Here is a 72,089-nt window from a genome sequence, read left to right on the forward strand (position 1 = left end):
ATTTTGATTTTTAATTAGAAAAGCAAGTTTAGAATGTTTGAATAGTTGAAAAGAATGATTTTTCATTTTATTAAAGATGTTTAAAATTCAAAATCAATAGATTATGTCAAATATTGTTCCATTTACCCTAGGTTTGAAAATATTTTTGGGGGATTATTTTTGGAGAGCATTTTTTTTGGAAACATTTTTTTGGAGAAGGATTTTTTGGAGGAGATTTGGGCATTTTGGGAAGGAAGGATTTCTTGAGTTGCGGGTTGGGCTCTTCATCAGATCTTTCTGTTAAAAAAAAAAAGAAAAAAAGGGTTTGGATGTTCTTCATGCAGTTTTGTTTTAAATTCTCCATTGAATGCCCTCAAGATTAAGATTCATAGTGGAAATTAGTTAAAGGTTGGCTGATTTTTTGAATCATTGTATGAGAAATGAGCTTCTTTATGCCCAAAATTTGCCTATTTGAAAGTTATTCAACAAAGATTGTGTATTTGGATAACCATGAGCATTTTGGAAATTTTATTTTAGCCTTTGTATGAGGCTGTGGATTAATGAAACTGGGGTTTTATTTTATTATCTTTTGAGGTTTGTATCATGTAAAAATAAAACAAAATATAGTAATTCAAAACGATTTTTATTTCTAAAAATGAATTTTTATTTTCATTGGGCGGATTTTTTTGGGGGGGCTTTGGAGGGGGGGAGCCGAAGCTCAACCCTTGCCCGTCCCTTCCCTTCTGCCCGCAGAGCCGCTGGGAGCTCTGTGACCCCAGTGGCCATAGAGGTCTATAGCCACCGTGTGGTCGCAAGGTCCTGCGACCCTGCGATGGCCGCAGGTTTCCTTGCATCCACTATGTGGATGCTAAGGGACCTGCGTCCACCGCAGCGGCCGCAATCCCACGGCTAGGGCATGATCGCCCCACTCTCGTGGATGGGAGGTGGGCCCGTGGCTGCCCTCATTTTTTTTTTAGTTTTTATTTAGTTTTTTTTTTAATATTAAATTTAAAGTTTTTAAATATAGTTTTTAATTATTTATTAATTATTATTAATATATATTTTATTAATGAAGATATATATATATATATATATAAATATTTATTTTGAAAATTGTGTATTATTAAATTATTAATTGTTTATATTTTATTAATCGGGGATTAATAAATATATAATAATATTTAATTTTGGTATTTGTCTTAATGAGGAAGTATCTTTTTGGAAATAGATAGAATATTATTTTAATTGGAAAATTTTTGAAATAAAATATATTTACCATTTGGTAATATTTTTTAAATATTATATCATTCAAGAATATATTATTATTGGATTTGAATGACAATAGGTCATCGGGGAATTTTAGAAATGAAAACACTATAGTATTTGAAGAATTGAAAAATGAAATATTTTATCATTGGATATTTTGAGAATTTAAATGATATACTATTGGAAATATGGGAAATTTAATATGTATTGTTTGGAAGATTGGGGAGTTAATGATATTCTCAATTAGTAAAGTAAATGGTTTAGTTTATATTTTTCCTCTGTATTGAGAAATTGACAAATGGACTATTGCAACTATGGGATTGTATTCATCTTGTAATGGTGATTTTTCTGTTAATATATTTTTTGAAAACTTAGATCATTCAGATATCTGGAATGAATTTTATGTTTAAATCAATATGGGAAAAGATTGTCTCTATCGGGTTATGTCCTTGATTTCGAATCTTGATTGTTTTCGTGTGCTAGTTGCTTTCGAGCCTGTCCTTTGTGTGGGTGTTAAATATTGGTTTGTGGTAGGCCCTAGCTAGTCAGGTCTCTAGTTAGAGCACCGTCAGTCAGTGCACCTTGTATGAAATCTAATTTGACCAAGTGAGTAATCCTACCCTATTAAACTACGTATGCTCAACCTTGGGTATTCTTGGGTTTTAGGATTTTGTTTGAATATGTTTCACTAGTATGTTGTTGTGTTGCCCTTGATTGGAGCTCTTTTGTGGGGTTGTCCATTTGCCTATTCCCTTGTGAGAATCCTGATATCATGCTAAACCTTGGGTTGCAATGACTTAGTTTTGCAGATGTTCCAGTGGACCTTTGTATTTGTTTCTATTATGTTCAGTTGGACCCTTTCCTATTCAAGGATCATTTATGTATTTATTGAGCGATTTGGTCATTTGTATATTGGTTATGTTCACCTTGACGGCAGGATTGTAAATGATGTGAGCCTTATGTATTCTTAACTTATTTAATGATCAGAGGGGTCTTGCAGTTGAGCAAACCTGGAGATGTAGCCCTTTAGGGGTGAACTCCGATATCAATTTGGTGTTATGTGATGCTTATGTTCCTATATTTTCCTTTTTAGTTTCTTGCATGTATGGATGGCATTTTGGTAAGATGTATAAAGGGGATTAGATGAAATTAATCGTAAATGCATGTATGCAGTCATCTTTTAAATGTAATAGATTGGAACATGAAAGAATGTAGTTTTGATTTGCAAATTATATTCAATTATTGTTAATAAAATAAAGTATGCATGGAAAGATCTCATTAGTTTATGATGAAATTAAAGTACGTTATGGAACTATATGAATGACATATGTTTAATGTAAAATTGAACGTAATGAATGGTTAAAAACTAATGGATGAACTCATCATGGTATCTATATTATTAACCATAATGGATGAACTCATCATGTTATCTAAATTTTAACTCTAATGGATGAACTTCATTATGTTATCTACATTTTAACCTTAATAAATGAACTTCATCATATTAGCTATATTTTAGCTATAATAAATGAACGTCGTCATGTTATCTATGTTTTAACTTTAATGGGTAAATTTCCTCATGTTAGCCTCATCTTCAACCATAATGGATGAACACATCCTATTATCTATAATTTTAATTTACTGAACAAATTATATCCTGGTTTAAAGTAATAACATGAAATTAAGTTAACCTGTTTGATCAGATCAAATGTCATGAGTTGAGTTAGATGTTAAGTTAAGTAATCAAGTTGGGAAACTCCTTAGGTATTATTTAGTCTTCTGTTGTGTTATCTAAGCTTTTGATAACGCATTGTATCATTATGTTGTGTCTTTTCTTTTTTATAAAAACATTTTCACTCCATTTGTGTGTTTTAGCTTTATCCCTTCGGGGTTTCATTGTAGGGCATTACACATCTCTCTCCCTCTCTCTTTCTTTAAGGATCCACTATTTTGTATGTTCTAGATCATGTGAGTTTTATTGCTTGATGTCATTCCTTCTATGGAATTGTTGTTTTTCACTCAAGGGTTCTCTCCTCTACAAGAGGTGTAAGTCCTTGACTATAATATCTTTCACACTTGGTAATGTACATCTATAATAAATTCACCAATCCCCATTGGGATAGAAAAGTGAGTCATCCTTCATCAAGAACCCCTTTCACCTAGCAATAGGATGAAGGATTGAATTCTTGTTCTCTTTTGTGCTTCATTCTAGCAGATGTTATATTTGTCTAAGACAACTCCTCTTGGAGGTAGATATCTTTTGAGAAAATATCTCTTCTCCTCCAAGGATCTCATTTACACTTATAGCAAGATATCTATTTTTCACCTATCTTATCCTTTCTTGAAGATTATTCCCTCTCTTGCTTTGATTTATGACATTTTTGAATGATGGATATCTTCTTGGTGTTGAAGGAAGGTATCCTTATTCTACTTTCTTTAAGATATCACCATTAAACTACCTTGACATCTTAAGGGGGGGCAACCACACTGCTCTTTTTGTATTATATTTCTCTCGTGCATTGTATCCCTTATACAGTGGGTCATTGCCAAAACAAGATGTCACCACTTTTCCCTTATACAATGGGTCATTCTTAGAATGAGATATCACCACTTTTACATTATATAGTTGGCAATTCTTAGAATGAGATGTCGCCACTTTTCTCTTATATAGTGGGTCATTCTAAGAACGAGATGATGCCAATTTTTCCTTATACGATGGGTCATTTGTTGGCATTTTTGTTGTCATTGATGTCAACTAGTATAGGATGACTATCGGTAGAAGAGATGTTCATGCAACACTATCATGCAGGAGTACAAGATGAGACATCTTTGATATCACCTTGTGTTGCAGAACACAGGTAAGGAAGAGAATGTCATTCAGAGGAATGATCACTAGAGTCACTAGTACACAAGTTACTACCTAACTTGTGTGGATGAAATGGTAAGGTTACCGGTACAATTTATCATTGGTAAGGAGAGTATTACAACTGGTAAGTGAAGTGTTGACAATAAGCAAGATGCTTGGATGTTGATTGTGATGAAGAGGCATAATGTTATCTAAATCACATCAACACCAAAGGAGAAGAATGAACAGGTCACCGGTATGTTGTGCGGTTGTAGAATAGCAAGACTCCCACTAGATAAGAGATGCAATCACCATGTGAAGATATGTCAACACTTATCCTTCTAGAGATCTACATTGTTGTTTTGGTACTATGGTTATATTGGTTTACTATTGAACCAACACATTGTGTTCACTAGCAAGGTCAGTGACCTATGCATAGTCACTGGTATATGCTCACCGACAGGTTATATGGCTCACTGGCACTGATGATGACTTGGTATCATTTGGAGATCACTTGATTATGTCAAAGACATGTTCCAGATACTTGGTTTTGGTGTTCTAGTTATTGATCTAATCGGGTTGACATATTTGTTGCTATCAACAGATAGGTCTAGGTTGTGGACCAGTATATGTTATGTATTCTAGATCAGCATGACACGTTATGGAAATGATTTATTGATTGGATATTGTTGCAAATGTATTGATCTGACATGTTGTATCGAATCAAGACTTATTTGTAATTGATTTAATTGTAATATTCTTAGTGAGTCAACCTACACATTTGGTATTAGGTTTTGTATAAATGTGAGATCTCATTTGTGAGATGAAGTGTGGTAGTGTGTTATGGTATTGTAATTTGGTATATGTGAATATTGAAGATCATATGAGCAAATCATAGAGTGAATCAAGAAGTTATCATTTGAAGGTTGAAGGAAGATGTTTATCAGAGCTTAAATCGGTACTGAATCCAACATTGCAGATGCACTTTGAAGCAATACATTATTATAGGATTTAACCATCCTATTGTAGTCATTGTGACTCCCATTTGAGCAGTGTGCTCTAGGCAGTTGGCCTTTCTGCATGTGTAGACCCTATTTGTATACAAATACTATCTGAAGTAGTATCATTTGATTATGGGTAAGGTTTCCCACTATGATTTTCCCCTTAAAGGGTTTCCACATCAAAAATCTTTGTATTATGTTTTGTGGATGTTGTTTCTCTTTTTGTTCCATGCATTAAGTTTCATCAGTATTGATATACTTTGTTAATCTGTTTAACCATCATTAAGTTTGGTTTACCGGTATTAAGTTGGATTAATTGATAATAGGTTGAAATTCATTGACAACTGATTCAGGCCCCCCCTCTTAGTTGTCCTTTTGGTTTCTAACAGAGCTTATCTCCTATTATGCATAATGTGCATTATATTTTTGTGAGATAAGGAAGAAGAGGTAAAGCCAATTGTTTGAAGGCTCACACCAGATCCACCGGTGAAACAAAGGAATGCCTCAAATGCATGAAATCAGGGTTATGCACTGGACCAACAGAGAAGGCATGTTGGGATGCCATTGCAGATGAAAAGTGATGGGTTTTTCACTTTGACAAACCGCTTGAGATATAGTCCAAGCCGATCGGGGAGAAGGAAAGGGTGAGCAGATTTAGACAAAGGAAAATGATCGGATTGAAAATGGATTCTATTGAAAGTTGATGACATGGTGTCATCAAGAGTGTTTACACATTTGTAAGTCCACTAGTAATATGGACAAGGTGCAAATGCAAAAGAGTTACCACACTTTATGAGAATGAGCATGCTATGGATAGACATGTCTAGTGACTGGTTAAGGTGTTCCATCAACAATTCAGCAAAGAGAAGACATGAAGGTTAACCAATAAAATGTGAGGTACCGATAGGGTTAGTAAACAAGCAAAAAAGAAGAACCGGTTGAGTGGTTGGTCAATGATCCTGTTCATACTGACATAGATGATCTAGTAGAGGTGGAGGTCGACATCGATGCAACATAAAGATGAAGTGGAAAGCTCACAGAGGTCGGTGAAGTGTTGTGTATGGATAGGTTTTTCTACAGGAGTGCATTTAATTTGGATCCCATTATTTGTGGATCAGATCAAAAGAGTGTGGCTCGAGGAATAATGAATAATGAAGAAAAGTCACAGAGTTATTGGCACCTGAATCAAAGCAAGGTAACTGGTAAGTGTAAACCGGTAAAGCAGCAACAGAGAGAGGTGAACCAATGTATCAGAGAAGTTGTCTCACCAGAAGACTGAAGTCTATGAAATGGTTACAATATTTATTTGTAATAGTATGACTAATTTTGTATTTGATGCTATCATTGTGATCACTGAGTTGTAGTTCAATGCAGGGGTTGTATCTCCTTTGGGTTGTAGCCCATAAACAAGTTAGGGGTTGGTGCTCCTTGGGTTAGTGCCCTAAATCAGGGGTTGGTTCTCCTTGGGTTGGTGCCCTAAATATTATAATCAGAGATTCATTGTGAGGCTGGATTGGAGCAGTAGACTTCAACAACATTGCTTACCGAAGTTTTTCCCATCTTCGTTTTTCCTTGTACATATTGGTGTTATGTGATGTCCCTTTGTGTGTGTTTGCATTTGTGTTTAGTCTCCTCACTAACCGGTAAGTTTGTATTCATTTACATCTGTTAATCAATATAATCTCATAATTATAGTTAAAGGGAATAGTTTGAGAACCACTGATTCACCCCCCTCTCAGTGGTGCATTGTGTCTAACAACTGGTATTAGAGCCTAGGTTCCCTGTTTATCAAGCTTTCTCTCACTTGGGTAGATTATGTCTTAAGGAAACAATGGTCTATTTAGTGTCAATCCCTACTCCAGTTTTTGATGGTTCAAACTATTTTATTTGGAGTCATAGAATGAAAGTCTACTTATCCTCTCTTGGGTTTGATGTATATATGTTAGTTGTTAATGGTCTCCCTAGGAATGTTTGTCCTCCCACCGGCTTTGAAGAAGAAAGAATATGCAAGTGCAACGATGAAGCCATGAAGGCTATTTTTCAGTCAACTCACCGGTGATGTTCCCTCATAGGTAGATAAGTGCAGATCAACAAATATTCTATGGGATAGATTGAAGAAGCTCTATGGAAATGAGCCCACTAATGCAGAACCTGCTTGTGATGATATCATGAGAAATGCATCTCATTTATTTATAGATGATGAAGGCAGATATGTTAGCAGCCGCAACAATGATGAAGAAGGAACTCACCTCTTCATAGCACAAGAATCTGAAGATGAGGAGCACACATCTAAAAGTGATAAGGCAAATAGATCCCACTGACAAGATGTGTTTGGTAGTGATAGTGAAGGTGAAGAAGAAGATGAAGCAGAAGTTGATCTTGAAGGAGATCTTGTAAATGCTCTTGAGGAGCTTAGTAGAGTAAGAAATTAATACAATTTATTCAAGAATGTTGTAGTTGTAGAGAAAAACCGGTTGATCAAATGCCTTGAAGAATCTAAGAAATGCATCTTAGAGTTGAAGACTCAACAAGAAGACACCAAGGATTGTTGGTGCAATGATCTACCATCTGACCTATAATTTAAAGATAAAGAACATCTGTAGCTTGTTGGATAAATGGAGATTCTCTGAAATGACCTTGAGAAATGTCAGGATGAGCTCAAGGTGATAATCTGGTTTGATGGTAGTAGTGATACCTTGGACAAAATTTTGAAAAAGAAAAAGTATGCTAAGGACACTGGAGGATTAGGAAGTGGTTCTAGTGAATGCTCCACGAGCAAGAATACAATGACATTCTGTTTATCTCCTCAAACTGAGAAAATAAGGGACAAACCTTCATGGTTAGAAATTCTCCCCATAATAAGGTTGACCTAACCATAACTAGTGAAGACTTGTAGATAAGAATGAAGACCGGTGTTCAAAGAAGGAACAATATTGATCCCAAAGTTAAAGAGAAGATGGGAGAAGACACCTTCACCGGAAGCAGGAAAATGAGAAGACAACAAAGAAGACCTCCTACCGGTAGAAGACAAGGAAATGTTACTACCCATAAGACAAAGTAAGTGTGGGAAAAGAAGAGATCAAATGAAAGAGCTACAGATCATGGACAATCCAGGATCCATCCTCGAAGAAGCATAAATGGAGATACCAAAATGGTAAGATCTTCCCATGCATGGTAGAATAAGTATGTAAGTTATAAACCATCCTTCTTGGGTTATTGCTTTTCATGCAATGGTCATGGACCTAGGGCAGAAGAATGTAGAAACAAAACTAGAAAGAATAATCTAGGATCTCTTAGACATCATGCATATGAGCTAAATGTATCTAGGAGTAGATACATGCATATCCCCTCTTCTGGTTATGCAAATACTATTTGTTATAACTACAATGAAATTGGCCATAGAGAGTTTGAATGCAGGAAGAAGAATTTGGAGTCACATGGAAGTCGGCATAGCAACTATGCTCTGTAGAGAAATGGATATAAATCATATGAAAGTCACAATCTTGCATGGAATCAAAGGAGAAATATTCCTATAGGAGAAAGAGGTCCACCAATTTTGGCTGCCAGTCACAACAACATGACCAAAAGAAGATGGTCAAATTGGCATGTCAAGAGATTCCCCAATAATGAAGTTGGGATGGATGTTGTGTGCTACTATAGCACTACTTCCGATTGTGATGCAAAATCCAAAAATAAAAGGACCCATCAGCAGAAGGTGGTAAGACCTGCTCCTAAGACTGAAAAATGGGAAGAAGAATGTGACCAAGCAAATGTGGAGGAAGAAGACCATGGACCGACACTGTGAATTCAATACATAGGTCATATCTCCTAGGGCCTAAAGGAGATGCAAGATCTTAGGGGGAGTAGTATATTGAACTAGATCATTCACCCCCTAATTAAATATGGACACTTGGAAGAACAAGTTGCTGCCTGTATGAAAGAAGAAAATGAGATGATAAGTGTTTGTAGAGTCTAACTTGGCTACACACCTATAGATCAGTGCTAGATCACTATTGTGATGTCAATGTATGAAAAGATAACAATTAAAATTAGATGCAAGGTGGCACAAAATGTCAGGAGTCACAAGAAGGTGCTCTGGTAGTGATAATGGACTGGTATAGGAAACTGTTATGTGTAGGATGTTATCAGCATGAATGTTATCAGGTACTTGTAGGTTGTGTAAAACAATGAGGTTGGAGATCATTGCAATAGCCCCTATACCATGGAATGTGAATTCATGTCTCAAGTGGTATTAGAAATTACCTAAATGATATATGTTGGTCCGGTTGTTGATCATGCATGCTTGCATGTTTTAGGCTAAACGGTTTGATTTATGACTTCATAATGACATTGTATGGTGTTGTGTACATCCAGGATCATGCCATAGGTTGTGGTGGATATGGTGGAGCTAAAGATTATCAGATGATCACATATGCACAACTCAACCAGTATATGGAGATGATTGGTGCCCTGGTATTGGACCTGACTGGAGATGTGGACATGAGATGTATGACTCAGGGGTAGTTCAAGTGCTTATAATACTGAGCCAACATGCTTGAACTTGTAAGGTTGTTGACTGTCCAAACTACAGATGTTGGAAATTGCAGTAGGAACACCCAGGAGAATTTCATGGTTAAGGGTATCTACTTTTCATTTAGTTGGTTGTATCTATAGTAAAATCACATTTGATTCTAAAGAATTTTTGGGATCAAACAAAAGGTGATGCAGTTTGACTGATAGGTAAGTAGTATTCACTGACACATCTTTCTGCAATTGAGTGCTTTAACAAACTGTATCATATTTGCATACTCAATTGGTGTGAATTGATGGAATGGTTCCTCCACCACAAGTGTTGTGACTTGGAAAGATGTAACAATTTGTAACAATTGGTATCAAAGGAGGACATACATCTGGTAAATAAAAATTGGAGAAAGAATTTTGTTAGTGACTGGTATATACAAGGAGAAATGATATTCTGACAGTTCCCTTTGCCATTGTTGTTAAAGGGGGAGAAATAATTTTTAGTATACCACATACTACATGAGTGAGAATCCATTGGATCATACAAAGGGGGAGAGAGACTATGTAGTATGTCGGATACCACATGAGTTGACATCAATTCCAAATGGAGAGATTGTTGGCATTGTGTTATCATTGATGTCAATTGGTATAGGATGACTACTAGTAGAAGACATGTTCATGCAATATTGTCATGTAAGAGTACAAGATGAGATATCTTTGATATCACTTTGTGTTGCAAAACATGGGTAACGAAGTGAATGTCATTCAGAGGAATGATCACTGGATTCACCAATACACAAGTTAGTGTTTGACTTATGTGGATGAATTGGTAAGGTTATCGGTACAATGTATCATCGATAAGTAGAGTATGTCAACTAGTAAGTGAAGTGTTGACATTGAGAAAGTTACTTGGATGTTGTTTTTGATGAAGAGGTAGAATTTTACCTAAATCACATCAACACCAGAGGAGAAGAATGAATAGGTCACCGGTATGTTGTGCGGTTGCAGAAGAGAAGGACTCCCACTAGATAAGAGATGCAGTCACCATGCGAAGAGATGACTGACTGTGAATGTGCCCAAATGAGATCACATGTATCTAGTTGAAGATATGTTGCACAAACAAGGAAGACATATGAGTGCATTACAGAATGCAGATGACAAGGAATCACTACCACTGGTAAGTTGAGCTTATCTCCTATTATGCATAATGTGCATAATAGTTTTGTGAGATAAGGAAGAAGAGGTAAAGGCAAGTGTTTGAAGGTTCATAAGGGATCTACCGATGAAATAGAAGAATTCCTCAAGTGCATGAAATTAGAGTTATGCACTGGGCCAACAAAGAATGTATGTTGGGATGCCGAAGAAGATGAAGAGTGATGGGTTTTTCACTTTGACAAACCAGTTGAGATATGGTCCAATCTGATCAAGGAGAAGGCAAGGTTGAGAAGATTTAGATAGAGGCTAATGGCTGGATTGAAGACAGAGTCTATTGAAGGTTGATGACATGGTGTCATCAAAAGTGTTTACCGGTATGTAAGTCCACCGGTAATATGGACAAGGTGCAGATGCAGAAGAATTACCACACTTGATGATAATGAGCATGTTATGGATAGACATATTTTGTAAGGTGTTCCACCGATAGTTCAGCAAAGAGTAGACATGAAGGTTAACTAGTAAAATGTGAGATATCAATAGGGTTAGTAAACTAGCAAAAAAAAAGAACAGGTTCAGTGGTCGGCTGATGATCCTATTCATACCGACACATATGATCTAGCAGAGGTGGAGGTCGATGTGGATGCCATGTAGAGATGAAGTGACAAGCTCACAGAGGTCGATGAAGTGTCATGTAGGGATAGGTATTTCTACATGTGTGCATTTAATATGGATCCCATGATTTGTGGATCGGATCAAAGGAATATGGCTCGAGGAAGATTGAACAATAGAGAAAAATCAGGGAGTTGTTGGCACTTGAATTGAAGTAAGAAAATAAAATTATGAGAAGACCTCGAGAAAGAAACAACAAAAATATTAGTGGCACTTTGACAAATGCAGGTTGAGATACAAGGCCGTGGTTACTAAGTTTGGAAAATGTGTATTGGAAGGCATGTTAATTGCGGTGATGTGCAAATAGCTGCCTTGGAGATCATATCGGATAAGATCATATTGGATTTGGTTTGCCTCGAGGTTGATGAGGAAACCCTAACCGCTTGAGATTTGAATTGGCTTTTGGTGGAAAGAATGGGATATAAATATACAAGCCAAAGATAGAGCTGTTGCGAAGTGATTGAGTGTTGCATGAAAGAGTTAGATCAGTTAGAGTGAAAACAATAGAAGATAGTAGTGACTGTGTGATTAAAGGTTAAACTAGTGTTTAACAAAGTGTTTAATCAATATGGTTGAAGCAACTGGTAAAGAAGCTAGATTGCATCAAAGAAGATAACCGGTAGGTGGTTGTACCGATAAGAAGACAATAGAGGGTGCTGAAGTGTAGAATAGTGAAGGAGAGATCTAAAAAAGTAGATGTAGAGCAAGGTAACCGGTAGAGTGTAAACCAGTAAAGCAACATCAGAGAGAGGTAAACTAGTGTATCAGAGAAGGTGTCTCATCAACAAAGTGAAGTATATGAAATGGTTACAAGATTCACTTGTAACAGTATGACTAATTTTGTATTTGATGCTATCATTGTGATCACTGAGTTGTAGCTCGATGCAGGGGTTATAGCTCCTTTGGGTTGTAGCCCATAAACAAGTTAGAGGTTGATGCTCCTTGGGTCGATGCCTTAAATCAGGGGTTGTAGCTCCTTTGGGTTGTAACCCATAAATTAGTTAGGGGTTGGTGCCCTAAATCAGGGGTTGGTGCTCCTTGGGTGGGTTCCCTAAATATTTTAATCAGAGATTCATTATGAGGTTGGATTGGAGTAGTAGACTCCAGCATCATTTGCAATTACATTCTTTCAAGGTCAAATCCTCAATCGATGTTTGACTAAGGAAAATCCTATCCACAACCTTTCTTCCCTTCTTTTCTATATGTAGGTTGCAAGTGCACAACTGCAATTACAGATTTATCCTTCATTTTCAAAGATGAAAAAACCCTTTTCAACTCGTGGATTTTTCGGAGGACTAGGTGCATCTTCAACTTGGTCCTGATGAATTTTATCCAAAATTGCAGGACAAATCCAATCTCAATACCTCAAATCCAAAGTTATAGAACGGTCTTAAATTGGTAGCTCCTTATTTCACCCATTTTGTCTTCATTTTTTGCATAGTCAACAAGTCAACTCTTCTACTTACAAAAGGGTGAATTGCATTGCACCCTTTCAATTCACTTAGTATTGAGATCCATATTCACTCTAAGGTTTGGATCTAGTGAATTCAACCCCTCTTTTGAATGTAAAGTATCTCCCAAGTGAAAATCATCCTAGTGATTTCCTTTCTCTCTCGTAGGTGGAGAATCACTAGGGTTCAATTTTCCACTTTATAGGACTGGACAACTAGTCATCCTCAAATCTATGCAATAAAATATCTTCATCCTACATTTGAGTGGCTCTAAGAGAATGCAAGTTACTGTCAATGAAAGCATGTTTATTGTTCCAAAATGCTCAAGCCAATTACAATAAAGAGTTATTTCTAAAGCCTTAAAACTTCTTAAGACTCTACTTTTACATATTGACAAGGATTATTCACTAGTCCTATAACATCTCTAGTAGAAATGGCTAGGATATCAGAACAAGACATAGTGTTTCAAAATAGTCATTAGCTTCTCCATAAGATAGACTAAATGCATCACCCCATCTCACATGTGGAAGCTTTTCCCAATTGATGGTCTGAGTAATGTACCTCATTGGTCGATCTGCCCAAATATGGGATACATTTTCTTCAGTCCATAAAATATTAGTTGTTAGCCTCTATGGCAATGACCTCTAAATCTTGGTGATGTTAATCAAACCAATATTCAAAATGATAGCCAATGCTAACTCGATCATGCTGACAGTCTAAAAATTCAAAGTCTTAATTTCATGCTCACTAGAATCTTCTTACACATTTCAGTGCCTAGATGAATACCATACTCTTATAGCCTCATCATGACAATTGCACTATAAATGACCATACTCATGACACAGATGTCACTGAAATGGTAAAGTCTCATAATCCAACTAATGCACCCACACACATATCTATAGCATCTGGCAAAGGTTTGCTAAGATTAATTTCAACACAGATATGAGCAAAAGTCATTACCTTTCTCCCCAGGGTATAGGTTGAAGCTACCACTGGCTTCCCAAGCAGTGAAGCGAGCATCCACAACACATCCTCTCAACGGCATTCCACTGAAAAATGTGGTAAACTAACCCACACTAGAACCCTATTCAGGAGCTCCTCCAAAGGGTTAAACCTTGCATGCCAAGGTTTGATGAACCACCCCACCTGGTTGTAAAAATGTTGGTCTCCCTCAAAAACCCTATTACAATCCTCCATGTAGTTGAAATTAACCATGAAGTAGTTGTTTGCCAATAACATAATCTCCATTTCCCCTTCTGATGCCCAAGTTCTCTGTGCCTAGTTTTTCAAAAACTGCAGAAAAACCCTCATCCCTAAAAAATTGCAATATAGCGAGTGTTTTGAAAAGTATTCAACATATTCATCTATCATCTCTGGAGGAATAACCAACCTTGGCCTCTCACTGTATCTCTTGAGAAAGACATTAATCTCTATAATCCAAGAGCTACCAGCACTACCAGACCCTGAATCTGAGGCAAAAAGATTATTATGAAAAGTCTTAATACTTTGGGGTGGGGATTTTGAACCCACCGCAACCAAGAACCCACCCCTCCCAAGCACCACTGAAAGGAAAAGCCGACAATAACACCCTGACCCACTAGCTATCCATAGACCTATAAGGAACCCCGAACCCCAGCCGTGCATAGTACAACCCCCCTCCCACAGACCACTACTCAACCACTAGCACCTGCCACCCCTAACACAATTCCTCCCCTCCCTACAATAAACTCCACTGCCCTCCCCCTGACGTACCAGCAAGCAACAACTGCCCATGAGATAGGGCATCAATGCCCTAGCTTGACACCCTGTAGACTCCCTCATGCTCGATGTGATCCTTAAATTCTCATCTATATTTCTTATCTTTTTCAAAATCCTAATAGGGTCCTATTTCAACATTCAAAGCTTAATTTTGCCTATCTAGAGATCATAAAATCAATCAATTTTTTGGGGTTATCTATCAAATAATCCTAACTTTCATCCCTAAAAATTTTCAAAAAAATTGGGAGGATAGGGTACAACTTCAACCCTGTCGCTGGCCTTTTTCCCGAAATTTTGGGAGACTGTTATGACTAGAAAATTGGCTGATTTTGTCAAATTTTAATCCCTCTAAAATAAAAAAACACTTCCCAATTTCAACATTGCAAGTTTCAAGGAAACATTTAAAATTAAGTGATTAATTATAATCTTCCCTAATTTTAAGATCTTAATTTTGTTAATTTTAAATTTGAAATTAAGTGGTATCACATAGGCCCTAATTTTAAAAATTTAATCTCTTTTGGATAATTTTAAAATTAAGAGGTAATTTTTTTTACATAATCCTAATTTTAAATTTCAATTTCCTAGGAGGTTGCCTTATTATGTTTTCAATCAATTTGTTCACTTAATTGAATAATCATTTTTCCTAGAATTTTGAATTATTCCGCTATTTTGCAAGTTTCAAATTTCACAATTTCAAATTCAAATTTGCAATTTGCAATTCAAATTCTATTTTCCTTTCTTTATTCAATTTTCTATGCATGTATGTGGTAAACATTATTATGGTTAAATGGTATATGAGTTTCTTATTTGATCATAAGTGCATATGGAGTTCTTATCTTATTTTCCTAATTCAATTTCAAGTTCCATTAAAGATGTTCATGATGTTCCCTTTCATGCATATTATGATAATTTATTTCTCCTTCTTTCTAAGGTTTCACTATTTTCTTTATGGAGTACATTATTAATAAACTCGATGTCCTTTCTTGCATGGAGTTTTCCTTCATGCGACCGCATGTTTGTTCCATAGGTGGGATCTTCTCCTTGTTTGAAACGGTATGTCTATTATGAACAATATCTCCTAAAAGAATTTTTGTCAATCTTCTTCTTTCTCTCTCTTTGCAAACTACCTCTTCTATTGTGTTATTCATAACTTGATGTCCTTTCTTGAATGGAGTTATCCTTCATGTGAGAACATTTATGTTTCTTGGTTAGGATGTATTCCTTGCTTGAAACGGTATGTCTCTTATGAGTAGTCTCTCTCTAGAAGCTATGTAATTATTCTCATTGTCCTACACTTGGGGGCCAATGATCTCTCTCCCTCTCTCTTTCTCTATGGATCCACTCTTTCCTATGTTCTAGATGGTGTGATTTTTATTACTTGATGTCATTCCTTCTGTGGAATTGTTGTTTTTCACTCAAGGGTTCTCTCTTATACAAGAGATGTAAGTCCATGACTATAATCTCTTTCACACTTGGTAATGTACATCTATAATAAATTCACCCATCCCCATTGGGATAAAAAGTGAGTCATCCTTCATCAAGAACCCCTTTCACCTAGCAATAGGAGGAAGGATTGAATTCTTGTTCTCTTTTTCTCTTCATTCTAGAAGATGTTATATTTGTCTAAGACAACTCCTCTTGGAAGTAGATATCTTTTGAGAAAATATCTATTCTCCTCCAAGGATCTCATTTACACTTATAGCAAGATATCTCTTTTTCAACTATATTATCCTTTCTTGAAGATTATTCCCTCTCTTGCTTTGATTTATGACATTATTGCATGATGGATATATTCTTGGTGTCAAAGGAAGGTATTCTTATTCTACTTTCCTTAAGATATCAACATTAAACTACCTTGACATCTTAAGGGGGAACACCCACACTGCTCCTTTTGTATTATATTTCTCTCATGCATTGTATCCCTTATACAGTGGGTCATTGTCAGAACAAGATGTCGCTACTTTTCCCTTATACAATGGGTCATTCTCAGAACGAGATGTCACCTCTTTTACCTTATACAATGGGTCATTCTTAATGTAGACACCCAAAAATGGTCAACGCTTGCGAGGTCATACTTTAACATTTGCGCATTGCCTCATTTTAGGTTTTTGCGTCGCATTAACATTTCTCCTATGTCACGCACTTGGTCTTTATCATTTGCGAGCATCGAGTCATTCTTCTACATTCTTCAATCATCTCATCCTCGAATTTGGTCTTGTCGACAACATTATCCAGTCATGATTTTGATCGATTTTATCTTGTTGCATCAATGAGCGTGCTAATTTGTCATCATTTTGGACATCGTCAATCCTAATTAGGGTTTTCTCCTCCTATCAATCTTATCAATCTTATCATCAATCCTATCAATCTTATCAATCGTATCATCAATCTTATCATTTTGGACATCGTCAATCCTAATTAGGGTTTTGTCCTCTTTTCAATCTTATCATCTGGCGATCGGTTTATCAATCTTGTCGTTTTACGATCAATTTGTCATCGATCGTTGTCTTGTTCAATTTTGTCATTTGGCAATCAATTTGTCATCGATCGTGGTCATTATCAATCTTGTCGTCTTGCAATCCATTTTGTCATCGATTCTTTGCCCTTTTGTCAATCTTGTCATTTTGTGATCATTTCGCTATCGATCATTGTCTATGTCAATCTGGATCAATTTGTCATTGTTCCTCGTCAATTGGCGCATTTCTCAATCAAATCGTTTGTCGCATTGGTCATTTATCAATTCAAAATCATGACATTAATTATCTTCAATCAAGACCTAATTGTCATTCTCGCATTTCTAATTCGTCTTCTAGGGTTTTATGATTTATTCATTTAACCTATTTTGCCATTTCTTCCTCTAGGATTACTAAATTATTTATTAATCCTAAGTCTTCTCATTACAATTAAATCTTTATTTAATTGGTTAATTATTCTTCCTCTTGTAAATTAATTAATAAATGACAAATTGTTAATTAATTTACCTAATTTCTTCTAGTTCCTAATTTCCTATTTTTCCATCAATTTCTAATTCCTAATTTTCATCAATTATCAATTTTCTAATTTTCTAAATTTCTAATTTCTTTTCCCTCCTATTTCATCTCCTAATTCTATGGGAATGACATTTCAGTTTGTCATGAAATTTTCATAGTTGATAATCAATCAATTTTGACATGGAATGTGTCATAATTTGTCATCAATTATCAATCAATCAAATTGTGCATGGAAAGTGCATAATTTGTCATATTTTGTCATATTGATTTGCAATTTCCATTTGAATTGCATCATGCCAATCTTGTCATTTCTCCAATTTCTCTATAAATTGGATAATTTTCTTCAATCAATCCCTTCAATCCGAATCCTTAATCAAACTACCGAACTTACGCTTCTAGTACTCTTGAGCTTTTCATCAATCTTGCTTTCAATTGTGTGTGCACTTGTAGGTGAGATCCACAAATCCATTGAAGAGGAAAGAACAACAATGGAGCCGCATGGAAGAAGCATTCAAATTGTTATATGGTTTGCATGATATTTTCTTTTAAATGCTTTGTTTTTATTCCTCTATTGAGTGTGCTTGGAATTAGGTTCATTTCAATGAGTGTTCTTTTGATTGAGTTATCATGTCTTGTGTTTTGATTGATCTACTTGTCTTTGATGATTCCTATTTCCTAACCTACACTTAGAATGAGATGTCACACTTTTCTCTTATACAATGGGTCATTCTTAGAATGAGATGTTGCCAATTTTCCCTTATACAATGGGTCATTTGTTGGCATTGTGTTATCATTGATGTCAACTAGTATATGATGACTATCGGTAGAAGAGATGTTCATGAAACATTGTCATGCAGGAGTACAAGATGAGACATCTCTGATATCACCTTGTGTTGCAAAACACGGGTAAGGAAGAGAATGTCATTCAGAGGAATGATCACTGGAGTCACCGGTACACAAGTTAGTGTTTGACTTTTATGGATGAAATGGTAAGGTTACCGGTATACTTTATCATTTTTAAGGAGAGTATGTCAACTGGTAAGTGAAGTGTTGACAAGGAGAAAGATGCTTGGATGTTTTTTGTGATGAAGAGGCAAAATGTTACCTAAATCACATCAACACCAGAGGAGAAGAATGAATTGATCACCGGTATGCTATGCAGGTACAAAATAGAAGGACTCTCACCGGATAAGAGATGCAATCACCATGTGAAGAGATTACTTACAGTGAATGTGCCCACACTGAATCACATGTGCCTGGTTGAAGATATGATGAACAAATAGGGAATCCATATGAGTGTATTACAGGATGTAGATGACAAGGAATCACTACCACTGGTAAGTGGAGCTTATCTCCTATTATGCATAATGTGCATTATAGTTTTGTGAGATAAGGAAGAAGAAGTAAAGGCAAGTGTTTGAAGGTTCACACCAGATGTACTGGTGAAACAAAGGAATGCCTCAAGTGCATGAAATCAAGGTTATGCATTGGACTGATAGAGAAGGTATGCTGGGATGCTAGTGTAGATGAAGAGTGGTGGTTTTGTCACTTTGACAAACCACTTGAGATATGGTTTGAGCAGATCAGGGAGAAGGCAAGGCTAAGTAGATTTAGATAGAGGAAAATGATCGGATTGAAGATGGAGTCTCTTGAAGTTTGATGACATGGTATCATCAAGAGTGTTTATTGGTTTGTAAGTCCACCAATAATATGGACAAGGTGTAGATGCAGAAGACTTTCCACACTTGATGAGAAAGAGCATGCTATGGATAAACATGTCTAGTGACCAGTTAAGGTGTTCCATCGATAGTTCAACAAAGAGTGGACATGAAGGTTAATTGCTAAAATGTGAGATACCGAGAGGGTTAGTAAACTGACAGAAAAGAAGAACCAGTTGAGTGGTTGGTCGATGATCCTATTCATACTGACATGGATGATCTAGCAGAGTTGAATGTCGATGTGGATGCCACATAGAGATGAAGTGGAAAGCTTGCATAGGTCGGTGAAGTTCCATGTAGAGATAGGTATTTCTATAGGTGTGCATTTAATTTGGATCCCATGATTTGTGGATCGGATCATAGGAGTGCAGCTCGAGGAAGAATGAATGATAGAGAAAAGCTAGGGAGTTATTGAAACTTGAACCCAAGTAGGAAAATCAGATTGTGAGAAGACCTCGAGAAGGAAATAGTAGAAATATTAATGGTGTTTTGATAGATGTAGGTCGAGATACAAGGTCATGGTTTCTAATTTTAGAAAACGTGTATTTGAAGGTGAATTAATGGTGGCAATGTGCAAACAAGTTTCTTAGAGATCAGATTGGATTTGGTTTTCCTCGAGGTTGATGAGGAAACCCTAACCGCCTGAGATTTGAATTGGCTTTTGGTGGGAAGATGATAGTTCTGATACTAAATGTTTAGTATAGATGCCAAGCTAACAAGATGAGAGGGGGAGGGTGAATCATACAAACTTAAACTTCCATTAAAACAAAAGATTCAACCTCGGTAATCTTATCAGAAAAATAGTAAAGCATGCAGACTCATGAACAGATAAGATCAAAAAATTATATAACACCAAATTTAACATGGAAACCCAAATAGGGAAAAAACATTATGGGATTTCAAACCCACTAAGAAATATACTCTTCTAGAGTATGCTTAGTTAAAAGAAAATCCTGTTAAATATTACAAACACATTGCTAGATGTGACCCGATTAAGGGATTTCCCTCGGATCTGTTAGGATCTTCACCTTTTTAGAAGTGACCTTGTTAAAGGATTTCAAACACTCACTCAGAATGTCACCTTGCTAGAGGGTTTTACAAATAAGACTGTTAAGTCCACTCGGTTAAGAGATTTTCTGTTACTTCACAAAACAAGAGTAGTAAAATATATCTGCAACTTCACATCTAAAATGCTAGAGCGGATTCTTATTTTCTCAATACAATCTAGTCATAGGACTTATCTAGTCCACCTACTAGGCTCTATATTCTGTTAATCAAACAGGTCTTCAAGCTTTTGTGCTCGGTAATCACTATGTAGCATCCCTGTGCTTATATTTGCCTGCATACATTGTTTATCAACAATTCCTTATTTATAAACAATAGCTAATTGCTTAATCTACTTGATCACATTTCCCATGATCAATCATAACCATCATATCTTCAAACTTGACTAGGTTCAATGTATCCTTCAATCTGAAAATGTTTTACCTTGCCTTGGAACTTGCATACATTTCTTGGAACTTGTGCTAAGGTATTACGGTTCAATCTGAGCTGCAGATCTTCCTGTTGTTCTTTCATTGCCATAGATTCTTAACAAACTTCATACACATTGTATCAATCATTTAATCATATCCAGCTCATCAACTTCCATCATTAAAAAATGCTTTTATTCATTCAATGCATTCTGTTACTGCTCAGTTGCAACTCGGTGAATACTAAACTTTACTCGGTAGACATTCCGCCTTCATTAACTGATAGCAATAACCTTAGGGTTTACTGACTAGGTTCCTTGCTCGGTAACATAGTATAGTATTAACCTTACAATTAACAACATATGTAGGATATCAAAACAATCTAAACATCATGATCTCATCATTGTCTAACTTGGTAATAGTTGCCCATTGAATAACTTATTCCTCCCCTTATTCATCACATTCTTTCTGTGTCTTTTACCGACATCTTAATTCTCTTCAAAACATACTTCTTAAGATATGGAAACATCATACTAAATTAGAAAATCAATTTCTTGACATCAATGACAAAATAATAATATCAAGACAGTAAACATCCTTAATCAGTTATATCCATAATCATCAACAACCTTCTCAATATCCTTATTGAAATTCCAACAATCTCTTATTGTAATTGGAATGCCAACAATCTCCCTTTGTCTGTTATAATGCCAACAATCTCCCCCTTTGGCATTGATGGCAAAACCAATTGATTTGACCTAATTGATTCGGATTGTTGTGAAATGCTGAAATGCTCTCCCCTTGTTATTAGTCTTCTCCCCCATACATTATTCTTCTCCCCCTTTGACAACAATGCCAAAAAGTAAACTAAAACATAATTTCTTCCATTGAGAAGTGAATTCCTTGCTGTTATGTATCTACTCAGTTTCGGTCAAAGCATTTTGTCTTCAATTCCTGTTCCCTATTATTGTTTCCTGTACACCTTTAGAAAACCTCCTAAAGTGTGTAAATCAGCATCAACTCCTAAAAGATTTTTGTAGAGTCATCCAATTGATGCTTTCACCGAACTCGGTCAGTGAGTGGAAGATAGGGGTAGGACCCCTAACTTGCTTCTGAGATACTCAAAATTGTCCCTGGGTAGTGGCTTGGTGAAGATATCTGCTATTTGTTCCTTTGTGCTAACATACTCCAACACCACTTTCTTGTCTTGAACTTCTTCTCTAAGATAATGATATTTGATAGAGATGTGCTTTGTCTTAGAGTGCATAACAAGATTCTTTGAAATGTTAATGGCACTAGTATTGTAATAGAATATAGTTACTGGCTCGGTCACTTTCTCATTTATACCTTCCAACAGTTGTTTGATCCATGGTATATTAGTGCAATTCAATGCTGCAGCAACATATTCAGCTTCTATTGTTGACTATGAAACACATCCCTGTTTCTTGCTAAGCCAACTCACTAGTCTTTTTCCTAAAAAGAAAGCTCCTCCACTTGTGCTTTTCCTGTCATCATTGTTGCCTGCCCAATCAGCATCAGTATAAAATTTTAAATCAAAATCATTTCTCTTGTGAAATACTAGGCCATAATCCTCAGTGCCTCTTAAGTATCTGAAAATTCTTTCGATTGTTGTCATATGTGTTTCTTTGGGATCTGCAGAAAATCTTGCAACTATACCTACTGCATGTGCTATATCTGGCCTACTGTGAACAACATATTGCAACTTTCCGATCATAGATTGGTAAAGTGTTTCATCAACAGATGCAGATTCATCATTCTTTGATAGTTTATAGTTGGTAGTCATAGGAGTGCTTACAGGTTTTGAATCCTCCATTCCAAATTTCTTCAAGATTTCCTCATATAGTTTGTGCACTTTTTCCATGTTTTTACGAAATCTTTCACTTGCTCCACTATGATCTTCTTCAGTGTACTTTCTCATTCTATCATTGTAATCATCAGATTCACCAATATGAAAAGAATTGAAAGCAGATTCTACTTTATTTACCAAAGACCCACTGTTATCAAAGTTGCTTAACTCAATGCATGTAGCTTACCGATAGTAGCATCTAAAGAAACTAGCATATTGAGTATAGACCTCAAATCATTGATTGCAGATACTCAGATTGCATAAGCTGGTAGAAGGGTTCTTAACAACTTACTTGTTATATCCTTTTCTTCAATAGTTCCACCTACTCCTTTGATTTGATTTACAATCTCCTTTAGTCTTGTATTGTACTGGGTTATGTTCTCACCTTCATTCATCCTCATAGATTCAAGTTGTCCTCTTAGACTATCCACTTTTGCTTTTGAACATGTTCATCACCACCATACATAGATATGAGCTTGACCCACATTTCCTTGGCATCATTGCAGCCTTCTAGATCATTAAACTCTGAGTCAGTCAATGTAGATGTTATTTCAATCATTGCTTGAATATGTTCTTGCTTGGCCTTTATCTCTTCCATTTTCAATGGATAGGTGCTAGGTGTAATGAAATCATTCTCCAGATAATATACAGCATATTTTCCAACTCCTGATAAGTGCAGCTTCATCCTTTTCTGCCATGTAGAGAAACTTGACTTGTTCAGCTTCGATACATCCCTCTTATTCATCTTTGGATCTTTGCCTTGAGTGCCTTCAAACTTTTTCTTCCAGAGTCCAAAGCTCTAATACAAATTGATAGTTCTGATACTAAATGTTTAGTACAGATGCCAAGCTAACAAGATGAGAGGGGGGGTGAATCATACAAACTTAAACTTCCATTAAAACAACAGATTCAACCTCGGTAATCTTATTAGAAAAATAGTAAAGCATGCAGACTCATGAACAAATAAGATCACAAAACATATAACACTAGATTTAACATGGAAACCCAAATAGGGAAAAACCACTATGGGATTTCAAACCCACTAAGAAATATACTCTTCTAGAGTATGCTCGGTTAAAAGCAAATCCTGTTAAAGATTACAAACACATTGCTAGATGTGACCCGGTTAAGGGATTTCCCTCAGATCTATTAGGATCTTCACCTTGTTAGAAGTGACCTTGTTAAAGGATTTCAAACACTCACTTAGAATGTCACCTTGCTAGAGGGTTTTACAAATAAGACTGTTAAGTCCACTCAGTTAAGAGATTTTCTATTACTTCACAAAATAACAGTAGTAAAATATATCTGCAACTTCACATCTAAAATGCTAAAGAAAATTCTTATTTGCTCAATACAATCTAGTCATAGGACTTATCTAGTCCACCTACTGGGCTCTATACTCTATTAATCAAACAGGTCTTCAAGCTTCTGTGCTCGGTAATCACTATGTAGCATCCCTATGCTTATATTTGCCTGCATACATTGTTTATCAACAATTCCTTATTTATAAACAATAGCTAAACACTTAATCTCCTTGATCACATTTCCCATGATCAATCATAGCCATCAAATCTTCAAACTTGACCAAGTTCAATGTATCCTTTGATCTGAAAATATTTTACCTTGTCTTGGAACTTGCATACATTTCTTGGAACTTGTGCTAAGGTATTGCGGTTCAATCTGAGCTGTAGATCTTCCTGTAGATCTTTCATTGCCATAGATTCTTAACAAACTTCATACACGTTGTATCAATCATTTAATCATATCTAGCTCATTAGCTTCCATCATTAAATAATGCTTTTATTCATTCAATGCATTATGTTACTACTCGGTTGCAACTTGGTGAATACTAAACTTTACTCGGTAGACATTCCGCCTTCATTAACCGATAGTGATAACCTTAGGGTTTACCGACTAGGTTCCTTGCTCGGTAACATAGTATAGTATTAACCTTACAATTAACAACATATGTAGGATATCAAAACAATCTAAACATCATGATCTCATCATTGTCTAACTCGGTAATAGTTGCCCATTGAATAACTTATTCCTCCCCTTATTCATCATGTTCTTTCTGTGTCTTTTATCGACATCTTAATTCTCTTCAAAACATACTTCTTAAGATATGGCAACATCATACTGAATTAGAAAATCAATTTCTTGACATCAATGACAAAATAATAGTATTAAGATAGTAAACATCCTTAATCAGTTATATCCATAATCATCAACAACCTTCTCAATATCCTTATTGAAATGCCAACAATCTCCCTTTGTCAGTTATAATGCCAATAGAAGACTGGGCTATAAATATGCAAGCCAAAGATATTGTTAACTATTGTTGGATGGGAGAACATAGAGCTGTTGTGAAGTGATTGAGTGTTGCATGAAAGAGTTAGATCAATCAGAGTTGAAACAACAAAAGATAATAGTGACTAAGTAAAGGTTAAATCGATGTTTAACAGAGGGTTTGACTGGTATGGTTTGAGAAATCTGTAAAGAAGCTAGATTGCATCAAAGTAGATAACTGGTAGGTGGTTTTACCGGCAGGAAGACAACATAGGGTGCTGAAGTGGAGAATAGTGAAGGAGAGATTTGGAAAAGTAGATACAAAGCAAGGTAATTGGTAGAGTGTAAATCAGTAAATAAGAAATAGAGAGAGGTGAATCGGTGTAGCAGATAAGGCATCTCACCAGCAGAGTGAAGCATATGAAATGGTTACAAGATTCACTTGTAACAGTATGAATAATTTTGTATTTGATGCTATCATTGTGATCACTGATTTGTATCTCGGTGCAGGGGTTGTAGCTCCTTTGGGTTGTAGCCCATAAACAAGTTAGGGGTTGGTGCTCCTTGGGTTGGTGCCCTAAATTAGGGGTTGTAACCCATAAATAAATTAGGGGTTGGTGCTCCTTGGTTTGGTGCCCTAAATATTATAACCAGAGATTCATTGTGAGGCTGGATTGGAGAAGTAGACTTCAGTAGTATTGCTCACTAAGGTTTTTCCCATCTTGGGTTTTCCTTGTACATATTGGTGCTTTGTGATGTCCCTTTGTGTGTGTTTGCATTTGTGTTCAGTCTTCTCACTAACTAGTAAGTCTTTATTCAGTTAGATTTTTTAATCAATATACTCTCATAATTATAGTTAAAGGGAATAATTTGAGAACCACTGATTCACCCCCTCTCTTAGTGGTGCATTGTTTCTAACAATTGGTATCAGAGCCTAGGTTCCCTGTTTATCAAGCTTTCTCTCGCTTGGGTGGATTCTGGCTTAAGGACATAATGGTCTATTTAGTGTCAATCCCTACTCCATTTTTTGATGGTTCAAACTTTTCTATTTGGATTCGTATATTGGAAGTCTACTTATCCTCTCTAGGGTTTGATGTATAGATATCAGTTATTAATGGTCTCCCTAGGAATGTTTGTCCTCCCACTAGCTCTGAAGAATAAAGAAGATGCAATTGCAATGATGAAGCCATGAAGCCTATTTTCAGTGGACTCATCGGAGTTGTTCCCTCACAGGTTGATAAGTGTAGATCGACAAAGAGTCTATGTGATAGATTGAAGAAGATCTATGGAAATGATCCCACTAATGCAGAACATGTTTGTGATGATATGATGAGAAATGCATCTCATTTATTTCTAGATGATGAAGGAAGATCTGTTAGTAGCCACAACAATGATGAAGAAGGAACTCACCTCTTCATGGAACAAGAATATGAAGATGAGGAGCACATATCTAAAAGTGATAAGGCAAATAGATCCCACCAACAAGATGTGTTTGGTAGTGATAGTTGTGTGTGTGAAAAGTGGTATGAGAATCTGTATCTGCAAGACACAACACTTCAATTAAGTCATTACATGCATGGTTAATCAGATATAATCAATGAATAAATAAACCATAACAAATCGACCCATTGCCTTCTAAAAGATGCGAGTATAAGATTGCTCTCAGATTATAAGCAATACCAGTGACTAGACAACATCAAGACGAAGGATTTTATCTATATGAACATGATGAATGCTAGATGGATGCAATATTAATCTAACAACATTTTTGCAATATTAAACTAAATGATTTAATTAAAATGAAATAATTAATATGCAATATATCAATGAAATCCTAGAGCAAAAATAGTATAATAACAATATATTCTTCAGCCTCTCTTTGAATGAGAGATGAGCCTGAATTTATAGAAAATTCAAAAAGAAACCAATGGTTGAGATCAAATGATGATGAGCGGTCAAGATTTTCCAAGAGGAAGCACAATCTAGGTGAATTGATGTGATTGGATGCTTTTCTCAGTTTTAAAGGAAATTGAACTAAAAATAAGATTAAATCAAGAAAAAACTGATTTAAAGGAAATTGAACTAAAATTAAGATTAAAATCAGGAAAAAACTGATTTATTCTCTATTTCATTCAATTTTAATATTTAATTGTTTTAATTCTTTTCTTTGAGATTATCTATCAATTTTTAATTTGTTTTTTTCAAGATTATCTCCAATTGATTTCTTTTCTCAAATTTTAATTCTTTTTTGTCAATTAATTCCTTTTTTGATTTATTTCCATTTTTGAAGATTTGTGCTCAATTGATTTTATTTAATTGAATTAATTCCTCTTTCTTGATTTGTTTCCTTTTTTGAAGATTTATGGCAATTTGATTTATTTAATTAAATTAATTCCTCTTTCTTGATGTGTTTCCTTTTTTGAAGATTTATGGCAAATTGCTTTATTTAATTAAATATGCTAAGATATTTAATTAAAATAAATAAGATAATTGTTTAAAATGATTTACTTGGAATGATTTAATTAATTAAATAAATATTTAATTAATATTGAGTCATTGATTTGCCATGTGACATTTGATGATTTTAGGAATTAATTGTGTGCTCAAGATTGATTTAATTGCCTTTGCTTAGGACCTTGGTGACGTTGTCGAGATTAGGGGCCCATGGTTTAGATGACCATTTTTAGGGTATTACAATAGTGAAGGTGAAGAAGAAGAGGAAGAAGAAGTTGATCTTGAAGGAGAACTTGTAAATGCTCTTGAGGAGCTCAGTAGAGTAAGAAATGAATACAAGTTATTTAAGAATGCTGCAATTGTGGAGCAAAACCGGTTGATCAAATGCCTTAAAGAATTTGAGAAATGCATCTGAGAGTTGCAGACACAACAAGAAGACACCAAGGAGTGTTGGTGTAATGATCTAGCATCTGAGATGGAATTTAAAGATAAAGAATATCTGCATCCTTTTGGAGAAATGGAGATTCTCCGAAATGACCTTGAGAAATGTCAAGATGAGCTCAAGGTGAGAATCTTGTTTGATGGCAGCAGTGATGCCTTGGACAAAATGTTGAAAAAGAAAAAGCATGTCAAGTACACTGAAGGATTAGGAAGTGGTTCCATTGAATTCTCCACAAGCAAGAATGTCCCCCACAATGACATTTTGTTTATCTCCTCAAATGGAGAAAACAAGGGACAAACCTTCACAATTAGAAATGTTCCCCATAAGAAGGTTGACATAACCAAAACTAGTGAAGACTTGTAGACAAGAATGAAGACCGGTGCTACAAGGAGGAACAATGCCGATCCCAAAGGTAAAAAGAAGATGGGAGAGGATAGCTTCACCAAAAGCAGGAAAATGAGAAGACAACAAAGAAGACCTCCTACTAGCAAAAGACAAGGAAATGTTATTTCCCATAAGACAAACAATGTGTGTGAAAAGAAGACATCAGATGAAAGAGATGGAGAGCATGGACAATCTAGGATCCATCCTCGGAGAAGTAGAAATGGAGATACCAGAATGGTAAGATCTCCCCATACATGGCAGAATAAGTATGTAAGTTATAAACCATCCTTCTTTGGTTATTGCTTTGTATGCAATGGTTATGAACCTAGGGAAGAATAATGTAGAAATAGATCTAGAAAGAATAATCTAGGATCTCATAGACATCATGCATATGAGTTAAATGTATCCAGGAGTAGATACATGCATATCCCCTCTTCTGATTATGCAAATATTATTTGTTATAACTGTAATGAAATTGGCCATAGAGAGTTTGAATGTAGGAAGAGGAATTTGGAGTCACATGGAAGTCAGAATAGAAACTATGCTCTGTAGACAAATGGATATAGAGCATATGAAAGTTAGTATCCTGCATGTAACCAAAGGATAATTTTTTCTACGGGAGTAAGAGGTCCACCAGTGTCGGCTGCCAGTCACAAAAATATGACCAAAAGAAGATGGTCAAACTGGTATGTCAAGAGATTCCCCAATAATTAAGTTGGGATAGATGTTGTGTGCTACTATAGCACTACTTCGTGTTGTGATGCAAAATCCAAAAATAGAAGGATCCATCAGCAGAAGGTGGTAAGACCTGCTCCTAGGACTGAAAAATGGGAAGAAGAATGTGACCAAGTAGGTGTGGAGGAAGAAGACCTTGGACCAACACTATGCATTCAATACATAAGTGATATCTCCTAAGGCTTAAAAGAGATGCAAGATCTTAGGGGGAGTAGTATATTGAACTAGATCATTCACCCCCTAAGTGAATAAGGACACTTGGAAGAACAATTTGATGTCAGTATGAAGGAAGAAAATGAGATGATAAGTGTGTGTAGTGTCTAACTTGGCTACACACCTATAGATCAGTACTAGATCACTACTACTATGTCAATGTATGACAAGATAACAATTGGAATCAGATACAAGGTGACACAAAATGTCAGAAGTCACAGGAAGGTGCTCTAGTAGTGATAATGGACCAGTAAAGGAAACCGATATGTGCAAGATGTTATCAACATGAATTCTATCAGGAACTTGAAAGTTATGTAAAACAATGAGGTTGGAGATCATTAAAATAGCCCCTGTAGCATGGAATATGAAGTCATGTCTCAAATGGTATTGGAATTTACCTGAATGATATATGTTGGTCTGATTGTTGATCATGCAGGCTTGTATGTTTTGGACTAAACGATTTGATTTATGACATTGTATGGCATTGTGTACATCTAGGATCATGTCATAGGTTGTGGTGGATATGATGGAGTTAAAGATAATCAGATGATCACATATGCACATCTCAACCAATATATGGAGATGATTGGTGCCCCAATATTGGACCTGACTAGAGATGTGGACCTAAGATGTATGCTTAGGGGTAGTTCAAGTGTTTATAATACTGAGCCGACATGCTTGAACTTGTAAGGTTACTGACTGCCCAAACTGTAGATGTTGGAAATTACAGTAGGAACACCTAAGAGAATTTCATGGTTAAGGGTATCTACTTTTTATTTAGTTGGTTGTATCTATTGTACAATCATAGTTGATTCTAAGGAATTTTGGGGGTTCAAATGGGAGGTGATGCAGTTTGATCGACAGGTAAGTAGTATTCACTGACACATCTTTCTACAATTGAGTGCTTTGACAAATAATATCATATTTGCATACTCAATTGGTGTCAATTGATGGAATGAGTTCTCCACCTCAAGTGGCATAACTTGAAAATATGTAACAATTTGTAACAATTGGTATCAAAGGAGGAGATACATCCAATAAAGAAAATGGGGAGAAATAATTCTATCAGTGTCTGGTATATACAAGGAGAAATGATATTCTGACAATCCCCTTTGTCATTGTTGTCAAAGGGGGAGAAAGATTTTGTAGTATACCACATACTACATGAGTGAGAATCCATTGGATAATACAAAGGGGTAGAGAAACTATGTAGTATGTCGGATACTACATGAGTTGACATCAATTCAAAAGGGGGAGATTGTTGGCATTGTGTTGTCATTGATGTCAATCGGTATAGGATGACTACTGGTAGAAGACATGTTCGTGAAACACTGTCATGTAGGCATACAAGATGATACATCTTTGATATCACCTTGTGTTGCAAAACACAGGTAAGGAAGAGAATCTCATTCAAAGGAATGATCACTGGGTTCACCAATAAACAAGTTAGTGTCTGACTTATGTGGATGAATTGGTAAGGTTACATATAGTGTATCATCGATAAGGAGAGTATATCAACTGGTAAGTAAAGTGTTGACAATGAGAAGGCTGCTTGTATGTTGTTTGTGATGAAGAGGTAGAATGTTACCTAAATCACATCAACACCGGAGGAGAAGAATGAATAGGTCACTAGTATGTTGTGCGGTTGTAGAAGAGCAGGACTCCCATCGGATAAGAGATGAAGTCACCATGTGAAGAGATGACTGACAATGAATGTGCCCACACCAGATCCCATGTGTTTGGTTGAAGATATGTTGCACAAATAGGGAAGACATATGAGTGCATTACAAGATGCAGATGACAAGGAATCACTACCACTGGTAAGAAGAGCTTATCTGCTCTTATGCACAATGTGCATGATAATTTTGTTAGATAAGGAAGAAGAGGTAAAGGCAAGTGTTTGAAGGATCACACTAGATCTACTGATGAAACAAAGGAATGCCTCAAGTGCATGAAATCAGGATTATGCACTGGGCCGAAAGAGAAAGCATGTTGGGATGCCAGTGCAGATGAAGAGTGATGGGTTTATCACATTGACAAACCAGTTGAGATATGGTCTGATTTGATTAGGGAGAAAGCAAGGTTGAGTAGATTCAGATAGAGGCAAATGGATGGATTGAAGACGAAGTCTATTGAAGGTTGATGACATGGTGTCATCAAGAGTGTTTACCGATATGTAAGTCCACCAGTAATATGGACAAGGTGTAGATGCAGAAGACTTACCACACTTGATGATAATGAGCATGCTATGGATAGACATGTCTGGTGACTAGTTAAGGTGTTCCACTGATAGTTCAAAAAAAGAGAAGACATGAGGGTTAACCGGTTTAATGTGAGATATCAGCAGGATTAGTAAACTAGCAAAAAAGAAGAACCAGTTGAGTGGTTGGTCAATGATCCTATTCATACCGACATAGATGATCTAGCAGAGGTGGAGGTCGATATGGATGCCACGTAGAAATGAAGTGGAAATATCAGAGAAGTCAGTGAAGTGTCATTTACAGATAGGTGTTTCTATAGGTGTGCATTTAATATGGATCTTATGATTTGTGGATCAGATCAGAGGAGTGCGGCTCAAGGAAGATTGAATGATAGAGAAAAATCAGGGAGTTGTTAGCACTTGAATTGAAGTAAGAAAATCGGATTGTGGGAAGACCTCAAGAAGGAAACAATAGAAATATTAGTGGTGTTTTGATAAATGCAGGTTGAGATACAAGGTCATGGCTTCTAAGTTTAGAAAATGTGTATTGGAAGGTGTGTTAATGGTGGTGATGTGCAGACAACTGCCTTGGAGATCAGACTAGATAAGATGTTATTGGATTTGGTTTGCCTCGAGGTTGATGAGGAAACCCTAACCGCTTGAGATTTGAATTGGATTTTGGTGGGAAGTATGGGCTATAAATATGCAAGACAAAGATATTGTTAAGTGTTGCTATATGGGAGAAGATAGAGTTGCTACAAAGTGATTGAGTGATGCATGAAAGAGTTAGATCAGTCAAAGTGAAAACAATAGAAGATAGCAGTGACTGAGTGAGTAAAAGTTAAATTGGTGTTTAATAGAGTGTTTAATCAGTATGGTTTAAGCAATCGATAAAGCAGCTAGATTGCATCAGAGAAGATAATTAGTAGGTGGTTGTACCAACAAGAAGACAATAGAGGGTGCTGAAGTGCAGAATAGTGAAGGAGAGATCTAAAAAAGTAGATGTAGAGCAAGGTAACCGGTAGAGTGTAAACCAGTAAAGCAGCAACAAAGAGAGGTGAACTAATGTAGAAGAGAAGGTGTCTCACCGATAGAGTGAAGTATATGAAATGGTTAGAAGATTCACTTGTAACAGTATGACTAATTTTGTATTTGATCCTATCATTGTGATCACTGAGTTGTAGCTCCTTTGGGTTGTAGCCCTTAAAGAAGTTAGAGGTTGATGCTCCTTGGGTTGGTTCCCTAAATAAGGGGTTGTATCTCCTTTGGGTTGTAACCCATAAATCAGTTAGGGGTTGGTTCCCTAAATAAGGGGTTGTATCTCCTTTGGGTTGTAACCCATAAATCAGTTAGGGGTTGGTACCCTAAATCAGGGGTTGGTGCTTCTTGAGTTGGTGCCCTAAATATTGTAATCAGAGATTCATTGTGAGGTTGGATTGGGGCAGTAGACTCCAGCATCATTTGCAATTACTTTCTTTCAAGGTCAATTCCTCAAGTAGGGTTTGACTAAGGAAAATCCCTAACCATAGCCCTTCTTCCCTTCTTTTCTGTGTGTAGGTTGAAAGTGCACAGCTATAATTGTAGATTTAGGCTTCATTTTGAGAGACGGAAAAACTCTTTTCAACTCGCGGATTTTTCGGAGGACTGGGTGCAACTTCAACTTAGTCACGATGACTTTTATCCAAATTTGCAAGGCAGGTCCAGTCTAAATACCTTAGATCAAAAGTTACAGTGCAATCTTCAATCAATAGCTCTTTATTTCACCCATTTTGTCTTCATTTTCTGCATAGTCAACAAGTCAACTCTTCTACTTACAAAAGGGTAAATTACATTGCACCCTTGCAATTCACTTAGTATTCAGATCCTTATTCACTCTAGGGTTTGGATCTAGTGAATTCAACCCCTCTTTTGAATATAAAATATCTCCCAAGTGAAAATCATCCTAGCAATTTCCTTTCTCTCTCATAGGTGGGGAATCACTAGGGTTCAATTTTCCACTTTACAGGACTGAACAATTAGTCATCGTGAAAGCTATCCAATAAAATATTTCAATCCTACATTTAAGTGGATCTAAAAGAATGAAAGTTACTATCAATGAAAGCATTTTTATTGTTCCAAAATGCTCAAGACAATTACAATAAAAAGTTATTTCTAAAGCAAATAAAACTGTGTCAATTCTCAAGAAGAACATTCCCTTTCAAATTATTATGTATTAATAAAGTAATGCAAGAATAGTATGAATGAATAGTATCTATTTTCAAGTCCATATAAGAATAGTCCCATTTATGAGTTCAAACTATAAGAATTGCTCTTCCAATTCCTAGGTTTTTCGACTACTACATAAACTTGGACTTGTCTACATTCATGTCTACATCTACCTCATGCCTCTATCTTATAACTCTATTTCATTGTTGAATTATCTTAAAATATTATCTTCAAATTGCATACTTGGAAATATGACTTGTGAATTGAGATTAGGAGGTTAGTCAAACATAACCAATTCATAAATTGAGTGTCATCTATTGTTAAGGTCTTCCAATAAAGTGTGGTCCCTTATTAGTGTCAATCATTCTTTCTTAAGTGTTGTTGACTCTACTTTTTATATCCACAAACCTTAAAACCTCTTAAGACTCTACTTTTACATATTGACAAAGATTATTTGTCAGTCCTATAACATCTCTAGTACATAAATGGCTAAGATATCAACACAAGACATAGTGTTGAAATAGTCATTAGCTTCTCCATAAGCTGGACTACATGCATCACCCCATCTCACATATGGAAGTTATTCCCAATTGATGGTTTTAGTAATGTACCTCATTGGTCAATCAACCCAAATATGAGACATACATTTTCTTCAGTCCATAGAATATTAGCGGTTAGCCTCCATGCCAACTACCTCTAAATCTTGGTGATGTTAATCAAACAAAGATTCAAAAGGATAGTCAATAGTGACTCGATCATGTTGATAGTCTATAAATGTAAACTCTTAATTTCATTCTCGGTAGAATCGTCTTACACATTTCAGTGCCTAGATGAATACCATACTCTTATAGCCTCATCATTCTCTTTGATGGGTTTCAATGCATCGGTGATCTTCAAAGGAATCTTTTTTGCAAAATCCAGTCATACGCAAAAAACCCTTGTAGTTATTTATAGGCATGATAGGGTATGTGCAGGATCATGGTGTGCCAAAACAGACCCTTAAGTGGCAATGAAATTTCAAAAAAACAAAGTTATGCAACTTGACATGAAAAATTGAATAATTTATGAACATTATTTTTAAAATATGTAAGAAGAAAATCTATAGAAAATTGAATGCAGTTTCTAAGCTACTAGTTGTTTTTTGAAAAAAACAATCCTATTCGATGAAAATTTCAAATTTCAATGCAGTGGTACAAAAATTTCATGAAAAAAGATAAGAAGTAGGTGTATGTCTGAGCACCCTAATCACAATCAAATCATAATATCTTTTTATAATATTTATAATATAAGTATTAGACTCATGTCCGGATGTGACACATAATTTTTTATAATTTTTTATAAAGTAAATAATTATTTATGAATTTTTTACTACAGCTTTTTAGAAATTCAGAAACTCCTACATCTGACCACCTTAACTTGGTCAAAACCTTATGAAATTCAATTTTTTTTTAATTTTTCCCTATAGTAGACGAAGCATAGGATGTGACACATGTTTCAAATTCAAAAAATGTTATGTGGTTTGAAAGTTGTGAGTATTTTTCAATCAATCTATCAATTAGGACTTTTGTTAGAATTCAATTAGAAAATAAATAATAATTATTTATTAAAGTCAAAATAAGACAAGCCTTATATTGTTGGAACGCTGAGAATGTCCTAAAAAATCCCTTTTTGTTTTATCAATTTTAGCTATAAAAAAAGTTGTCAGCCACTAGTGTAAAGTTTGGAAAATTAAGGAATAATGAAAAACACATTTTTTCAGTTGACTTTCGAGGCTTGTCACTTCCAAGCCAAATCCCAAAAAAAACCCTAACCAAAATATGGAGGGAAAAATTTATGTTTTAAAATCGGATATCCGATTTTTGAAAAAATAAAAAAATATATTTTAGTAAATTAAGCATAACTTTTGCATTTTATATCAAAATTTTGATTTTTTATAGGCATTGGAAAGGTAATTAAGAGCTCTATGATATGGAATAGGTATATTCTCAATTGTTTGTCTTAAAAAATAATTATTATTCATTTAATTTTATCCTTCATTTTTAAAACATAAAAAACTCGTGACTTTTCCATATGATTTCCCTATTGCATGAATTTTTGTAACAATCATCTCAAAATAAACTAAATAAGTAATTAATTAATAATAGAACATTTATGAATTTTATTGAGTTTGATAAATTTTGATAAACCATGTTATCTATGTCTATTCCTTTCTCTACCTCTCTCTCCTAAACCTATCACTCCACCTATTTGTTTCTTCCTCCCTCTCTTTTGTCTATATTTATACATCTCTCTCTAGACCTATATCTCTAACTATCAATGAGTACCTCATTAAATATCTCAAGCTCTACAAGGTTCTTATATTTCTACCTCTTCATAATTTCCTCCTCTATTTCACTCTCTCTTCCCTAAGATCTAGACTAGTCTCTCTGCATTTCCTTCTCATCTATAGCAACAAAATTCAAAGGGGAGAAGGAGAGGGGGAGAGAGGTGAGAAGGAGAGATTAATTGGGGAGAAGAGATAGTGAGAGAGAGAGAGAGAGAGAGCTATAGGTAATTAGGTGGAAGGTGAAGAGAGAGAGGGAGGGGGTGATTGGGGTGAAGAGAGAATGAGAGGGAGAGTTTGAGATTATTAGGGGGTACGAGGAGAGGGGGAGAGGGGAAAGTATCAACAAAGAGAGAAGAGAGATGGGGATAGAGGTGAAGAGAGACATAGAGAGTAATTAGGGGGTGGGTAGAGGGGGAGAGGGAAGTATCTATAAACCCATAGGAGAGAGGTGATCGAGGGTAATTGAGGGAAAGAAATAATGTGAGAGAGATTAAGGTGTCCTAAAGGGTCATATGGTGTCTCATGAACCTTTAGGACACCATATGACACCTTAGGACACCATATGATGTTATAAGTCTTATGGTGTCCTAAGGGGTCATATGGTGTTCTATGAGCCTTTAGGACACCATATGGTGTCATTAGAGGTCGTATGGTGTGTTAAGGGGTCATATGGTATCCTATGACCCTTTAGGATACCATATGACCCCTTAGGTATTGTTAGGGGTCATATTGTGTTCGAACAGGTCATATGGTGTTGTTGGGGGTTATATGGTGTGCTAAGGGTTCATATTGTGTCCTAAGGGGTCACAAGAAATTGTATGACCCCTTAGACACCATATGATCCATTAGGTTTTGTTAGGGCTCATACTATATCCTAAGAGATCATATGGTATCCCATGACCCTTTAGGACACCATGTGACCCCTTAGGACATCATATGGTATCGTTATGGGTCTTATGGTGTACTAAGGGGTCATAGGTTTTCTATAACCCCTTAGGACACCATATGACCCTTTAGGATATTATATGACCCCTTAAGATACCATACGATACCTTGGGACACTATATGGTGTCGCAAGGAGTTGTATGGTGTCCTAAGGGGTCATATGGTTTTCTATGAACCCTTAGGACACTATATGACCCATTAGGTGTTATCAGGGGTCTTATTATGTCCTAATAGGTCATATGGTGTCATATGACCCCTTAGGACACCATATGCTTGGGAGACTATATGGTGCTATGGGTCGTATGGTGTCCTATGACACCTTATGACACCATATGACCCCTTAGGATACCATTTGGTGTTGTTATGTGTCGTATGGTGTCCTTTGACCCCTTAGGTGTCATTAGGGTTTATTTTATGTCCTAAGGGGTCGTATTGTGTCTTAAGGGGTCATACAGTGTGCTATGACCCCTTATGACACTACATGACATTGTTAGAGGCCATATTATGTCCTAAGGGGTCATATTGTGTCTTATGACCCCTTAGGATGCCACATGGTGTCATTGTGGGTTGTATAGTGTTCTAAGGGGTCATATGGTGTTCTATGACCCCTTAGGACACCATTTTTATGTTGTTATGGGTTGTATGGTCTCCTAAGGGGTCATATGGTGTCCTATGACCCCTTATAACACCATTTTTATGTTGTTATGGGTTGTATGGTCTCCTAAGGGGTCATATGGTGTCTTATGACCCCTTAGAACACCATATGGTTTCGTTATGCATCGTATGGTTTCCTAAGGGGTCATATGGTGTTCTATGACCCCTTAGGACACCATATGGTGTCATTAAGGGTCATATGGTGTGCTAAGGGGTCATATGGTCATATGGTGTCATATGACCCTTTAGAACACCATATGACCCCTTAGGTATCATTAGGTGTCATTTTGTGTCGTTAGGGGTCATATGATGTCCTCTGACCCCTTAGGACACAATATGACCCCTTAGGTGTTGTTACGGGTCATATTGTGTCCTAAAGATTCCTAGGACATCATATAACCTCTCAGGACACAATATGACCCCTTAGATATTGTTAGGGGTCATATTGTGTCCTAAGGGGTCATATGGTGTCTCATGACACCATATGACCCCTTAGGACACCATATCATGTCGTTATGGGTCTTCTTGTGTTCTAAGGGGTCATATGATTTTATATGACCCCTTAGGATATCATATGACCCCTTAGGACACCATATGGTGTCGTAAAGGGTCATATGGTGCTCTAAGGGGTCATATCATGTTCTATAGGGTCATATGGTTTTGTATGACCCCTTAGGACACTATATGACATCGTTAGGGGTCATCTTATTTCCTAAGGGGTCATATTGTGTCTTATGACCCCTTAGGACACCACATGGTGTCATTATGAGTCGTATAGTGTTCTAAGGGGTCATATAATGTTCTATGACCCTCTAGGACATCATATTATGTTGTTATGGATCGTATGGTCTACTAAGGGGTCATATAGTGGCCTATGACCCCTTAGGACAACATATGACCCCTCAGGACACCATATGACCCCTTAGGATACCATATGACCCCTTAGGACACCATATGACCCCTTAGGACACCATATGGTGTCATTATGCATCGTATGGTGTCCTAAGGGGTCATATGGTGTTATATGACCCCTTAGGACTCCATATGATCCCTTAGGACACCATATGGTGTTGTTAGGGGTTGTATGGAGTGCTAAGGGGTCATATGGTGTCCTATGACCCATTAAGACACAATATGACCCCTTAGTACACCATATAGTCTCCTTAGGGGTCATATGGTGTCCTATGACCCCTTAGGACATAATATGACCCCTTGGGTGTTGTTAGGGCTCATATTGTGTCCTAACGGGTTATATGGTGTCCTACAACCCCTTAGGACACCATATGGTGTCGTTAGGGGTTTTATGGTGTGCTAAAGGGTCATATTGTGTTCTAAAGGTTCCTAGGACATCATATAACCCCTTAGGACACCATATGACCCCTTAGGTATCGTTAGGAGTCATATTGTGTCCTAAGGAGTCATATGGTGTCTCATGACACCATATGACTCCTTAGGACACCATATCGTGTGGTTATGGGTCTTCTTATGTTCTAAGGGGTCATATGGTGTTATATGACCCGTTAGGATACCATATGACCCCTTAGGAAACCATATGGTGTCGTAAAGGGTGGTATGGTGTCGCAAGGGGTCATATGGTGTCCCAAGGGGTCATATGGTGTCCTATGACCCCTTAGGACACTATATGACGTTGTTAGGGGTCATATTATGTCCTAAGGGGTAATATTGTGTCTTATGACCCCTTAAGACACCACACGGTGTCATTATGAGTCGTATGGTGTTCTAAGGGGTCATATGGTGTTATATGACCCTCTAAGATACCATATTATGTTATTAAGGGTTGTATAGTCCTCTAAGGGATCATATGGTGTCTTATGACCCCTTAGGACACCATATAGTGTCATTATGCATCATATGGTGTCCTAAGGGGTCATATGGTGTTCTATGACCCCTTAGGACACCATATGACTCCTTAGGATACCATATGGTTTCATTAGGGGTCATATGGTGTGCTAAGGGGTCAAATGGTGTCCTATGACCCCTTAGAACACCATATGACCCCTTAGGTATCGTTAGGTGTCATTTTGTATTGTTAGGGGTCATATGGTGTCCTATGACCCCTTAGGATACAATATGACCCCTTAAGACACCATATAGTGTCTTTAGGGGTCATATGGTGTCCTATGACCCCTTAGGTGTTGTTAGGGGTCATATTGTGTCCTAATAGGTCATATGGTGTCCTACAACCCCTTAAGACACCATATGGTGTCGTTAGGGGTTGTATCGTGTGCTAAGGGGTCATATTATGTCCTAAAGGTTCCTAAGACATCATATAACCCCTTAGGACACCATATGACCCCTTAGGTATCGTTAGGGGTCATATTGTGTCCTAAGGGGTCATATGATGTCTCCTGACACCATATGACCCCTTAGGACACCATATCATGTCGTTATGGGTCTTCTTGTGTTATAAGGGATGATATGGTGTTATATGACCCCTTAGGACACCGTATGGTGTTGTAAGGGGTCGTATGGTGTTCTAAGAGTTCATATGGTGTCCTATGACCCCTTAGGACACTATATAACCCCTTAGGTGTCATCATGGGTTGTATTGTGTCCTAATGGGTCATATGGTGTTTTATGACCCCTTAGGACACCATATGACCCCTTGGGACACTATATGGTGTTATGGGTCGTATGGTGTCCTAAGGGGTCATATGGTGTCCTATAACCCCTTAGGACACTATATGACATTTTTAGGGGTCATATTATGTCCTAAGGGGTCATATTGTGTCTTATGACCCCTTAAGATACCACATGGTGTTGTTATGGGTTGTATGGTGTTCTAAGGGGTCATATGGTGTTCTATGACCCCTTAAGACACCATATTATGTTGTTATGGGTTGTATGGTCCTCTAACGGGTCATATGGTGTCCTATGACCCCTTAGGACACCATATAGTGTCATTATGCATTGTATGGTGTCCTAAGGGTTCATATGGTGTTTTATGACCCCTTAGGACACCATATGACTCCTTAGGACACCATATGGTGTCATTAGGGGTCATATGGTGTGCTAAGGGGTCAAATGGTGTCCTATGACCCCTTAGAACACCATATGACCCCTTACGTATCGTTAGGTGTCATTTTGTGTCATTAGGGGTCATATGGTGTCCTATGACCCCTTAGGACACAATATGACCCCTTAAGACACCATATAGTGTCTTTAGGGGTCATATGGTGTCCTATGACCCCTTACGACATAATATGACCCCTTAGGTGTTGTTAGGGGTCATATTGTGTCCTAACAGGTCATATGGTGTCCTACAACCCCTTAGGACACCATATGGTCTTGTTAGGGGTTATATGGTGTGCTAAGGGGTCATATTGTGTCCTAAAGGTTCCTAGGACATCATATAACCCCTTAGTACACCATATGACCCCTTAGGTATCATTAGGGGTCATATTGTGTCCTAAGGGGTCATATGGTGTCTTTTGACACCATATGACCCCTTAGGACACCAGATCATGTTGTTATGGGTCTTCTTATGTTATAAGGGGTCATATGGTGTTATATGACCCCTTAGGATATGATATGACCCCTTAGGACACCATATGGTGCCGTATGGTGTTATAAGGGGTCATATGGTGTCCTATGACCTCTTAGGTGTCATCATTGGTTGTATTGTGTCCTAATGGGTCATATGGCATTCTATGACCCCTTAGAACATCATATGACCCCTTGGGACACTATATGGTGTTATGGGTCGTATGGTGTCCTAAGGGGTCATATGGTGTCCTATGACCCCTTAGGACACCATATGACCCTTTAGGATGCCACATTGTGTCATTAGGGATCCTATGGTGTCCTAAGGGGTCACTTGGTGTCTTAGGACCCCTTAGGACATCATATGGTGTCATTAGGGGTCTTATTGTGTCTTAAGGGGTCGTATGGTGTTTTATGACCCCTTAGGACACCCTATGACCCCTTAGGAGACCATATATACTAAGTTTCAAATAAGGAGAGATATAAGGGTGAAGAGAGATGAAGAACTAAAGAGAGGGAAAAGAACTAAAGGACAAGGACATAAATAGAGATATAGATATTAAGGTGTATGAAGTGAGAGGGAGAAAAAATAAAGGACAAGGATGGATAGAAAGAGGTAGACATATCTAGATATTAAAAAGGAGAGAAGACAATAGAGATAAAAAATGAAGATAAAGGGAGAGGGAGATGAATAGATATAGAGAAAGAGAGAGGTAAAGACAAAGATAAATATATGAAGAGATGGAGAAAAAATGATAGAGAGGGGTAAAGAGAGAGATAAAAAAGGAAGAGATAGAGAGATATAAAGGAAGAGAAATATCGATAGATAGAGAGATATAGATAGTGCAAGAGAGTGAGAAAGAGAGATAGAGATATAGATAGGGATAGATAGAGAGGGAGAGAGAGAAAGAGGAAGATATAGAGATATATAAATGCACTGTAGAGAAGGATATGGGGAGAGAGTCAAAGATATATAAAGATGGAGCAAATAAAGAGATAAAGGTAAAGAAAGGGAAAGATACTTCAAGAGGGTGATAGAGGAAGAGACAGAGAAGAAGATTAATCATGTAAAGAGGAACATATATAAAGATAGAGGAACATATAAAAAGAGAGATTGATAGGGGAAAAGATGGAGATGTGAAGATGGAGATAGAGATAGATATGGATAGAAAGTGATAGAGAGAGTAAGAAAAATGGAGGGAGATATGGAGTGAATAAGTGAGATTTAGAGATAATGAGATATAAATATATATGAAGACAGATCTATAGGGATATAGAGATAGAGGGGACAAGATAGGGAGAGAAAGGAGGTGATAGAGACAAGTAATATATAAATATAGGTAGGATAAGGTAGAGAAGGGAGATAAATAGAGAGAAGAGAGATTATTAGAGATAAATATAGAAATAATGAGTGACAATGGTGGAGTGCGAGAGGGAGAGGGAGAGAAAGGAATAGAAAGATGGAGATATATGCAGAGATGCATGTAACTTGGGAATTTTTTTTATCTAGATGGGATGAGAAAATAACTGACATAAGTAGAGAAGAAAGAGATAGATAAAATATATTATATAAGTATAGATAGACAAGTGATAGATAAAGCAAGTGATAGGAAAAAAATGAGACTTTGTATGCAAAATTTGTGAGTATTTAAAGTTTTAAAATTGAAGGACTAACTTCAAATTATTATAATTAATTTTGGCTCTATAGTATCATCAAACTACCTCATCCATTTGATAGGTCTCTGAATTACCTTTCCAACGCCTATAAAAAATCAAAATTTCGATAAGAAACGCAAATGTTATGCCCATTTTACTAAACTATGTTTTTTATGTTGAGAAAAATGGATATCCAATTTGAAAAAAGTATGACATCACAATGGTGACATCAGAGATCGGATATCCGATAATATCAGATATGGATATCCGATAATATCAAATATGGATATCCAATATTAACGGATATCTGATTTGGTTTGGTATTACCAAACCAAATTCAAATTTTGGCCAACCCAAACAAAAAGTCGAAATAGATTTTGGTGTGTTTGGAAAGGTTTAAAACGCTTTTTTTTTCCATTGCCACTTTTTGGCCCACCATGATCTTGCACATACCTGATACTAGGAAAGATGGGTCACTTGATTCTAATTTCTCGACAATCATTCACAAACTTTGGGAAGATGCCTGTATCATAAAATAACTATGTAATTATTAAATTTGCACCTACATCAACCTTTGATTTCAAGTAAGACAAATCATTTTTATAATCTTCTTCGGTAGCTCTCTCTTCACTCACAATCATATCATGATGAGCCTCTAGATAGGCAATAACTATAACTCCAAATTAATCACCATACTTTAATCTAATGTGTTTAACTAGATCAAGAGAAGGGGCAAATCCACCTTTAACTTGGACAAAATTATTTTGTCCATGTAGAGGGTCTCCACAAAGAGCTAATATATTCTAAAGCCATTTTCTTTGATCTTCTCCAAGGCATGATCAATTTTCTCCACAAGCATGTTTGTGCAAGTTAAATGCATCATGGATTCTACACAAATCATGTTCTGCATCTTGTTAGCAATGTAAGAGTGAGATCCACGATGGATCCTCCAACACCACATGTAATGTCACAAAATTTAGGCTGATGCTCCACAATTCTCTTGAATAGATTGCCAATACATTCCTTTGTTCTTGGAGATAAAAAAAAAATCAAAAGAAAATATTAGCTTGCTCCCCTTCTCTGCATTTTGCACCTTCTCAATTTCCTTCATCTTTCCACCCCAATTTTGAAAAATACCCACTTGCTGAAAGGAAGAAAATGGGTCTACTACCAAGACAAAACGACAAAATAGAAAGCATAGCACTCTACTCATCATTGGAAAGGCACAAAAATCAATAACTTTTGAATGATTATAGTAGGGATTTTCTAATAATTTTTGCCCTAGCAGTAGCAAGCGCTTTTAAGGGACTTTTTTGTTTCTTTTGTTATGTTTTAAATCTTCTTTTCTTAAGCTCAAATCTACTTTTTTACTCAATTTTTTATCTATACTTGTTTATCTATAGAAGATTTCTCAGATGGTAACCATTATTATTGTCATCCCTTAATCTTTGCACACTTAGAATAATAATGTATAGTTCATGTGACCTATAGAATAGGTTTGATAAAATAGTTAATAGTTGTTTAGTAATTTAGCTCTTAAGGTGGTCCCTTAATCTTTGCACAAACAGTTCTTAGTTTGTTTTCTCTAAAGTTTTGCCTTCCAAACTAGCGGCAGTTATGTTTTATTCTTCAATGTAGTGAAATGTTCCCTTTTTGGCCATACTTGTGGGGACTTTGAATAGAGAAGAAACCCAACAAAAATAATTGTATTTCTATAGAATGAATTTCTTGCAATTTTCATTTCAGCTTTCTGATGAGACTGCGGTTCACTTTGGACTAAATAATAAAAATAAAAATAGATAAAATGTTTCTAAAATATAGGGCAAGTTTATATAAGACAAAAAAAGAATTTGAGGGATGTTAAAATGACTATGCATTTTTTGTTAAACAAATTTCATCAAGATTTATATGTAATTTTGTTTATTAATGATTTTTATATAATTTAATTTATCAATGGTTATTTGTGTTTAAATCAAACATTCTTGTATGTTGTTTTTTGAGTACTTATTTTCTTTAACATTAATAGTGGATTCTATAGTTATTATGATAGAGTGTCATGCTCAACATCATTTTTTTTTAAAAATGTGTAATGGATTTTAAGGATCAATATTTTAGATCATAGTCAATGATAATTCAAGTTTTGAAAATGTAAATTTTTATCAAGTTTTCAAAAACTAATTTTTTCAAAGATAGGAGCACAATGCAAGGATTGTTGAACACTATCGGATGCTTAGAGGGGGCTGAATCGACATGAACTAAAATATTGCCAATTTAAGATGCTTGAAACACATTATTCATTCATATCGATATGCAGGAAAGTAAATAGCATAAATAGTAAATGCATCACCACAAGAACAACAAATTTTTATGTGGAAAACCCAAACTAGAAAAAACCACGGTGAGAATCTAACTCACAACATGTATATCAACTATTTACAATGAATATGGCCATTGGTCAAAGACCTTACTACTCTAGACTTGCTAACTAAGGCGCACAACCTTAGGCAAGATACAAAAGGGGACTTGCTCAACTGAAGATAACTTCTTCAAGGAAAGACACAATAATTGTCTAGTTACAATATGAAATATAATTTGAACTATAATGGAAAGAGAATCGAACAAATATTGATAACAATTCCCAGTTTAAGCACTCATTTGACTCCTCTGATATATCTCTAGATCTCTAATTAGTTTCAGGTTCACACTAGTTTTGCACTTTGTGTTTTCTTATCACCACACCATTGTGTGTGTGTGTGTGTCTCTCTCTCTCTCTCTCTCTCTCTCTCTCTCTCTCTCTCTCTCTCTATATATATATATATATATATATATATATATATATATATATATATATATATATATATATATATATATATATATATATATTACAAAGCAATTTTGACCTATTTATACCATTTGGACCAATTGTATACTGATGGTTAGTAAAAATGATCTACCAAAAAATTTCATGCCTTAGGTTAAAAGTGGGTCATCTAGATATTATATTGCTTTCTCTCTTGCGTTTCAGGCTTAGGGTTTAGGGTTTTATGGATTTTGTTTAAGTCTCAGCAAGATCCCCTAAACTTGTTATGAACTCATGTTACTTTTTCACTTAATCCTGAGGATTCTAGTAATGTTGGCGGAGCCTTTTCTATGCCCTAGGTGTTTATTTGTTGTGTGGGTCCTGACTTTCCTAAGTATGTGTTTCGATTTTCCTAGGTAGGTCCCTTCTCAAGTTTTAGCCGACATATTTGTGATAACAGTCAGGCTACTAATTTTTTCCATTGTCTGCACATGTCTTAATGAATGGAGATATTTTAATCATGATAAGAAAACATGCTCGGTCGTTAAATGACTAGAGAAGGCGCACACTGTGGCTAGTAGTATAAAGTTCAGACAGATCCAATGGTTCTCGCTATCCCATGGTAGAAAGTGCTCAGAAGTTAATGATTGCAACATTGTGAGATGATACCATGTGTCTATGGCAGGCTGAGAGAAGCTAGATGGTGGGACTGCTGACAACAATGATGAGGATGATGAGTTGGAGATGTTGTGTCATGCATTGATTTCTCTGCTTGCCACAAAAGATGGTCAATGTTAGATTAACTAGTATAGATCGTGCGATGTGCCATCATGGAAAGGATCAATGATACAATTTAAAACTTGGTTCAAATATGAATTCAAGTTGTTTTCCACTCGTGCGAGCAGTAATGGTGAACAATACGGTGACCCCTGATCCCAGAATAGCAATAAAAGACTTCTAAATTATTTTTGATTCACAAAGCAATTTAGAAGTAACTAGAAGGCTATTCCAGAGTCAAAGAAGATTCGAGTGAGCTATCACAGTGCAGAATTAAGGTTTATTCAGTGCTTTCAAAGTTGTAAGTGTTAGGATAACCGTTGAACAACTGAGAGGGGGGGGGTGAATCAATTGTTAACAGATTATATCAATTAATCCACTTAATAACCTTTAACTGGAGCACATAAACATTGAATACCAGAATAGCAGAAGCAGATATCGATAAACAATAAAACTTAAGAATGAAACAGAGAATTAACACAATGTAACCATACTACATAACACCATGATTTGTACGTGGAAAACCCGGAAAGGGAAAAACCACGATGGGAAGCCTACACATAGTCAGATGATACTTTTGTAAAAAGTATGTGATACAATAAGGAGCCTGCACATGTAGGAAGGCACACTGCCTCTAGAGAGTACTACTCATTACAAAAGAGTCTCACTAACTATAGAGAGGTTATAACCACCTTGAGATAATTAGACAACAATCCAAAAGAATGAACTGCTAGAGATAGCATCTACCATGCCTGATTACAGTCTCAGTTAAGCTCAATACTGGAGGCCTTTGACCTCTTCCTTAATCCCAATTCGATCACCTATGATCGACCAAATCTCCTTCGCAAATATTACATTGCATGACCATGATACATGATCTACAATGAGATCTTACATCATTTATACAAACCCTAAGACCTAAACCAATTAGGTCGGCCACCTAAAAGATATTACAATAAGATCATTACATACATCCATATTACAATGATATGGCATGTCGGCTTAAGACCAAAAAACAATAACCAATCCATAAATCATCCTGAAAAACGTGTAGAGAACACATTAACATGATACCGGTCCATAACCTAGATAGGTACCAGACCTAATCCGGGTCCACCATGCCAAAGCAATGTCTTCAATTAGTTGAGGCATGGTCAAAGAACATCTTCAACATCCTGAAATCCATCTAGAAGTTGCACCAACACCACTTATGCATCTTGTCTACTATTCTCAATAAAAGCTCTGTCGGTAAAACATTAAACCCATGTCAATAAGGGTTTACAAGAGTGTATGATAGCATTCGATTACCAAGTCAATACCAACTAACTAAAACATGCTCCAGAAGAATGTAACACATAAGACCAAACATACTCCATGTATCCAAACATGTCGGAAGTGTCCAACAGATAGTCCCTTCTACTGGTAACACTAGATATTTTGTCGATAACCAAAACCTGTCTGCTAGTAACCAACCATAACAGCTAGTTTTGACATCAATGACAAAACATATTGATCACACATAATCAATTCATCCATAATGCTAACAATCTCCCCCTTTGGCATTGATGACAACCCTAGATGTGAAAAGCATCTAAGTACCAAGAAATGCCAAACAAGTCTCCCCCTATAGAAGACAACCAACAATCTCATGTATATAGCTCTGAATATCAATAACTCTCCCCTTGTAAATAATATCTCTGTAAAGTTTTGAATTTATTTTTCACATCACTATCTCTCCCCCTTTGATATCAATGTTAGAAATCTAACAAAAATATCAAAGGAAGAATCTAAGCCTCTGAATCTCAAAGCTGACTACTCCCCCTGAGTAGTAGAGCCACACATCAATTCTAGAATGAATAGTATCTCTAATAATGCATGTCAGATTGATGACAAATTGTATTAATCAAGTCTCTACCGGAGGGGAAGAAACCCCTAACCTGTCTCTCAAATACTCAAATGATTCCTTAGACAGTGGTTTAGTGAATATATCTACAATCTTCTCTTTAGTGTTCACATAAACCAATTTGACTTCTTTTCCTTCTACCTTGTCCTTTAGAAAGTTATACTTTATTGATATGTGTTTAGTCTTAGAGTGAAATACTGGATTCTTAGACATGTGAATAGATGTAGAGTTATTGCAATAGATAACTACCAGTTCACTACAATTTACCTTCATATCTTTCAACATTTGCTTCATCCACAAGACTTGAGTGCAATTAGTTATTGCTGCAACATACTTAGCTTCTGCAGTAGAGAAAGAAATGCATGACTATTTTTTGCTGATCCATGAAACCAGTTTCTTTCCAAGAAAGAAAGCTCTAACAGAAGTGCTCTTCCTATCATCAGTATCTCCTACCCAAATTCAATCACTATATGCACATAAAGTGAAGTCGTCATCTCTAGAATACCATAAGCCATATTCTGTTGTTCCTTGCAAATACCGAAATATCCTCTTTACTACACATTCATGATTTTCATTAGGATTACTTTGATATCTTGAAACAATACTCATTGCATTCATAATATCTAGTCTAGTCTAAGTTAGATATAGCAAGCCACCAATCATAGACTTATACCTTTTCGAATTTACCAATGTAGATGTATCATTGATAGATAATTTATCACTTGTCACCATAGGAGTACTTACCAATTTGGAATTATCCATACCAAACATCTTCAACAATTCCCTTAGATACTTAATTTGACAGATAAAAATGCCTTTGTCAGTTTGAGTAATCTGCAAACTTAAGAAATATCTCATCTCACCAATCATGGACATTTCAAATTCATTCTTCATATTATTATTATTAGAGAATTCCATGCACAATTTATCTTCTCCTCCAAAAATGATATCATCGACAAATACTTCAATAATCAGAATATCATCATCAGTGATCTTATAGTATAAATTACTATCAACACTACCTTTAGTAAAACCAAGCTTCAAAAGATATTTATCCAACCATGCATACCAAGCTCTAGGAGCTTGTTTCAATCCATATAAAGCTTTCCTTAATCTGCAAACCATATCTTTATCATCTGTTAGTGAAAATCCATCAGGTTGCTCAATGTATACCTCTTCCTCAAGTTCACCATTCAAAAATGCACATTTAACATCCATTTGATAGACCTTATAACTCTTATAAGCTGCATAGGCAAGAAATAGTCTAACAGCTTCAATTCTAGCTACAGTTGCAAATGTCTCACCATAATCAATTCCTTCCATTTGAGAATATCCTTGACAAACCAATCTAGCTTTGTTTCTTACAACTTGACCATCCTCATTCAGTTTATTTTTAAAAACTCATTTAGTTTTAATAACATTCTTATTTTTAGGTCAGGGAACTAAAGTCCAAGTCTCATTTTTCTCTATCTAATCTAATTCATATTCCATAGCCTTTAACCAATGTTTATCTTTACAAGCTTCAATAACAGATGCTGGTTCAATTTGAGAAATAAGACATACCTCTTCATTTGCCAATCTTCTTCTTGTCATAACTCCCTTGTTCCTATCTCTATTGATTTGATCTTCAGAATTATTTAACCTTACATACCTTGGTGTCTTCTGAACTCTAGGTTCACTATTCTGATCATCAGTCACAATTGAATTTTTTGATTGTAATGGTGTAACTATCTCATTTTCATGTATCGGTTGAGGCATTGTTGGTTCAGTTATGATCATTTCCACTGGTGGTTCCCTCTCATATGATATAGATTGATTTCTGTATTACTCATCCACTTTCACATTAGCGCTCTCCACAATTTTCTACAATCTTTTGTTATAACATCTATATGCTTTGCTTTGAATTGAATATCTAAGAAATATTCCTTCATCACATCTAGGATCAAACTTCCCAATTGAATCATCCCTTTTGATATAACATTTACTTCTAAAAATTCTGAAATATTTAACAATAGGTGTATGTCCAAACCATAATTCATATGGGGTCTTACGGGTTTCACCTTTGATGTGAACTTTGTTGAATGTGTAGACTGTTGTACTAACTGCTTCTCTCCAGTAGATGTGAGGTAATTTGGCTTCCATCATCATGGATCTTTTTGCATCCAAAATGGTTCTATTCTTCCTTTCCACTACTCCATTTTGTTGAGGAGTCTGAGGTGCAGATAATTGTCTCTTAATTCCATTTGTCTCACAATAGCTGTTAAATTCATGAGAAGTGAACTCACCCCCTTGATCCGATCTTAGATATTTGATTTTCAATCCAGTTTCTGTTTCTACCTTTTCTTTAAAGATCTTGGATTTCTCAAAATCTCCAGACTTCTCCCTTATAAAATTCACCCATGTCATTCTAGAATAATCATCAATTATTAGCATGAAATACCTATCACCTTGAAAGCTTCTAGTCCTTGCTGGACCACATAAGTTAGTATAAATCAAATCAAGCACATCATTAGATTTATCATGTATGTTCTTAAAAGAAGTTCCAACTTGCTTTTCCAATCGACATTCCTTACATAACGGATTATGAGGCTTCATAATCTTAGGTATATCTCTAACTACCTTAGTTGAACTAATCTTAACAATACAATCAAAATTAACATGACACAACCTCTTATGCCATAACCAACTCTCATCAATATGAGAAATCAAACATGTCTTATTACCAGTGTTCAAGTGAAAGATATTACCTCTAGTCTGAATACCGACCTTGCATTCTCCAAACTAGTTTTGTTAATGATTTTGCATTTTCTATCTTTAAATTGAAGTTGGAATCCCTTGTCCACCAATTGACCAACACTCAAAAGATTATGCTTAAAACCTTCTACATAATAGACATTATCAATATTATGCTTATCATCTAGAGAAATAGTACCTCTACCTTTGATCATTCATGCTTTGTCATCTCCAAATCTGACTTGACCGCCACTGTATTCTTGCAGGGATAGAAATTTCCTTTTATCTCTAGTTATATGATGCGAGCATCCATTATCAATTACCCATTCATCCTAATCTTCAACTTTTGTTGCTAGGGCCTTTTCTTCACTCTTGATAGCCGGTTCTATTTCATCTTCCTTTAAAGCATAAAACACCCATTCCTTTCTATTGTCGAATTCACTAGCAGAGTTTGCTATTGGTTAATCCTCAGAGTCATCACTTACTCCTTCCTTGTCCACTATGTAGCACTGTTTACTTTTCTTAAATCAATATCTGTTTTGATTAAGCTTAAATGATTTCTTAACTCTCTCTTCAAATCTTGCATTCCTTCCAAGACATCTAGATGCAAAATGACCAATCTTATTACATGCCAAACATTTAAAAGGTGCTTTTCCTTCATACTTACTTCTTGTCGGTCCTTTAGGTACTCTTCTAGCAAATAAGGCTTCAAGTTGCTCAAATTCTTCATCCTCTTTCCTCATATCTTCCAATTCTTTTTCATATAAGGCTTTCCACTCACTCTTGCCGGTTGATGATGATGATGCATGAAAAGTACGTTCAGACTTTGCAGCTCCAGAAGATCCAAATTCTTCAAGTTCAAAAGAAGATAATTTCCCAATCAGAGTGTCTCTATTAACTGAAGTGTTTGTCAGTGTTCTTAATTCATTAATTGTAGTTGCCTTCATCTTGTAAGCCGATGGATGGGATCTCAAGACTTTGGAAAACATTTCATCTTGACTTAGAGATCCTTCGCAATATTGAATTCCCATAACAATCTCATTTACTCTTTCTATAAATACAACAATTCTTTCATTATCTTTCATCTTCAAGTTTTCATATCTTACCTGGTAACCATAATGTTTAGCAATTTTGACAGTAGGATCACCTTCATTTAGAGTTTGCAATTCATCCCACATAACCTTTGCCGATGATTTATCAGTAAATCCCATGATTTGTTGATCAGTAAGTGCACACAAGAGGGCTTCTCTAGCTCTGTAATCATTTTCAATATTCTTGTCCAAGTCTGCAGGAGCAGGATTGCCAAATGTCAGATCATAAGGTGTATATCCTTTCTCAGTGATCTCCCAAATATCCTTACCAAGACATCTAAGATGAGTCTATTAGGTCCCGGAGGCAACTGAGAGAGGGGGGGGGCTGAATTAGATGTCTATTGATTTTAACCCAAATATACTTTAACCAAACCTAATGCTTAATGCCGGTAAACCAAAATTTAATGCTGGTAGACAATTTAGTAGTTAATAACAGTACCAGTAAAGTTTAATGCATGAAACAGAAAGACAAATAACATACACAACACATAACATAGTTATTTGTACGTGGAAACCCTGTAAGGGGAAAAACCATAGTGGGAAACCTTACCTACAATCAGATGATACTACTGTAGATAGTATGTGTGTACAATATGGGGTCTGCACATGCAGAAAGGCCAACTACCTAGAGCTCACTGCTCAATTGCAAGATGGGAGTCACACTGACTACAATTGGATGGTTAAATCCAATGATAATGTACTACTCAAAATATCATCTTCATATGTTGGATTCAATGCCGGTTAAGCTCTGATTATCTTCTCAAAACCTTCCTTCAATCTTAAAATGATGTATGCGTGAATAGATCTACTTATATTTGCATATACCTTATTACAATCCTTTTTCACACTTCCTTACATTCCCATATCAATCTCACAAATGAGATCTTACATATATATCAAAACCTAAGACCAAATGTGTAGGTCGGCTTACAAAGAATATTACAATTAAATCAATTACAAATGAATCAATATGTGATGCATCATGTCGGCTCAATGCATTTACAATAATAACAAATAAACAAAACATCTCCATAACATGTCATGCTGATCTGGAATAGATAATGCTTGTCGGTCCATAACCTAGACCTATTTGCCAGTAACAACAAATATGCAAACTTGATTAGACCAATAACCAAATTGCCAAAACTAAGTGTCCAAACAATGTCTTCGACATAACCAAGTAATCTCCAGATGATAACAGATCATCCTCAGTGCCGGTGAGCTAGATACTGATGACTGTGCATAAGTCACTGAACATGCCAGTGAACATAACCAAAGATCTCCAAGTGCTGATAAGTGTTGACAAGTGATAACAAGTGTTGACATCAATGACCAAACCAATGCAACACATCCAAAATACCAACAATCTCCCCCTTTGGCATTGATGGCAACACAAGATGGAAAAACCATCTAAGTGCCAAAGCAGAGATGCCAAAAACCAAAAACCAACAATCTCCCAAAGAGATCATTATTTAGAAATCAAAATCCCCCAATGAATAATCTCTCCAAAGAATAATGTGTTTTTCCATAATATCTCTCCCCTTTTGACATCAAATGCCAAAGCAATAAAAAAGGATACAATAGTTCATAGAACTGTTTACAAAATACCAACTACTCCCCTTGAGAAGTAGCTCTCCTCCATCAAAGCCGAAAAAAGGTTTTTTGTTCAAATCTGTTGGTCTGATGCCAATCTCCAACTATCTAAGTCTCTATCGATGAGGGTATTACCCCAAGTTGTTCTCTAAGATATTCAAAAGCTTCCTTAGCCAAAGGTTTAGTAAATATGTCTACAATCTACTCTTTAGTATTGACATAAACCAATTTCACTTCCTTTGCTTCAACATTCTCTTTCATAAAATTGAATTTGATTGAAACATGTTTAGTTTTAGAGTGAAATACCGGATTCTTAGATGTATCAATTGCTGCCATATTATCACAGTAAATGATTATAGGTTCCTTGCATTTTACCTTAATGTCCTTCAACATTTTCTTAATCCATAATACCTGTGTACAGTTAGTTGCTACTGCAACATATTCTGATTATGCATTTGATAGTGATGTACAACTCTGTTTCTTGCTCAACCATGAAATTAATCTGTTGCCAAGAAAAAATGCTCTATCGGTGGTTCTTTTTTTGTCATCTACATCTCCTGCCCAATTAGCATCTGTGTATGCACATAAATCAAAATTTCCATGTCTAGGATACCATAAACCAAGATTTGTAGTGCCTTGTAGATACCAGAAAATCCTTTTCGTTGCTGATTCATGATCTTCTTTAGGATTACTCTGAAATCTTGAAACAATACATACTGCATTCATAATATTAGGTTTTGTTTGTGTCAAATACAGTAAACCTCCTATCATAGATTTGTATCTTGTCAGATTGACAGGTGCTGATTCATCCTTCAAAGATAGTTTATCAGTTCTAGTCATAGGTGTAGTTACCGGTTTAGAGTTTTCCATGCCAAATTTCTTAAGTAATTCCTTCAAGTACTTAGATTGATTTATGAATATACCTCAATCAGTCTGTGAAATCTATAATCCTAAAAATAATTTTATCTCTCCAATCATAGACATTTCAAATTCTTCTTGCATCTTATTAGAAAAGTCTTTACACAATCCATCTTCTCCTCAAAAAATGATATCATCAACAAAAAATTCAATAACCAAGATGTCATCATTGGTCACTTTGTAATATAGGTTGTTGTCTACATTACCTTTAGTGTAGCCAAGCTTCAAAAGATATTTGTCCAATCTAGCATACCAAGCTCTAGGAGCTTGCTTCAATCCATACAAAGCTTTCCTTAACCTACAAACCATATCTTTGTCATCTGTCAAAGAAAATCCATCAGGTTGTTCAATGTAAACATCTTCTTCAAGATCACCATTCAGAAATGCACATTTAACACCCATTTGATATACTTTATAGTTCTTGTGTGTTGCAAAAGCCAATAATAGTCTGATTGCCTCAATTCTAGCTACCGGTGCAAAGGTTTCATTATAATCAATTCCTTCTTTCTGTGAATATCCCTTACACACTAATCTTGCTTTGTTTCTGATTGCCTTACCATCTTCATTAAGTTTATTTCTAAAAACCCATTTAGTTCCAATTACATTTTTATATTTAGGTTGGGGAACCGATGACCAAGTGTTATTCCTTTCAATTTGTTCTAATTCATCTTCCATAGCCTTAATCCAATGTTTATCTTCACATGCCTCATTAATAGATGTAGGTTCAATTTGAGAAATTAGACATACCTCTTCATTTGCCAGTCTTCATCTAGTCATAACTCCTTGATATTTATTTCCAATTATTTGAATTTCAGAGTGATTCAATCTTACATACCTGGGTGTATTTACTTGTTGTCATTCTTTAGTCACTGTGGAATTCTCAAATGATGTCGGTGTGACTGGATCAACATTCTGTACTGGTGTACTCAATGTAGGTTCATTTGTGATTATCTCTATTGCCAATTCATGGTCCATGGACCTTGAATTACCTCTAAGCTACTCATCAATCTTCACATTTGCGCTTTCAACAATTTTCTGCAATATGTTATTAAAACATCTATATGCCTTGCTCTTAGATGAATAACCAAGAAATATTTCTTCATCACTTCTAGGATCAAATTTTCGAATATACTCATCTCTTCTAACGTAGCATTTTCTTCCAAATATTCTAAAATATTTAAGAGTAGGAGTATTACCAAACCAAAGTTCATGAGGGGTCTTATCGGTTTCACCTTTGATGTGAACTCTGTTGAATGTATAAACAGATATATTGACTGCTTCTCTCCAATACACATGAGGTAGGTTTTCTTCTGATATCATGCTTCTATTTGCATGCAAGATAGTTTTGTTCTTCCTTTCCACAACTCCATTCTGCTAGGGTGTCTAAGGTGCTGATAACTATCTTCTGATTCCATTCATTTCACAGAATGTATTAAATTCCTTAGATGTGAACTCACCTCCTTGATCTGATCTCAAGCATTTGATTTTCTTACCGGTTTCATTTTCTACCATCACTTTGAATAACTTGAATTTCCCAAAAGCTTCTAATTTCTCCCTGAGAAAAGTAACCCAACACATTCTATAATAGTCATCAATGATTAGCATAAAATATCTATCTCCTTGTATACTTCTAGTTCTTGCTGGACCGCATAAATCGGTATGAATTAAATCAAGAACATTGTTATATTTCTCTGGAATACTCTTAAAAGTTGTTCTAACTTGTTTTCCAAATTGACATTCCTTACATTCCAGATTGTGAGGTTTAACAATCTTAGGTAAATCCCAAACTGCTTTAGTTGTACTGATCTTCACAATGCAATCAAAATTTACATGACAAAGTATTTTATGCCATAACCAACTTTCATCAATATGTGCAATCAAACATGCTTTCTCATTGTTATTCAAATGGAAGATATTACCTCTAGTCTGATTACTGGTTGCAATTTCCAAACCAGTTCTATTTAAGATTTTGCATTTACCATTCTTGAATTGTAACTGAAATCCCTTTTCAACTAATTGACCAACACTCAAAAGATTATGCTTCAAACCTTCAACATAGTAAACATTATCTGTATTCTGCTTACCATCAAAAGATATAGTTCCTTTTCCTCTAATCAAACAAGCTTTATCATCTCCAAATCTTACTAGACCTCCATTGTAATCCTGAAAAGTTAAGAATTTACTCTTATCACCAATCATATGATGTGAACATTCAGAATCAATGATCCATGCATCCTTTTCTTCAATTTTAGCTGCCAGGGCCTGCTCTACCGGTTGAATAGTAGTTGTCAGTTGATCTTTTGTTATAGCAACAAAATCCCATCCATTGTTTGTCGGTTCCTCATCAGAATCATCAGTAACTCCTTCATCAGCATAATAACATGATTTGTCTCTATTCTTCTTAAATTTGTATCTTTGATATTCAGGGTTAGGCTTATATGTCCTTTTAGCTTCTTCTCTTAATCTTGCATGTCTATCAGGACACCTAGATGCCATATGACCAATTTTATTGTAGTTAAAACATTTAAATGGTCCTTTGACTTCATACTTACTTCCAACTGGACCTTTAGGCATTTTTCTTGCAAATAGTGCTTCAAGTTCTTCATTCTCTCTTTTGATTTCTTCAAGTTCTTTAGCATAGAGTGCTTTCCAATTAGATTTCTCAAATGGTGATGATGCTACAGATGATGATGATGCCTTGAAAGCCAAATCTATCTTAATATTAGCAACAGGACCAAATTCCTCAAGTTCACAAGCTGAAAGTTTTCCAACCAAAGTATCTCTAGATACTGATGCATTAGGCATTGTTCTCAATTCATTAATAGCAGTTACTTTCATTTTATATGCTGGTGGAAATTCTCTTAAAACTTTAGAAACAATATCATCTTCACTTAAGGATCCTCCACAACATTGTATACCCAAAACAATTTCATTAACTCTTTCCATAAAAGCAGAAATCCTTTCATCTTCTTCCATTTTCAGATTTTCATACCTGACCCGGAAGCATTCCAATTTTGCAATTTTGATTGTGGTATCACCTTCATTCAATGTCTCAAATTTATCCCAAATAGCTTTAGCAGTAGATCTGTTTGATAATCCCATGATTTGCTGATCTGACAATGCGCTCAAAAGTGCTTCTCTTGCTTTGCAATCATTTTCTTCATCTTTAGCCAAGGTTGGTGGAATAGGTTGACCTTGAGTAGGAGCAACATATTCATTCTTTGTAACATCCCATATGTCCTTTCCAATGCAATTCAGATGTGTCTCCATCCTGATCTTCCATATACCATAGTTAGTTCCATCAAGCTTCGGACTATCCTTCTTGAAATAGTTAGTAGACATAGGATCCCCTCAAGTTGTTAAACTTTTGCAAAAAGAGGACTATGCTCTGATACCAATTTTTAGGTCCCAGAGGCAACTGAGGGGGGGGGTGAATCGGTTGTCTATTAATTTTAACCCAAATATACTTTAACCAAACTTAATGCTTAATGCCGATAAACCAAACTTTAATGTCGATAGACAGTTTAGCAGTTAATAATAGTACTAATAAAGTTTAATGCATGAAACAAAAAGACAAATAACACACACAACACATAACATAGTTATTTATATGTGGAAACCCTGTAAGGGGAAAAACCACGGTGGAAAACCTTACCCAAAATTAGATGATACTACTGCAGATAGTATGTGTGTACAATATGGGGTCTGCAAATGCAAAAAGGCCAACTGCCTAGAGCTCACTGCTCTATTACAAGATGGGAGTCACACTGACTACAATTGGATGGTTAAATCCCATGATAATGTACTGCTCAAAATAGCATCTTCATATGATGGATTCAGTACCGGTTAAGCTCTGATTATCTTCTCAAAACCTTCCTTCAATATTCAAATGATGTATGCGTGAATAGCTATGCTTATATTCGCATATACCTTATTACAATCCTTTTTCGCACTTCCTTACATTCCCATATCAATCTCATAAATGAGATCTTGCATATATACTGAAACCTAAGACCAAATGTGTAGGTCGGCTTACAAAGAATATTACAATTAAATCAATTACAAATGAATCAATATGCAATGCATCATGTCGACTCAATGCATTTACAATAATAACAAATAAACAAAACATCTCCATAACGTGTCCTGTTGATTTGGAATAGATAATGCTTGCCGGTCCATAACCTAGACCTATTTGTTGGTAACAACAAATATGCAAACCCGATTAGACCAATAACCAAATCGCCAAAACCAAGTGTCCAAACAATGTCTTCGACATAACCAAGTAATCTCCAAATGATAATAGATCATCCTCAGTGCCAGTGAACTAGATACCGGTGATTGTGCATGAGTCATTGAACATGTCGGTGAACAAACCAAAGATCTCCAAGTGTTGATAAGTGTTGACAAGTGATAACAAGTGTTGACATCAATGACAAAACCAATGCAACACATCCAAAATACCAACAAAGTCTCCATTCAGATTTTCCATATTTTCCATATCCCATAATTTGTTCCATCAAGCTTAGGGATTTCACTTTTGAAAATAGTTGCCAGTGGATTTGAAGTATTAGTTGCCATAGGATCTACCTCAAGCGGTTAAGCTTCTGCAAAAGAGGACCAACGCTCTGATACCAATTGTTAGGATAACCGGTGAACAACTGAGAGGGAATTGGGGGGGGGGGGGGGGGTGGTAAATTAGTTGTTTATAAATTATATCAATTAATCCACTTAATAACCTTTAACTGCAGCACATAAACATCAAATACCGGAATAGTAGAAACAGATACCGGTAAGAAATAAAACTTAAGATTGAAACAAATAATTAACACAATGCAACTATACCACATAACACCATGATTTGTACGTGGAAAACTCAGAAAGGGAAAAACCATGGTGAGAAGCCTACCCACAGTTAGATGATACTTCTGCAGAATGTATGTGATACACGAAACATAAATGTGCAAGAAAATACTAATTATTAGATATGCTTGGTTGCTTCTCCTTATTGGTTGGCTATCTCACATCTTCACACAAAGTGTATGTGTACAAAAACCTTTATTTATTGATAAACAACATTTATGACTTATATTATTTTTTGAGAATTTAGAACAATTGACTTCATACCTAAATTAACTATGTCTAGAACCATTTGAAATTTAAATTTACATTTTAAAATAATTAGTAGAAGTTTGATTCAATCAAATTTACGTGTCAAGACACACACACACATCTTTGTGTGTGTGTGTGAAACACAAAATAATTGCTAAAAAAACTTGTCATCTTTTAATACAAGTTGTAACGATATATGTTGAGTAAGCTATACTATAATCATAGCTAACAATATCAATTAATATGTCGGAGTAAATATAATTCATTTATTTGTATTAATAACTTGTTCACATTTTTCATATTATATTATTAAATAAATTACTTTGAATTTTATTAGCCTCAAAAAATTATAAAAATAAAAAAATAAAAATAAAGAATTTAAACTTTTTCATCATAAAAATAAAAAAATAAAGAAACATTTCATGTTTGAATTTTGGAAACTTGGAACCACAAAACATCCAAACTATTAAATATCTACTTAAAAAATAATTATTAAAAAAATGAAAAGATTTCAAGTAATTCCTACACCACTTATTCAATAAATCTTTGAATGATTAATAATTGAACATTCCATAAACCATTTTAATCTCATAAAAGTAATAAAAAATCATTTCACACCTAATATTGACTTATGGGGAGGTAGTCATGATCCTTTATGGGAATGTACGTGAAGGAATCGAGTGCCATTCATTTCTTAGTGTGCAGGAAAATAAGAGTGAGAGACCCGCTACAATTAAAGTCTCTGTCCAGAGTTAAAATGAGTCTGCCAACATTGTATCTGTAAAAATGCCAAACCAGTCTACATCGTTATCCAACTATGACGTCACAGTTCGTCACCTGTCATGTAATCACAAAACAGAACTTTACCAACTTTCCAAACTTCCGAATTTTATGAAACACTTTCGAAACTTTCACTCTCTTCTATCATATTTATTTTCAACTAAGAGAGCTTTTAAATTTATAATCTATGTTAAAGTATAGAGGAATATATTAAATATATTCTTGACTTCAAATTTTAAAAAATAAGAGTCAAGGGATAGAATTTTGTAGTAGATTGGATATTTGGTATAATTTGTTCAGATTCAAAGGATGAATTGGATTATTACTTAGATCTTAAATTAAAGTGGGTTAATTATGTCGAGAGGTGTTCCTATACAATCACAATACGTAGAATTAAAATGAAATATTCTATGAAAACAAAAAAATGAAATATTCTATATAAACAAAAAGAAATGCTTAATATTCCTAAAAGTCACATATTTCAAAAGTTGAATGGTCATACATTGTTTGCACATATGTATTTGTTTCTTTATTTAGCATTTTGCATGTACAAGTTTGAGGCCATTTTGGAGATTACCATTGGTTAAGACATGTAAATAATATATTTTTTTGAAAAGATATTGATTAAGTCATGTATATGAGTTTGCAAGCCATCTTGGAGATATCTCATGACTCGTGTTTTCCCTTGAGACCCTTCTAGTAAAGACATACAACAATCCTCTTAATGGCCCTGCACTTATATTCTATACGATACAGGCTATAATCATTGTTTGAAATGGCACATTGCTTTTCAGCATAAGTTCAATAGTTTTCTATTATTTAAATTTTCTATTATCAATTTGAATGGTGAAAGAAAATTTATATTAATAAGATAATTTTAATTAAAAGGAAGGAAATAATCTTAATTTTCAATTAAGAAAGATCGAGAAAGAATTTCATTATTTATAAATATTAAATATTAAAATATAATGTTTCTAAATTCAAAAAAATAAAAATTATTTGTCTACATAAATATCTCAAAAATAATATATAATTTTTAATTTTCAATAGATCAAAAATATTTCAAAAATAAGATATAATTTTCAATATATAAAAATATTTATTGTTAAAGGTAATTTCTAATTTATCATATAGATGCGATTTTTATATTTATATTTTACACAAATATTTCAAAAATAATGTAAGGACAATTGATTCACAAAAGAAGATTGATCAAATAAAAAGAGAAATGGAAAAGATGTGGGTAAAGAAGATAGAAGATAAGGAGGATGACAAGGTGAAGAATGAATCTATACCCTAGATGGTTCAAATGATTCTTCTAGAAACTAAAAGGTTAGCAAAGAGTAAGGGGGAGTTATCTACTATGTATATCTTATCCCCGCTTAAGTGTTGTGGCTTCTATTTTGGAACCCTTTTGGTCCAAATATGTTCAATGAAGGCAATTATGGATATCCCTTGGGGAACTTCATCTTTGGATGTATTCTTTGGTGATGATGCTATGGAAGGTTCTTGCAAGCTTTCAAGAGGTGTAGGAATAGATGCCTTTGGAGAATCAATTTGTTTATGGGGGGATGAGCCATTGCTAGACATAGATGCATGATTTTGATCTTTCTCAGCCTTTAGAGATCTCTTTATTAGTTGCATAAAAGAGCCACCTTTCTTTGGATATGTATTTGAATCTCTGTTAGGTTTTGACATGGTTGGATTTTGATTCTGGACTTGTTTGATTTCTTTGATATGTTGGCTTGCTATGCGTTCTTGTTTTTTGCTTTGGCATTCCATGTTTCTATCATCTTCAACTATTTTGAATGTTTCAATTTTTGTTTCAGCGATCTTATGTCTTTGCACTCTAGTTAAAACATGCATATATGTGTTTTGAACCTTTTGCAAGATTTAAATCTTGAGTAATGTGTCGTAATAAGTGATCAATTGTTTGAGGAAATGATCTTTTCAAGTATTTGATTATTTACAAGTTTTTCCATCTTAGTTTTTGGAGTGCAGATTTTGTGATTTTTGATATGACCAAGTTCAATAAGAATGATATATCCTATGATAAAGAACGAGGTTATTCTGATCAAGTGTTGTAGTTTTGTGATTAAAGGATGATAGATCCTGATGAGAAAATATGTTTGAACAATCAGTTTATCAAAGAAAATGTGATGTTGCACTTTAAGGTGTTTGATCTTTAACTTGTTTGAGGTGAATACTTGAGACCTTTGTGTTTCTTGTTCTTGAATCTATTTTAACGAAGGATAACCTGATTAAATGACCCAAGAAGATGACCTACTCTCTATGTTTGACTGTTTGAGAAATGGGTTGTTTTTGTTTTCTGATTTTGATGTAGTTTACCAGAAACGTTGACAAAATGACCAAGAACTCTGCTATACTGACCAAAAACATTGACAAACTTACCAGAAACGCTACTAAACTAACCAGAAACGCTGAGAAACATACCAGAAACACTAACAGATAGACCAAAAATGCTGACAAACAGACCAGAAATGTTGTTTTGTACAGCAGAAACGCTGACAGACAAACCAGAAATGCTAACAGACTGACCAGGAACTCTGCTCTGTAATACAATGACTCTAAAGTTCAAATAATGATGTGTAGACTTAGCAAATTAAGTGTTTGAACTTAGGAGATTTCAATTTTGACCCAACTTTGTGATTCTCAGACTCGGAGAATGGATATTTAGACCTAGCAAGTACAAACTAGGAGATCTGATGCTGCAACATGAGCAATTTGACATGCAACTCACAAGAGTTGTTGATTAGACCAAGGGAGCTGACCTTTAAACCAAGAGAGCTACTGTTTAGACTAAGAACTCTACTGTTTAGACTAGGAACTCTGTTGTTTATACCAAAAACTCTGTTGCTTAGACCAGAAACTCTAATGTGCTCAACCTTGGAGATTTAACGTTGAAATATGAGAAAGTTTACATTCACACCAAGAGAGCTGACATTTGGATTGAAAATGCAACTGTTTGGACCGTAGATGCGACTGTTTGAACTATAGATGCGACTGTTTGAACTGACAGTGCTAATGTTTGGACCAAAAGAGCTAATGTTTGGACTGTGAATGCGACTGTTTGGACTGACAAAGCTAATGTTTGGACCAAAAGAGCTAGTGTTTGGACTGTGAATGCGATTGTTTTGACCGTAGGTGCAACTGTTTGGACTATAGATGCGATTGTTTGAACTATAGATGTGACTGTTTGAACTATAGATGCGATTGTTTGGACTGATAGAGCTAATGTTTGGACCAAAAGAGCTAATGTTTGGACTGTGAATGCGACTGTTTGGACCGTAGGTGCGACTATTTGGACTGAAAGAGCTAATTTGTTGTGAAACTTGTGAATTTGACCATTTGAAGTTTGATTTTTCCATGTTTGTTGTATTTCAATGGATGAGATCTTGACTTGACTTACAAACACAGAATTCAGATTGTATTTTTGTCCCAAAGGACACATAAAGTGTATGTTCAAGAAGCTTTAAAGAAAGCCCAAGTTTTCACGGGTTTTGAACAATTGAAAACACATCAATCAATCTATCCTAAGGAGATTGGCTTCATTATTAGTTCTTAGCCCATAACTTGGTACCTTGTCAGCTCACTCAACCTTGTCACCCCCTAAAGGGCACCCGTGTTTTTGCCTTTATGAGAGCTAGTGGAGTCCCATTATGAGCCTAGCAATAAGATCTCAAAAGGGGAGTTTGCACATACACTCAAGAGGGACATATGGTGAGTATCTTAAGGAGAGATTCTTCCCCCTCCATGCACTAAGGATTTAATAATGTTCGGAGGTAATTCGGGTAGATTCTAATTTACTTGGAACTAGTAAGGGATCTGTTTGGTGCATTGGGGTATAAACTCAATTAAAAGGTCTCCCAACCTTGAAAACCAAGGTTTGATATACCCGAAGGTACGAAGGAGAGATATTCCCGAGCACTGTTGTTGACTTGATTTTCATCAAATCACATTTATTTTATAGTGGGTTGGAGTACTTGGCATTAGTCATTCCCACTTGGGTCATTCCCCTCTCACCGACCTTAATGGCTAAGAGTTATTACTCCTCGAGAGGGTAGGCCTGCTAAAGATATGCACTATTGAAAGCAAAGGATGAGTCTAGCTTTTTGATCACCTAAGAAAGGTGAGAGAATACTCGCCTATCATCAAAATACATAAGACATGTTTGTTCATTTCCATTGTAATTAGTCTATGTGCCTAATTTAATAAATATAAGTGCAAAACCCCATGACTGCAAACAAAGTTAGTAGTTTATATTGCATTATTTGATGATGAAATAGTTTATGACTCCGGTCTTTCATAGTGAAATAAATACTTGCAAAACCAACAATCTACAAATTAGGTTCGGGAAAGTGACAACCCAGAAGCAGAAATGAGGAATGCAACATACAATATTTGCAAAATCAATAAAAAATTGAAAACGCCATCAAATTGACAAAAAATGCCATCATATGTACCAAGAATGCTACTTTGCACACCAGAGACATTGTCCTGCACACCAGAAATGTTGTCAAACAGACTAAAAACACTGACAAATGTACCAAAAAAGTCACCATACATACCAAAAATGCTAAAGTACAGACTGAAAATGCTAAAGTACATAAAAATATGAAAACAGAGTTGAGAAGTCTCCCAAAAATGCCATTTGAGGTGCTGGAACGCCACAATAGAGACCAAGAACATGATTCGGGAGCCCAAGCGAGCTAATCTGCACTCCGAAAGAGCTAATCAACATGTCAATGAAATTTCCTGCAAGCAAACTTGTTAAAGATCAAAGGGGCTAGGCCCCATGGTGGGCACCAATTAATGAGATGCTAAAAATGTGGTATATAAGAGGCATACACATATAATGAGACAATAAAATGTAATTGAAAAGCTTAATTGAAAACTAGATTAGAAATGCAAACCATAAACCTTCCTTGAAATGTCCCATTTTCCTCTATTCTTGAGGACCTTGAAGGTGTTGGATTGATGGGCTCTCAGCGGAGCAATGACCTCCAAAGTGGCAACTCAAGAGTTGAGTAGCTATTTGATCATGATTGACTATGGAGATGATATGAAATGCATGATTTAAGAAACTAGATTAACATGCTATGATCAATCCAAAAGCTAAATTACTAGATAATTGAAATGCAAATTCCTATAGTAACAATGCCTAAATTGATATGAGTTGGGATCCTTATTTCTCCAAAATGAGGGATATTTATAGGAATTCCAAGGCCAAAGCTGAGGTGGCAAGAATCAAAGATATCAAGGGCCAAGATTGAGGAAGTTGGAGAAGAGGTTGGAGGAATGGACACTTGTCATCTCTGTGGTGACAAGTGTCAAGGAGCCTTTCTCATGAGAGGGCAAGTGTCCAAGGGAGGAGACATATGGAAAAAGTGCCATGTGTCTCAAGGAGAGAATATCCACACCATGAAAGGTTAGGATAAGGAGGTTAGAATGTACAAGATAGGATAGGGTTAGTTAGACCCAAGACAAGATTGAATGGGTTAAGTTAGGGGATGGTTAGGTTAGGTGCTTAAAGTTAGGAGCCATGTGCTCATTTGGATTTAGAAATTCAAATAATTGGAAAAATGGTAATTAATCTCAACAAACTTGAGTTTGTTAATCTTAATTAGGGATGAGAAGAATTGATTAATATGGGGAGACATTAATTTATCAAAGGAGGATATGAAATGAACTATATAAATAAATCATTTAGATTTATTTACTAGTAGATGAATAGAGAAATTAATTAAATTGTTTGTGAATTCAACTAATTGGGAAGGGGAATTAATCAAATAACTGCGTATTTAATTAACTATCTTCAGACCATTTTTAGGTGTATACAGTCATCAACTCAGTCATGATATTGAAAAGTGTTATACCTTAAGGAGTAGGATTCAAGACTTTATTGATAACACCATCATATCTATAGCCAGTGTGTGACAAAGGAAACAAATCTATAGGTCATCCAAATCTTTACTAATCATTTTCCTTCTCATCTTATTATGTGGTTTAGTTTGAGCCTCTTGTATATTATCCCAATGACCTTGGTGTTGAGTCTAATAATGTTTTGAACCTTGTTTACAAATCTACACCTCATAAATACTTATGCATTACATTTGATCCTATTGAGACTATTGTTGCACGAAATGGCCCACTATATATCATTGGAAAGATAAAAGAAAAAATCTCACAAGGGGTTCTCATTGATCCAGCATGTATAGTGAATGTGATCATTGAAGAATATATTTATACTTTACAATTACATCAAGTAACATACGGTAAATCTGATGTAGTGGTGAAGGTGTATGATGATTTCTCTTTCCCTACTATTGGTTCTATTACTCTTCCTATTGAGGTTGGTACTAAGTGCTTAGATGTGACTTTTTCTATCCTTTTTCCTATATCAGATCAATTTCATGTGAAGTTGGGACATCCTTGGATCTCCTCCATGGAAGTGATCCCTTCTACTACTCAAAAATGTCTACAATTCTCTCATAATGGCACTATCATAGCAATTAAACATAGGATGTATCACCCCACAATGAGGCATGGAGATTTCATCTATGATTACTTTTGGCCTAAACAATTTGGGCCTCTTAAGCCTCGAAGTGATGCTCTCTTTCTATATTACCAAAGGTGGAAAAATGAGATGATAAATTATCTTTGAGTAAGATTAGAGATCCTAGACCTATTCCTCCTCCTCATGACAAACCTAGTAGTGTTCTCACACCTTCTATTCCACCTCTCTATGCCACAGTCTTGCCTCCTCCATCTTACAAAGGAAAGTGCTTGACATCTCCTATTTCACAACCTAGTAGATCTCTCATTCCTCCTCCTCTAAAGGGAGAAAATAAGCGTATGTCTTTTGATCCTAAACCTTCACAACCCTCAGCTAAAAATTAAAAAAACCATTTTGCGAGAGAACATCAACAAAGAAGTCATGCTAAAGCTTGTAAACTTGCTTCTCAAACCATTTCCTCCCCAATGACACCAAATGTTGACTTGGTCCCATTTGTCTAGACTTTTCCTAACCCTAGGGAGGAAGTTCAACCTAAATCTCCAAGATTAAAAATGCATAATAAAAATGATGGTTCATGAACCTTTTGTATTAGAGATCCTATTTTTATTAATCTTGATGAATAAATGGATCATGATGTTGTTCATGCTAATAAATGTTGATTCTAATTATTTTGATGATGTGGATGAGATTGTTGATGTTGACAATGATTTATCTAAACAATTTTTAAAAGAAGTAATATTAGCTCCTAGCAACAAACAAAGTGACTCATCATAAAAGCATGGTCCTTGTTTGGAACTTATGGTAGCTCCATCTACCATGCTCGAAGTTTCTCCTCTTGCATCTTACCCACCTTCCCAAAATAATATTTAGCAAGATTGGGAGGCAAATGATTTTCTTGATTAGGTTCATTTGTGTCGTATATTCTCTCTGCTCTCTTTCTTGTTTGTGATGTGTTTCCCTCATGATGTGTTTCTCTATTATGTTAGGTTCTCATTGGATGACCCTTGTCTCATTGTTGGTGCAAGGTAATCAAGGGGCCAAATATGTTGTGAGATTCTTCTATTTGTATCTCGATTCTTCTATTTGTTGTCCCTTGTGTTGTTTGCTTGGGGACAATGTAAACAATTGAGATCTCTTTTGGTCTCTTCCATGTTGAATCAAAAGACACATGTTCCCTTTTTCCACTATGCTTGTAGTTCTACTACCTTTGAGAGATGAGGTCAATTCAATACAAATATTCTTGATATACATTATTTATTGTAGGAGCATATTGACCCTAGAGTTAGAGGATCTCTTATGTATTTTTGTGTTTTTTGACCATTATCCTTTAATTTGTCCTTTCTTGGGGTCATATCACTGTGGTCACATGCTTGTCTTTGGATGCATTCTACCTTAAAGAAAATTGTCTCGATAAGGCGTAAGTAATCACTTTAATGTGGTTGCATACACTTTTCTCAATGTTCAACATTATTCACATACCATAACATGTTTCCATACTCAAGTTACTTTGCAAACTAAGCCTTTTTCCTGGTAATTTGGTATTTTTCTTTTTCGTGACTCATAGTAAGTGAGCATTACTAGGCTAGTAGTCATGATTCTCTCTCTCTTTCTTATTTCATATGATGTCCCTTTTATCTCGATATTGAAGTAGTAAGATCCTAAAGTCCTCGGGGGCTTAGTGTGTCTTGTCTCTTTGATGTCTTGATGAAATTTGTCAATGAAAACCTTTGTATTACCATGAGTATGCTTAGTCTTATACTCCCGCTAAAGTATGGGCTAAATGTAGCATCCTAAATTGTACTTGCCTACAAGTTTTCCCTCACTTAGGCCATAGTTTGGCATTCATCCTCTAAGGCTTTATTGAAACTCTAATTCTACTCACACCAAGTATCAAACTCATTTTTTCATTATCTAAACTTTCCTCCTTTTAATCCTAGAGCTCTGATGTCCAAGATCATGGCACCCAATTCCATGGTCCTCTCAAAAAGGACCCATTTTGGGGCTTCATAACGATCACCCAATTTGGGTGAGGACCTAGATCCTGTGTCAGTGCATGTCAAAAATTTAATTTATTATTCAACCAACAAGTATAAAAGGAGGTCTACCCCTCTCATTTTAAGAACTGACTTAATCAATAAATTCAAAATCTCAATTACACTATAGCAAAATTGAAGTGGGCAAGAAATCAGTATTCTATCAAGTATTGGAGCAAAAGTGAAGTCAATATTCAAGCATTAGAGATGACATTCATGTTCTATGTTTTATGAAGACTATCTACATGAAACCCTAATTCCTTGCTGGAGACAAACAAAATTACGTTAAAGGTATATCATTAGTATTTCAAACATTTTCACCCTTTCCCTCAAAAGGAAAGCATTTTTACTGTATTACTTCATTTACATTTGAATTAGATATTTCATAATTAATTCCAAAATTGGGGTTTGACCTAAGGTGAACCCCATGATTCACATAGACAAACAAGTTCCCCTTTGGATGGCAAAAAGTTAGGAGGAACAAGGCGACCACCACCACGGTCCTAACAATTTAGATTGAATTTTTTGGAGCAAATCTTAATCATATTCATTTGCTCAGTTCCAAGTTTGTGGCTCCATATGATGACTATAGCTCACTGTTTATGCACAATCTCTCCAACAATTCACTATTTTACCCCAATATTTTACAATTCACAAATACAATTCAATTAGAATCTTGATCTTTCAAGATCAGATCTATCAAATTCCTTTCTCCCTAATGTAATGGTAATTAAGAAAAATAAATGGTTTTATTACATTTATGGTGAAACCTTAGTTTTTCATCAATTACAAGTTCTACCTTGTGTTATATATATAAGCCCTGGGGTTTGTAACAATGTTTCTCTTTCTAGTTTAGTAATTTTTTTCTCATTAGCCTTAAAATAATGAATCCTTGAGCGTTTATACTCCTATAAATTTTTATCAAAGGGAGAAAGTGCAAACTTGAAAACAAACTTTAAAGACCAAAAATTGTGAGAACAATAAGGGTTTTGATATAACATGTGCATGTCATTCATCAAGGATTTGGCAAATGCAGTTTCCTATAAATACATCCTATAATGCCTCTCATCTTTGCATTCTACCATTACTATATTTTGATCTATTATATATACTATATATGATACATTTGAATTATGCATATAGTTATTCTTTTGTATTGGCATCTAGGTGGTGCATCCTAATTTCAATTATATCATTTTTCAAGATCATGTAGATGTCACTATTGATGATTATTGATGGTTATGTAGATTCAATAATGGTTTTACCAAAGATGTATACTACAAGATTATTACATGATAACATTTTGTCTCCCTCTTCCTTCAAGGGTTATTCACCTTCTCATGGGCACTGTTGTGGGCATAGCCACTTTGCTTAAGGTAATCGAAAGACCTACTCCCAATCTTCTCCTCCAATTGTAAGAATGGATTATGGATAGAGGGGCTATTTGTAGCCTACTCTTTGATGATTCACACCTTTACCACATATGGGAGGGACCTCTAGGCGGCCTGCTAGTTGTACTTCTAGCTAGTTTGATTCTAGCAAGTTCCCTCAACTAGCTTTTACATTTTTTTTCTTTCTCATGCTATATAATTAAATAAAGATAAGGATAATCATGGATGGGAGTCTCGTGTGGATACTCTCTAGGCTCAGTTGATGCATGGGGAAAACTAGATGATCAGGATCCTTCTCCTTTCCTCTTAATTACTCTTCTTGCCACTTAGAAACCTTGATTATATTTTTATGCTCTGAGATTTCGTCCCATATCCAGACTTTAGGGGTATGACTTTTTCCACCCACCTTTTTTTCTTTTTTGAATGTGTAACATTATTTATAAATGATACTATAAACATTTATTCAACAAAAAAAGAAGAGAAGAGCTCATAATATCAAAAGTTGAATGAACAAAAATAATCTATTTTTTTATTTTAATATAAAAATTGAATGTTATGATAAATGCAAAGCCCAAGATCAATTGTTAAAATAATATATTACTAGAGCTATTATATTTCCACAAATTTGATAGTTAAAAATTTTCACACAATCAAATCCAAAAACTACATACAATAATATCTTACCATCATTTAATTCTCATTGTAATGATATATGACGAGTAAACTATTCTATAAGAATAGCTACGAGTCTGCCAACATTTACATGATTCAATCTAATTTAAAAGTATTGCTAAAAATCTTATGTAAAGACTTGAATCAAATGATGAAGTGGAAAAAATATCATTGATCAATTAAGAACTAGCTTTCTTTGTCTCTAATACGAAAAAGAGATGGATGACACCCAAAAAAAGAATAGAAAAAAAGTTTGTAGATATTATAAATAAAGAAGTATGTTCAATAATAAAAACATCCTAATCAAATATGAAAAAACATTAAAAAATCCTCTCTTAAAACTATTTAAGGAAACCAAACTAATAAATTAGAACTCGTAATTTCTTTATAGTTAATATAAAAAAGCAAACACGCGAAAAGACTTACCCAGGAATCTTCGAGTAATGATAAAGAACACGAACCATTTTAATGTGGTGGCCGTCACAAAAAATGATGTTCCATTTCATATTCCCTTGTGGTGGGCCCCCTGATAAGAAACCTAGTGCCGTGTGTGGTGCGAAACGCACACTACAAGTGAGACCCGATAAAAATGAACAAAGAAAAGTATAGGTAGGTCGGTGAAGGCAAAAGATGTGGAATATGACGGCAATGGCTATGCAGCGGACAAAATGGCCCGCTGCCGCATGCCCATGCCTGCCTTCTCCATGCGATCCCCTCCATCCCATGCGATGCCATCACGCAGACGCCGTCCAATCAACTGCCAAGGTCCCATCAGCCCGTACCCTACACGGATCTCCCTGCTAACGTCCGGTTTGACTCGCTCTGGGTGCCATTAATTAAAGAAGCGATGTATTGAGACAAATTCCCTTTAATTCTTTTGCATAGTTAGAATTATTTTATCACTAACAAATAAAATCCCTTACCTTTCTCCCTCTATTTCTTTTACTTTTCAAGGAAGGTTTTTAATGCATGTTGGGGTTGTGTCTATTTAAAAATGTGAGACAAAAATTACTCATTACAATTTTTCTTTATTTTGCAAGTTTCAA

At 35.5% G+C, this 72,089-nt stretch overlaps 1 pseudogene; it reads right to left on the bottom strand.

Annotated features, from left to right (window-relative positions):
- Positions 1-13,324: 13,324 nt before the first annotated feature.
- On the bottom strand, positions 13,325-43,813 carry LOC131071483 (probable methylenetetrahydrofolate reductase (NADH); annotated as a pseudogene).
- Positions 43,814-72,089: the final 28,276 nt, after the last annotated feature.

Source organism: Cryptomeria japonica, chromosome 10 (genome assembly GCF_030272615.1).
Source record: "Cryptomeria japonica chromosome 10, Sugi_1.0, whole genome shotgun sequence".
NCBI lineage: Eukaryota > Viridiplantae > Streptophyta > Pinopsida > Cupressales > Cupressaceae > Cryptomeria > Cryptomeria japonica.